The sequence below is a fragment of the Tachyglossus aculeatus genome, chromosome 22, assembly GCF_015852505.1.
Source record: "Tachyglossus aculeatus isolate mTacAcu1 chromosome 22, mTacAcu1.pri, whole genome shotgun sequence".
NCBI lineage: Eukaryota > Metazoa > Chordata > Mammalia > Monotremata > Tachyglossidae > Tachyglossus > Tachyglossus aculeatus.
The window spans coordinates 49,935,224-50,005,358 of NC_052087.1; the positions used below are offsets into that span (position 1 = coordinate 49,935,224).

Genomic DNA, 70,135 nt, shown 5'->3' on the forward strand with positions numbered 1-70,135 from the left:
AAATGCCATCATTATTATTATTATTATTATTATCTGGGCCAAACCTTGAAGGGAGGCAGCATCTGCGATGATGTGTTCCTCGTAGTGGCCCCTGCAGCCCTCTTCCCTCCTTTCCCAGGAGCGATAAGGAGGGTTTCCAGGCTGCCCCAGGCTCTAAGGACTAGCAAATCAAGCTGGACACAGTTACTGTCCCACATAGGGCTCACATTCTCAATCCCTATTTTGCAGATGAGGTAACTGAGGCACAGAGAAGTGAAGTGACTTGCTTAGGGTCACACAATTTGTAGGGGGTTCAGTGGGGGCAATGCTAGCTCTAGTGCTGCAATAGAGAAGCAGCGTGGCTCAGTGGAAAGAGCCCGGGCTTTGGAGTCAGAGGTCATGGGTTCAAATCCCGGCTCCGCCACTTGTCAGCTGTGTGACTTTGGGCAAGTCACTTAGCTTCTCTGGGCCTCAGTTACCTCATCTGCAAAAATGGGGATTAAGACTGTGAGCCCCATGTGGGACAACCTGATCACCTTGTAACCTCCCCAGCGCTTAGAACAGTGCTTTGCACATAGTAAGCGCTTAATAAATGCCATTATTATTAATAGTGGTGGGGAGAAGGGGAACCAGACCACCTTTAAGGATCCCTGAATCCCACAGTGGCTCAGTGGAAAGAGCCTGGGCTTTGGAGTCAGAGGGCATGGGTTCAAATCCTGACTCCGCCACTTGCCAGCTGTGTGACTTTGGGCAAGTCACCCAACTTTTCTGTGCCTCAGTTCCCTCATCTGTAAAATGGTGATTAAGACTGTGAGCCCCCTGTGGGACAACCTGATTGCCTCATACCTCCCCCAGTGCTTTGCACATAGTAAGCGCTTAATAAATGCCTCATCATTATTATTATTATTACATAATTATGGTATCAGTTGAGTTCATTCATTCAGTTGTATTTATCGAGCGCTTACCGTGTGCAGAGCATGGTACTAAGCGCTTGGGAGAATACAAGACAACAGTAAACAGACACATTCCCTGCCCACAATGAGCTTACAGTCTAGAGGCGGGGAGACAGACATTAATAGAAATAAGTAAATGACAGATATGGGCAGAAATGCTGTGGGGCCGGAACGGGGGAAGAATAAAAGAGGCAAATCAGGGGGACGCAGAAGGGAGTGAGAGAAGAGGAAGGCAGGGAGGCTTAGGCAGGGAAGGCCTCCTGGAGGAGATGTCTTTTCAATAAGGCTTTGTGCTCACTAAGTACTAAATGCTGGGGTAGAAACATAATAATAATTGTGGTGTTTGCTAAGCGCTTTCTATAATAATAATAATGGTATTTGTTAAGCACTTACGATGTGCAAAGCACTGTTCTAAGTGCTTGGGGGATACAAAGTAATCAGGTTGTCCCACGTGGGGCTCACAGTCTTAATCCCCATTTTCCAGATGAGGGAATTGAGGCCCAGAGAAGTTAAGTGGCTTGTCCAAGGTCACACAGCTGACAAGTGGTGGAGCCGGGATTCGAACCCATGACCTCTGACTCCCAAGCCCGTCCTCTTTCCACTGAGCCATGCTACGTGCCAAGCGCTGGAGTGGATACAAGCAAATCGGGTTGTACACAGTCCCTGTCCCGCATAATAATAATCCCCATTTTACAGCTGAGGAAAGCGAGGCCCAGAGAAGTTAAGTGACTTGCTCAAGGTCTCACAGCTGACAAGTGGCATAGTCAGGATTAGAACGTATGACAGTCTAACTCCCAGGCTTTTGTTTTATTCACTAGGGCATCCAGCTTCACAATCACCCTACCGGGCAATAACCCTGTTACTTACTATGTGCCAGGCACTGTACTAAGTGCTGGGGAGACTCACGCTTATCAGGTTATCAGATTAATAATATTGTGATTAATATCAGGTCACAATATTAATCCCCATTTTACAGATGAGGTAACTGAGGCCCAGAGAGGTTAAGTGACTTGCCCAAGATCACACAGTAGACAAGACCTTGAAACAAAAGAATCTCCCATCTCTTACGCTCAGGACTTTTGTAGGGGGAGGAAATAATAGCAATATTATTATCTTTTTATGACACAGGTGAGCCAGCCCACTGCAGTCTTTAATTCTGGGTTCAAGGGAAAAGGAAAAGATGATAACTCTACCCCCAGCTCCACTCTCAGAATTAGAGCGCCCAGTCTACTCTGTGACCCTGGGCAAGTCACTTCACTTCTCTGGGCCTCAGTTACCTCATCTGTAAAATGGGGATTAAGACTGTGAGCCTCATGTGGGACAGGGACTGAATCTGGCCTGATTAAATTGTGTCTAACCTAGCGCTTAGAACAGTACTCGGCACATCATAAACGCTTAACAGGTATTATTATTATGAAGAATTACACAAAATGGACGGGAGGGCCATAGGGTGGGAGATGGCCACTTTGATTTTCTGTGCCTCAAGTTTCCTCAGCTGCAAAATTGGGATTCAGCGCTTAGAACAGTGCTATGCACATAGTAAGCGCTTAACAAATGCCAACATTATTATTATTATTATTCAGTACCAGTGTTCCCTTCTTCTTAGATTATGAGGTATACGGCCTGATTAACTCGTGTCTACCCTAGCACTTAAAACAATGCTTCACACATAGAAAGCGCCTAACAAGTACCATAAAAAGCAAATAAATAAAAACAACCCAGTATAAGGTGACTGCATCTGGCTAGCTCACCTTCAGGAGTTTTTTTGGAGTATGGTATTTAAGTACCTACTGTGAACCAGGTACTGTAATACAATGTATACAACAATGTGTATTTTTGTATTATATTACCAAAATAATATAATCACAATAATAGGCATCCATATCATTGTGGGCAGGGAATGTGTCTGTTTACTGTTGTATTGCCCGCTCCCAAATGCTTAGTACAGTGCTCTGCACACAGTAAGCACTCAATAAATACGATTGAATGAATAATATATTTTAATGTCTGTCTCCCCCTCCATTCATTCATTCATTCAATCGTATTTATTGAGCGCTTACTGTGTGCAGAGCACTGTACTAAGCGCTTGGAAAGTACAAGTTGGCAACATCTAGAGACGGTCCCTACCCAACAACGGGCTCACAGTCTAGAAGGGGGAGACAGACGCAAAACAAAACATGTGAACAGGTGTCAAGTCATCAGAATAAATAGAAGTAAAGCTAGAAGCACCTCATTAACAAAATAAATAGAATAGTAAATATGTACAAGTCAAATAAATAGAGTAATAAATCTGGACAAACATATATACAGGTGCTGTGGGGAGGGGAAGGAGGTAGGGTGGAGAGGAATGGGGAGGGGGAGAGGAAAAAGGGGGCTCAGTCTGGGAAGGCCTCCTGGAGGAGGTGAGCTCTCAGTAGGGCTTTGAAGGGCTGTGAACTCTTTGTGGTTAGGAAAGGTGCCTACCGACTGCATTGCATTGTGCTCTCAGTGCTTAATAGTAATAATAATAATAATATTTATTATAATAATAATATTTGTTAAGCGTTTCCTATGTGCCAAGCACTGTTCTAAGCACTGAGGAATAATAATAATAATAATAATAATGGTATTTATTAAGCACTTACTATGTGCAAAGCACTGTTCTAAGCGCTGGGGGATACAAGGTGATCAGGATGTCCCACGTGGGGCTCACAGTCTTAATCCCCATTTTACAGATGAGGTAACTGAGGCCCAGAGAAGCAGTGTGGCTCAGAGGAAAGAGCACGGGCTTGGGAGTCAGAGGTCATGGGTTCTAATCCCGGCTCCGCCACTTGTCAGCTGGGTGACTTTGGGCAAGTCACTTCATTTCTCTGTGCCTCAGTTCCCTCATCTGGAAAATGGGAGTGAAGACTGTGAGCTGGGACAACCTGATTACCTTGTATCCCCACAGTGCTTGGCACATAGTAAGCGCTTAACAAATGCTATTATTATTACTGTTAATAATAATAATAACAAATGCTATTATTATTGTTAATAATAATAATAATAAATGCTATTCTTATTACTGTTAATAATAATAATGATATTTGTTAAGCGCTTACTATGTGCCAAGCACTGTGGGGATACAAGGTAATCAGGTTGTCCCACATGGGGCTCACAGTCTTCACCCCCATTTTCCAGATGAGGGAACTGAGGCACAGAGAAATGAAGTGACTTGCCCAATATCATTATTATTAGTAACAAGAATAATAATAGCATTTGTTAAGCGCTTACTATGTGCCAAGCACTGTTCTAAGTAAAAGGTACTAGTAAAAAGTAATCCAATATCATTATTATTAGTAACAATAATAATAATAGCATTTGTTAAGCGCTTACTATGTGCCAAGCACTGTTCTAAGTAAAAGGGACTAGTAAAAAGTAATCAGGGTGTCCCACGTGGGCCTTAATCCTCTTTTTACAGAGGAGGTATCTGAGTCACAGAGCAGTAAACCGACCTGCCCAAGGTCACACAGCAGGCAAGGCACTCAGGGTTGCCCAAATCCCCAGTATTGTTTGCACGAGCAGCAGGGACGGAAGGAATCACTTTCCATTTCCTGCTGGCGGTCAGGAGAAAATGTGGAGCTTTTTTTATGATTATTTTAACCCCTGGCCCTGCTAAAAGAGATGCGACGAGGATGGGATTCGAACCCACGCGTGCAGAGCACAATGGATTAGCAGTCCATCGCCTTAACCACTCGGCCACCTCGTCCCTCCTCCTGGGGCTGCCTCCTCTCTCCACCCTCTGCTCTTCCTCTCTGCCCGAGGCCTACAAACCCTGCCTGCCTGCATCCAGTTAATAATAATAATAATAATAATAATAATAATAATAATAATAATAATAATAGCATTTATTAAGCGCTTACTATGTGCAAAGCACTGTTCTAAGCACTGGGGGGGATACAAGGTGATCAGGTTGTCCCCCGTGGGGCTCACAGTCTTCATCCCCATTTTACAGATGAGGTCACTGAGGCCCAGAGAAGTTGTGACTTGCCCAAACAATAATAATAATAATAATCATAACAATGATGGCATTTATTAAGTGCTTACTATGTGCAAAGCACTGTTCTAAGCGCTGGGGAGGTTACAAGGTGATCAGGTTGTCCCACGGGGGGCTCACAGTCTTCATCCCCATTTTCCAGATGAGGGAACTGAGGCCCAGAGAAGTTAAGTGACTTGCCCAAACAATAATAATAATAATCATCATAACAATGATGGCATTTATTAAGTGCTTACTATGTGCAAAGCACTGTTCTAAGCGCTGGGGAGGTTACAAGGTGATCGGGTTGTCCCATGTGGGGCTCACAGTCTTCATCCCCATTTTACAGATGAGGTCACTGAGGTCCAGGGAAGTTAAGTGACTTGCCCAAACAATAATAATAATAATAATAATAATAACAATGATGGCATTTATTAAGTGCTTACTATGTGCAAAGCACTGTTCTAAGCGCTGGGGAGGTTACAAGGTGATCAGGTTGTCCCACGGGGGGCTCACAGTCTTCATCCCCATTTTCCAGATGAGGGAACTGAGGCCCAGAGAAGTTAAGTGACTTGCCCAAACAATAATAATAATAATAATCATAACAATGATGGCATTTATTAAGTGCTTACTATGTGCAAAGCACTGTTCTAAGCGCTGGGGAGGTTACAAGGTGATCGGGTTGTCCCATGTGGGGCTCACAGTCTTCATCCCCATTTTACAGATGAGGTCACTGAGGTCCAGGGAAGTTAAGTGACTTGCCCAAACAATAATAATAATAATAATCATAACAATGATGGCATTTATTAAGTGCTTACTATGTGCAAAGCACTGTTCTAAGCGCTGGGGAGGTTACAAGGTGATCAGGTTGTCCCACGTGGGGCTCACAGTCTTCATCCCCATGTTACAGATGAGGTCACTGAGGCCCAGAGAAGTTAAGTGACTTGCCCAAACAATAATAATAATCATCATCATAACAATGATGGCATTTATTAAGTGCTAACTATGTGGAAAGCACTGTTCTAAGCGCTGGGGAGGTTACAAGGTGATCAGGTTGTCCCACGGGGGGCTCACAGTCTTCATCCCCATGTTACAGATGAGGCCCAGAGAAGTTAAGTGACTTGCCCAAACAATAATAATAATAATCATCATAACAATGACGGCATTTATTAAGTGCTTACTATGTGGAAAGCACTGTTCTAAGCGCTGGGGAGGTTACAAGGTGATCAGGTTGTCCCCCGTGGGGCTCACAGTCTTCATCCCCATGTTACAGATGAGGTCACTGAGGCCCAGAGAAGTTAAGTGACTTGCCCAAACAATAATAATAATAATCATCATAACAATGATGGCATTTATTAAGTGCTTACTATGTGCAAAGCACTGTTCTAAGCGCTGGGAAGGTTACAAGGTGATCAGGTTGTCCCACGTGGGGCTCACAGTCTTCATCCCCATTTTCCAGATGAGGGAACTGAGGCCCAGAGAAGTGAAGTGACTTGCCCAAAGTCACCCAGCTGACAACGGGCAGTCGGGATTTGAACCCATGGCTTCTGACTCCAAAGCCCGGGCTCTTTCCACTGAGCCACGCTGAGTTGTATTTATTGAGTGCTTACTGTGTGCAGGGCACCGGACTAAGCGCTTGGAAAGTTCAATACAGTAACAGAGAGAGACAATCCCTGCCCACAACGGGCTCACAGTCTAGAAGGGGGGAGACACACATCAAAGCAAGTAGACAGGCATCAATAGCAATATAAAAATCATTCAATTGTATTTATTGAGCACTTACTGTGTGCAGAGCACTGGACTAAGCGCTTGGAAAGTTCAATACAGCAAGAGAGAGAGACAATCCCTGCCCACAACGGGCTCACAGTCTAGAAGGGGGGAGACAGACATCAAGACAAGTAGACAGGCATCAATAGCATCAATATAAATAAATAGAAATCCTTCATTAGGTCGTATTTATTGAGCGCTTACTGTGTGCAGAGCACTGGACTAAGCGCTTGGGAAGTGCAATTCAGCAACAAAGAGAAACAATCCCTGCCCACAACGGGCTCACAGTCTAGAAGGGGGGAGACAGACATCAAAACCAAATAAAACAAGTAAACAGGCATCAATAGCATCAATATAAATAAATATAAATCCTTCATTCAATCGTATTTATTGAGCGCTGACTGTGTGCAGAGCGCTGTACTAAGCGCTTGGAAAGTACAATTCAGCAACAAAGAGAAACAATCCCTACCCAACAATAGACTCACAGTCCAGAAGGGGGGAGACAGACTTTAAAACAAAGCAAGTAAACAGGCATCAATGGCATCGATATAAATAAATGGAAATCCTTCATTCATTCAATCTTATTTATTGAGCGCTTACTGTGTGCACGGTACTGTACTAAGCACTTGGAAAGTACAATTCAGCAACAGAGAGACAATCCCTGCCCACAACGGGCTCACAGTCTAGTAGAGGGGAGACAGGCATCAAAACAAGTTAACAGGCCTCAGTAGCATCATTATAAACAAATAGAATTATAGATATATACACATAATTTAATATAATAATTAATATAAATAGAATAATAGAGAAGCAGCGTGGCTCAATGAAAACAGCCCGGGCTTTGGAGTCAGAGGTCATGGGTTCAAATCCCAGCTCCGCCACTTGTCAGCTGGGTGACTTTGGGCAAGTCACTTCACTTCTCTGGGCCTCAGTTCCCTCATCTGTAAAATGGGGGTGAAGACCGGGAGCCCCCCGTGGGACAACCTGATCACCTTGTAACCTCCCCAGCGCTTAGAACAGTGCTTTGCACATAGTAAGCGCTTAATAAATGCCATTATTATTATTATTATGACCAGAGCTTAGAACAGTGCTTTGCTCATAGTAAGCGCTTAACAAATGCCATCATTATTATTATTATTATATTTAGACGGTGGGGGAAGGGAGGATTTGGGGGTACCCTAAACGTGCAATGTGTCCTTCTCCCTTGCAGAGGGGGCGCTAACCACTAGGCTCCCCTCCCTCCTGCTCATTCATTCATTCATTCATTTAATCATATTTATTGAGCGTTTATTGCATGCAGAGTACTGGACTAATTGCTTCCCCCGCCCCTTTTGGCAATCCCTCCTTCGTAGTGGATACCATGGGTTCTAATCCCACCTCTTGCCTGCTGTGTGACCTTGGGCAAGTCACTTCACTCCTCTGTAAAATGGGGATGAAGACTGTGATCCCCACGTGGGGCAACCTGGTGACCTTGTATCTTCCCCAGCGCTTAGAACGGTGCTTGGCACATAGTAAGCGCTTAACAAATCCCATCATCATCATCCTCATCACATCATTTTATTAATGTGTATATAGCTATAATTCTATTTATTCTGATGGTATTGACTTTTGTCTACATGTTGTGTTTTTGTGAGCCCGTTGTGGCAGGGATTGTCTCTAAATAATAATAATAATGATGATGGTATTTGTTAAGCGCTTACTATGTGCAAAGCACGGTTCTAAGCGCTGGGGAGGTTACAAGGTTAACAGGTTGTCCCACAGGAGGCTCACAGTTTTAATCCCCATTATACAGATGAGGGAACTGAGGCCCAGAGAAGTGAAGTGACTTGCCTGAAGTCACACAGCTGACAATTGGCAGGCAGGATTTGAACCCATAACCTCTGACACCAAAGCCCAGGCTCTTTCCACTGAGCCACGCTGTAAGTGCTTAACAAACCCCATCATCATCATCCTCATCACATCATTTTATTAATGTGTATATAGCTATAATTCTATTTATTCTGATGGTATTGACTTTTGTCTACATGTTGTGTTTTTGTGAGCCCGTTGTGGGCAGGGATTGTCTCTAAATAATAATAATGATGATGATGGTATTTGTTAAGCGCTTACTATGTGCAAAGCTCTGTTCTAAGCACTGGGGAGGTTACAAGGTTAACAGGTTGTCCCACAGGGGGCTCAGAGTTTTAATCCCCATTATACAGACGAGGGAACTGAGGCCCAGAGAAGTGAAGTGACTTGCCCAAAGTCACACAGCTGACAATTGGCAGGCAGGATTTGAACCCATAACCTCTGACACCAAAGCCCGTGCTCTTTCCATTGAGCCACGCTGTAAGCGCTTAACAAACCCCATCATCATCATCCTCATCACATCATAAGAGAAGCAGCGTGGCTCAGTGGAAAGAGCCTGGGCTTTGGAGTCAGAGGTCATGGGTTCAAATCCCAACTCCACCAACTGTCAGCTGTGTGACTTTGGGACAGTCACTTAACTTCTCTGGGCCTCAGTTCCCTCATCTGGAAAATGGGGATGAAGACTGTGAGCCCCCCGTGGGACAACCTGATCACCTTGTAACCTCCCCAGCGCTTTGCACATAGTAAGTGCTCAATAAAAGCCATTATTATTATTACCATTTTATTAATGTGTATATAGCTATAATTCTATTTATTCTGATGGTATTGACATCTGTCTACATGTTGTGTTTTTTTGTCTGTCTCGCCCTTCTAGACTGTGAGCCCATTGTGGGCAGGGATTTTCTCTATATGCTGCCGACTTCCCAAGCGCTTATTACAGTGCTCTGCACACAGTAAGTGCTCAATCAATACGATTGAATGAATGAATCCTCTAGGCCTCAGTTCCCCCATCTGTAAAATGGGGATTGAGACTGTGAGCCCCATGTAGGGCAGACGCTGTGTTCAACCCGATTAGCTCCTGTGCACCCCAGCGCTTAGTACAGTGCCTGGCACAATGTTGGGTAGGGACCGTCTCTATATGTTGCCAACTTGTACTTCCCAAGTGCTTAGTACAGTGCTCTGCACACAGTAAGTGCTCAATAAATACGATTGAATGAATGACTCCTATAGGCCTCAGTTCCCCCATCTGTAAAATGGGGATTGAGACTGTGAGCCCCATGTAGGGCAGGGGCTGTGTCCAACCCGATTAGCTCCTGTGCACCCCAGCGCTTAGTACAGTGCCTGGCACAATGTTGGGTAGGGACCGTCTCTATATGTTGCCAACTTGTACTTCCCAAGCGCTTAGTACAGTACTCTGCACACAGTAAGCGCTCAATAAATAATAAATAATAATAATAAGCGCTCAATAAATAAATAAATTGAAAGAATGAATGAACTAGGAGAAGCACTGCGGCTCAGTGGAAAAGAGCCCGGCCTTTGGAGTCAGGGGTCGTGGGTTCAAATCATCACCATCATCATCATCAATCGTATTTATTGAGCGCTTACTATGTGCAGAGCACTGTACTAAGCGCTTGGGAAGTCCAAATTGGCAACATATAGAGACAGTCCCTGCCCAACAGTGGGCTCACAGTCTAAAAGGGGGGGAGACAGAGAACAAAACCAAACATACTAATAAAATAAAATAAATAGAATAGATATGTACAAGTAGAATAAATAAATAGAGTAATAAATATGTACAAATCCTGACTCAGCTGTGCGACTTTGGACAAGTCACTTCATTTCTCTGGGCCTCAGTTCCCCCATCTATAAAACGGGGGTGAAGACTGTGAGCCCCCCGTGGGCCAACCTGATCACCTTGTAACCTCCCCAGAGCTTAGAACAGTGTTTGGCACAGAGTAAGCGCTTAATAAATGCCATTATTATTATTAACTACTAAACAAACACCACAATTATTATTCTTATTGTTCGCTTGCCGCCTCTGCGGCCTCCTGCCCCCGTCCCGCGCGTTGCAATCCCGGGCTCGGCGTGCAGTGGGTCCTCCTCCGTTGCAGAGGGCGAGCTCGCCACCAGGCCCGTCCCCCTCGCCCTGCTCCCGGCCTGCTTTGCAATCCCCAGCTACCGTGCAATGTCTTCTCCTCCTCCTCCATTGCAGACAGGGAGCTAGCCACCTTGCTCGCCCACCGCCCTGCTTTGCAACCCCGAGCTCCCTTGCAGAAGAGGAGCTAGCCACCTTGCTCGCCCACCGCCCTGCTTTGCAACCCCGAGCTCCCTTGCAGGTGAGCTAGCCCCTTGCTGGACCATTCCCTGCTCCCGCCCTGCTTTGCAACCCGAGCTCCCTTGCAGAAGGGGAGCTAGCCCCCCAGCTCGCCCACCGCCCTGCTTTGCAATCCCCAGCTCCCTTGCAGAAGGGGAGCTAGCCCCCCAACTCGCCCACCTCCTGCTTTGCAACCCCGAGCCCCCTTGCAGATGAGCTAGCCCCTTGCTGGCCCATTCCCTGCTCCCGCCCTGCTTTGCAACCCGAGCTCCCTTGCAGAAGGGGAGCTAGCCCCCCAACTCGCCCACCTCCTGCTTTGCAACCCCGAGCCCCCTTGCAGATGAGCTAGCCCCTTGCTGGCCCACCCCCTGTTCCCGCCCTGCTTTGCACCCCGAGCTCCCTTGCAGAAGGGGAGCTAGCCCCCCAGCTCGCCCACCTCCTGCTTTGCAATCCCCAGCTCCCTTGCAGAAGAGGAGCTAGCCACCTTGCTCGCCCTCCGCCCTGCTTTGCAACCCCGAGCTCCCTTGCAGAAGGGGGGCTAGCCCCCCAGCTCGCCCACCTCCTGCTTTGCAATCCCGAGCTCCCTTGCAGAAGGGGAGCTAGCCCCCCAACTCGCCCACCTCCTGCTTTGCAACTCCGAGCTCCCTTGCAGGTGAGCTAGCCCCTCGCTGGCCCAGCCCCTGTTCCCGCCCTGCTTTGCAACCCGACCTCCCTTGCAGAAGGGGAGCTAGCCCCCCAGCTCGCCCACCGCCTGCTTTGCAACCCCGAGCTCCCTTGCAGAAGGGGAGCTAGCCCCCCAGCTCGCCCACCTCCTGCTTTGCAATCCCGAGCTTCCTTGAAGGTGACGTAGCCACCCTCTTGACCCACCCTCTGTTTCCGTCCTGCTTTGCAATCCCGAGCACCCTTGCAGAAGGGGAGCTAGCCCCCCAGCTCGCCCACCCCTAGCTCCCGGCCTGCTGTGCAGTTCCGAGCTCCCTTGCAGAAGATGAGCTAGTCACCTTGCTGGCCCACCCCCTGTTCCCGTCCTGCTGTGCAATCCCGGGCTCCCTTGCAGAAGATGAGCTAGCCACCTTGCTGGCCCACCCCCTGTTCCCGTCCTGCTGTGCAATCCCGGGCTAGCGTGCAGAGTGTCCCCCTCCCATGCAGAAGGAGAGCTAGCCACTTTACTCGCCCACCCCCGGATCCCGTCCTGTTTTGCCATCCCAGGCTCCCCAAGGCGGCAGAGGGCAATGTCCCCGGGCCTGTCTGGCAGCAGCAGCCGGGGGTTGCCCCCCTGGGTGGGCCAGCTCTGAACTCGCCCCCCACCAAGCCCAAGTTGCCAATGCCGGGCCCGGGCAAGTGCTCTTTCTATCGGCTGGCCCTGGGCTCCTTGCTCCTGGTGGCCCTCCTGCAGCTGCTCTACCTGTCCCTGCTGTCCGGGCTCCATGGGCGGGAGCAGAGCCACAAGTACTCCCAGCTCTTCGAGGCCCGCAAGGCCGGGGACCAGACCAAGGAGCAGCTGCGAGCCGCCCTGGCACGTGGCGGTGTGCTCGACGCCAGCGGCGACTACCGGGTCTACAGGAACCTGCTGAGGGCCGAGGGCGCAGCCCGCGACCTGGTGCTGGCCACGCACGCCAGCCTGGGCAACCTGCCCCACCTGGAGGGCCTGGTGGAGCGATGGGGCGGCCCCGTGGCCGTGGCCATCTTCGCGGCCGGCGGGAAGGAGGCCCAGCTGGCCACGGTGTCGGCCTACGCGCTGGGTACCCTCTGCGGGGCCGTGCGGGCCCGGGTGACGCTCCACCTGGTGTGCCCGGCCGGGCACGAGGCCTCCGTCCCCGAGCCCAGGGAGCCCGGGGAGTTCGCCCGGCTGCGGAGCTGCCCGGAGGTGTTCGCCAAGCTGGCGGCGTTGGCCGGCCCCGGGCCCAACTACGCCCTGGGCGCCAACGTCTCCTACCCCAACAACCTGCTGAGGAACCTGGCCCGCGAAGAGGCCGGCCACGCCCTGGTCGTGGACGTGGACATGATGCCCAGCGAGGGCCTGTGGGCCGGCTTGTTGGAGCTGCTGGCCCGGGGGGCCGGGAGGGCCGGCACGGCCCTGGTGATCCCCGCGTTTGAGATTCGGCGAGCCCGCCGGGTGCCCGGCACCAAGGCGGAACTGCTGCGGCTCTACCAGGTCGGGGAAGTGCGGGCTTTCTACGCCGAGCTGTGCCCTCGCTGCCAGGCCCCAACTAACTACTCCCGCTGGCTCAACCTCCCCTCGGGGGGCAACCTGAGGCCCGCCTACCGGGTGGGCTGGCGGGACCCCTGGGAGCCCTTCTACGTGGCCGGAGGGGCCGTCCCCACCTTCGACGAGCGGTTTCGGCAGTACGGCTTCAATCGCATCAGCCAGGTGCCCGCCGGCCGGGGAGACGGGGCCGGAAAACCTGCCCCTGGCAGCGGGGCGGGAGACTGGGAGATGGGGCTGGATAGGGCGAGTTTTGCCGGGCGGCACGGAGGATAAAGGAGAAGCAGCGTGGCTCAGTGGAAAGAGCCCGGGCTTTGGAGTCAGAGGTCATGGGTTCAAATCCCGGCTCCTCCAACTGTCAGCTGTGTGACTTTGGGCAAGCCGCTTCACTTCTCTGGGCCTCAGTGACCTCATCTGGAAAATGGGGATGAAGACTGTGAGGCCCCCCGTGGGACAACCTGATCACCTTGTAACCTCCCCAGCGCTTAGAATAGTGCTTAACACCATCATTATTATTATTATTATTATTAAAGGGAAGGGAGCCCGAATGGGAGGGTGGAGGGATTGGGGAGCGGGTGATAATAATAATGATGGTACTTGTCAAGCGCTTACTGTGTGCCAAGCGCTGTTCTAAGCGCTGGGGTAGATACAGTTTAATCAGGTTGGACACAGTCCCCGTCCCACATGGGATCACACTCTTAATCCCCATTCGACAGAGGAAGGACCTGAGGCCCAGAGAAGTGAAGCCGCTGTATATATGTATATATGTTTGTACGTATTTATTACTCTATTTATTTATTTACTTATTTTACTTGTACATATCTATTCTATTTATTTTATTTTGTTAATATGTTTGGTTTTGTTCTCTGTCTCCCCCTTCTAGACTGCGAGCCCACTGCTGGGTAGGGACTGTCTCTATATGTTGCCAACTTGTACTTCCCAAGTGCTTAGTACAGTGCTCTGCACACTGTAAGCGCTCAATAAATATGATTGATTAATAATAATAATAATAATAATGGCATTTATTAAGTGCTTACTATGTGTCAAGCACTGTTCTAAGCACTGGGGAGCTTACAAGGTGATCAGGTTGTCCCACAGGGGGCTCACAGTGTAAATCCCCATTTTACAGATGAGGGAACTGAGGCATAGAGAAGTTAAGTGACTTGCCCCAAGTCACACAGCTGACAGTTGGCAGAGCGGGGATTTGAACCCATGACCTCTGACTCCAAAGCCCATGCTCTTTCCACTGAGCCATGCTGCTTCTCTTCCACTGAGCCACACTGCTTCTGGATGACCTGGGGATGACTTGCCCCAGGGCATCCAGCAGACGGGTGGCGGTGCCGGGATTAGAACCCAGGTCCTTCTGACTCCCAAACCCTGGGCTGTGGGAGCAAGCGGGATCGATCTCTCAGATCCCTGAGGAGAGGGCTGGCTGTCCTCAGCTCCCCATCTGTGTATGCCTAGCTAACCGGGCATACGCAGATGGGGAAGCAGCATGGTTCAGTGGAAAGAGCCCGGGCTTTGGAGACAGAGGTCATGGGTTCAAATTCCGCTCCACCAATTCATTCATTCATTCATTCAATCATATTTATTGAGCGCTTACTGTGTGCAGAGCACTGTACTAAGCGCTTGGGAAGCACAAGTTGGCAACATATAGAGACGGTCCCTACCCAACAGCGGGCTCACAGTCTAGAAGGGGGAGACAGACAACAAAACAAAACAAATTAACAAAATAAAATAGAATATGTACGTGTAAAATAAATAAATAGAGTAGTAAATCTGTACAAACATATATACATATATACAGGTGCTGTAGGGAGGGGAAGGAGGTAAAGCCGGGGGGGACGCAGCCCAACTCCGAACAGGGAGTCAACTTGGCCGGCCAGCTCTGGGTGCCAGCAGCCCACAGTGGGACCCCAAGGCCACCCCAAAATTAGGGCAGACCCTCAGTGCTCAGGGCACCCTCAAGCTTCCCCGGGACCCAAACTCAGTGCCTTTTTCCCTTTGCCACATATTTGCCAGCAAGGGGGTTGGGCCAGATGGTATCACCCAATAATAATAATAATAACGATGGCATTTGTTAAGCGCTTACTATGTGCAAAGCACTGTTCTAAGTGCTGGGGAGGTTACAAGGTGATTGGGTTGTCCCATGGGGGGCTCACAGTTTTAATCCCCACTTTACAGATGAGGCAACTGAGGCACAGAGAAGTTAAGTGATTTGCCCAAAGTCACACAGCTGACGGCGAAGCCAGGATTTGAACCCATGACCTCAGACTCCAAAGCCCGGGCTCTTTCCACTGAGCCACGCTGCTTCTCAAGCAGTCTCCGCAGGCAGATCTCTGCCAGCTGTGTGACTTTGGGCAAGTCATTTCGCTTCCCTGTGCCTCGGTTACCTCATCTGTAAAATGGGGATTAAGATTGTGAGCCCCCCGTGGGACACCCTGACCACCTTGTAACCTCCCCAGCGCTTAGAACAGTGCTTTGCACGTAGTAAGCGCTTAATAAATGCTGTCGTTATTAAACGCTCCCCCAGTTTAGCCCCGCTTTGGTCTCGGTCTCCCTGGAGGTGACCGGGAGGGACCCCCCATCTCTCCCCTCCACCCTGTCTGACCCCCGTCTCCTCCCTGCAGGCCTGTGAGATGCACGTAGCGGGATTCGAGTTCGAGGTGCTGAATGAAGCCTTCCTGGTTCACAAAGGGTTCAAGGTAGCGGGCGATTTCCACCCCCGGAAAGAAGCCGAGAACCAACACAACAAGATCCTCTTCCGCCAGTTCAAACAGGAACTGAAAGCCAAGTACCCTGGCTCTCCAAGACGCTGCTGACCATCGTCGGACACCCCCGTTCAAGGGGACTGTAAATCTCCCCTCAAGCCTCGGTGGTTCAGGAAGTGTTATCCTAACGGAGCGTGATCCTTTTCCTCCAGCACTTCTTCCCCCTTCCCATCCCCAGCTACAAGAATTTGGATTCTAGGAGGGGAATGGGAACTGGTGGAGACCACCCTGTCGGGAAGTCGGTGCGGCCTACCGGAAAATGCACGGGCCTGTGTTCTAATCCTGGCTCTGCCGCTGGTCTGCCGTGTGACCTTGGACAAATTACTTGACTTCTCTGTGCTGCCAAATGGGGATGAAATCCTATTCCCACCTCCTTAACCTGGGAGCCCCACGTGGGGCAGGGACTGTGTCCAACCTGATTACCTTGTCTCCATCCCAGCGCTTAAGAGTGGTGCTTGGCACATAGTAAGTGCTTAACAGTCACCTAAAAAAAAAGAAAAGGAAGACTTATCTGAGAGTTGAGGCCTTTAGGAAAGGGCTGAGAGGCAGGAGTCTTGGATTCTAGTCTCTGCTCTGGGAGGAAGGCACGGACTTGTGATTTCTCCATCCCGCCCTTGAGCCTAGTGAGGCTCTAGAGGATTTGGAACTTTCATCCTTAATTTAGAGGACTCCAAGGATACGAATAAAGAGCCCCAGATTGGAGATGCTAACCTCGAAATAAACTCAGTGCCAGATGTTTACTCACTATACTATTGTTCCAATAAATTATTGTTGACATCAACAGCGCTTCCCGGAGCTGTTACTTCCCCAAACCTAGAATTCCAGGGAAGCCGCCTGGCCCCGTGGATACAGCGCAGGCGTGGGAGTAAGAAGGGCCTGGGTTCGAATCATGGTTTCACCACTCGTCATCATCATCAATCGTATTTATTGAGCGCTTACTATGTGCAGAGCACTGTACTAAGCGCTTGGGAAGTACAAATTGGCAACATATAGAGACAGTCCCTACCCAACATTGGGCTCACAGTCTAAAAGGGGGAGACAGAGAACAAAACCAAACATACCAACAAAATAAAATGAATAGAATAGATATGTACAAGTAAAATAAATCTGTGACCGCTTAATAAATACCATAAGAAAAAATACTTAGGTTCTGGGAGGGAGAACGGCCATCGGATAGGATTCCTGGTTTCTTCCCCTAGATTTAGCTGCCAATAAGAGTCGGCAGGGAATGTGTCTGTTCGTTGTTATCTTGTACTCTCCCAAGTGCTTAGTACAGTGCCCTGCACAGAGTAAGCACTCAATACGAATGAGTGAATGTTCTGCAGAATGCTTCTGCAGAGAAGCAGCGTGGCTTAGTGGAAAGAGCCCGGGCTTGGGAGTCAAGGGTCATGGGTTCTAATCCCAACCCCGCCACTTGTCTGCTGTGTGACCTTGGGCAAGTCTCTTAACTTCTCTGTGCCTCAGTTCCCTCATCTGTAAAATGGGGATTAAGACTGAGACCCACGCGGACAACCTTATTACCTTGTATCTATCCCAGTGCTTGGAACAGCGCTTGTCACATAGTAAGTGCTTAACAAATACCATCGTTATTAGTAAGTGCTCAATAAATATTATTAAATGAATAAAAGACCCTGTGGGAACAGGCGACTGTGAGACCCACGTGGACAACCTTATTACCATGTATCTAGCCCAGTGCTTAGAACAGTGCTTGGCACATAGTAAGTGCTTAACAAATACCATCATTATTAGTAAGTGCTCAATAAATGCTATTTAATGAATAAAAGACCCCGTGGGAACAGGGGCTAACTGTGGGACGGCCTGACTGGTCATGGCCAGCTCGCCCTGAGGATTCCCAAGCTCTGCCATCCTAGTGTGGCTCAGTGGAAAGAGCCAGGGCTTGGGAGTCAGAGGTCATGGGTTCAAGCCCCGGCTCTGCCGCTTGTCAGCTGTGTGACTTTGGGCAAGTCACTTCACTTCTCTGGGCCTCAGTTACCTCATCTGTAAAATGGGGATAATAATAATAATGATGGCATTTATTAAACGCTTACTATGTGCAAAGCACTGTTCTAAGCGCTGGGGAGGTTACAAGGAGATCAGGTTGTCCCACGGGGCTCACAGTCTTAATCCCCATTTTACAGATGAGGGAACTGAGGCCCAGAGAAGTGAAGTGTCTTGCCCAAAATCACACAGCTAACAATTATCTGTGTTATCTGTAAAATGGGGATGAAGACTGGGAGCATGAGTCAGAGGTCATGGGTTCAAATATCGGCTCCGCCAATTGTCAGCTGTGTGACTTTGGGCAAGTCACTTCACTTCTCTGTGCCTCAGTTCCCTCATCTGTAAAATATCTCCCCCTTCTAGACTGTGAGTCCGGTGTTGGGTAGGGACCGTCCCTATGTGTTCATTCATTCATTCATTCAATCGTATTTATTGAGCGCTTACTGTGTGCAGAGCACTGTACTAAGTGCTTGGGAAGTACAAGTTGCCGACTTGGACTTCCCAAGCGCTTACTACAGTGCTTTGCACATAGTAAGTGTTTAATAAATGCCATCATCATTATTATTATTATTAGCCCCATATACTCTGCACAATAAGCACTCAGTAAATATGACTGAATAAATGAAAGGGTGATCAGGTTGTCTCTCGTGGGGCTCACAGCCTTCATCCCGGCTCTGCCAATTGTCAGCTGACAATAATGATGGCATTTATTAAACGCTTACTATGTGCAAAGCACTGTACTAAGCACTTGGGAAGCCCAAGTCGGCAACATCTAGAGACGGTCCCTACCCAACAACGGCCCCATTCATTCATTCAATCGTATTTATTGAGTGCTTACTGTGTGCAGAGCACTGTACTAAGCGCTTGGGAAGTCCAAGTTGGCAACATCTAGAGGCGGTCCCTACCCAACAGTGGACTTCCCAAGCGCTTAGTACACTGCTCTGCACACAGTAAGCGCTCAATAAATACGATTGATTGATTGATAGAAGGGGCCTTCCCAGACTGAGCCCCTTCCTTCCTCTCCCCCTCGTCCCCCTCTCCACCCCCCATCTTACCTCCTTCCCTTCCCCACAGCACCTGTATAGATGTATCTATGTTTGTACGTTTTTATTACTCTATTTATTTGTTTATTTTACTTGTACCTATCTATTCTATTTATTTTATTTTGTTAATACGTTTGGTTTTGTTCTCCGTCTCCCCCTTTTAGACTGTGAGCCCACTGGTGGGTAGGGACCGTCTCTAGATGTTGCCAACTTGGACTTCCCAAGCGCTTAGTACAGTGCTCTGCACACAGTAAGCGCTCAATAAATATGATTGATTGAAGGGGGGAGACAGACAACAAAACAAAACATGGAGACAGGTGACACCTTGTATCCTCCCCAGCGCTTAGAACAGTGCTGTGCACATAGTAAGCGCTTAATAAATGCCATCATTATTATTATTATTAACAAATTCCATCATTATTTCCCCCCTTTATTTCCCCATTATAGCCCCCTTTTATCATCATCATCATCATCAATCGTATTTATTGAGCGCTCACTATGTGCAGAGCACTGTACTAAGCGCTTGGTAAATACAAATTGGCAACACCTAGAGACAGTCCCTACCCAACAGTGGGCCCACAGTCTAAAAGGGGGAGACAGAGAACAAAACCAAACATACTAACAAAATAAAATAGAAATAGACTTTTAGACTGCGAGCCCACTGTTGGGTAGGGACTGTCTCTATATGTTGCCAATTTGTACTTCCCAAGCGCTTAGTACAGTGCTCTGCACATAGTAAGCGCTCAATAAATACGATTGATGATGATGATGATTCTAGAGCCCAGTATGTTCCCGTTGCTATGGAAACCGGCCTCCGGAGTCCCAGAATGCAACAGCCTTGGAGGCCTTCTGTCCCGCGCTCGTTGATGACGTCGCTTGGGTGTCTCTCCTCCAGAGTCCCAGAATGCAACGGCCTTAGAGGCCTTCTGTCCCCGTGCTCATGGATGACGTCACTCGGTTGTTGCTCCCTCCTCCTTCGGGCGCCCCGATTAGTTTGCCCTATCCGGGGTGGGCGGGGCGAAGGCTACACTTCCGGGAGGAGGGCCGGTAACCCGTGGCGTCTACTAAGTAGCCTCTGACCCGAGAGCTCCAGGGTCGCTCCCGACATCACGGTAGGTGAAGCCGCGTCCGTCCCCGCCGGGTTCCTATTTCTGCCTTGGCCGGAAAAAAAAAAAAAGCTGAACGTACCACCCCTCTGCTTGTGCAGTGGTACGAGCCACCCCGGCCAATTCGATGGGGATTGGCTCAAACCATTGCGCTTTATGGGGGAGGCACGGGCTTTCCCATTAGCCTCCCGCAGCCCGAAATGGAGCTAAAATCCGGTGGGAAGGGATGAGGGGGACAGAACGGACGAATTCCTGGAGAGTTTGGAGCGGGAGGCTCCCGGGTCTGGGCGGGGATTCGGGATTTGCGGTGGGGGGAGGATCGGAGTGGATCCGCCCGCAGGCGCCGTGGAAGAAGCGGGAGAATCCCTCCGGACCCCCCCGCGCCTTCTGGGCACTTGGTATCGTCGGCCCTGGGCCCACGCTTTCTGCCTTTCGACGCTCATTCATTCATCCAGTCGTATTTATTGAGCGCTTACGGGGTGCGGAGCACTGGGCTAAACGCTTGGAAAGTGCAGTTGTGCAACAGAGACAATCCCTACCCAACGACGGGATCCCAGTCTAGAAAGGGGAGACAGAGAACAAAACAAGTAGACAGGCATCAATAGCATCAAAATAGATAAATAGAATTCATTCAATAATAATAATGGCATTTATTAAGCGCTTACTATGTGCAAAGCACTGTTCTAAGCGCTGGGGAGGTTACAAGGAGATCAGGTTGTCCCGGGGGGGCTCACAGTCTTCGTCCCCATTTTACAGATGAGGGAACTGAGGCCCAGAGAAGTTAGGTGACTTGCCCAAAGTCACACAGCTGACAATTGGCAGAGCCGGGATTTGAACCCCTGACCTCTGACTCCAAAGCCCAGGCTCTATCCACTGAGCCACAATCCTTCCCAGACTGAGCCCTTTCCTTCCTGTCCCCCCTCCATCCCCCTATCTTATCTCCTTCCCTTCCCCACAGCACCTGTATATATGTATATATGTTTGTACATATTTATTACTCTATTTATTTTACTTGTACATGTCTATTCTATTTTATTTTGTTAGTATGTTTGGTTTTGTTCTCTGTCTCCCCCTTTTAGACTGTGAACCCACTGTTGGGTAGGGACTGTCTCTATATGTTGCCAATTTGTACTTCCCAAGCGCTTAGCACAGTGCTCTGCACATAGTAAGCGTTCAATAAATACGATTGATGATGATGATTCAGTCGTACTTATTGAGCGCTTACTGTGTGCAGAGCACTATACTAAGCGCTTGGAAAGTCCAAGCTGGCAACATATAGAGGCGGTCCCTACCCAGCAGTGGGCTCACAGTCTAGAAGGGCTCCCCACAAAACATATTAATGAAATAAAATGAATAAATATGTACAAATAAAATAAATAAATGGAGTAGTAAATGTGCAGAACACTGGACTTAACGCTTGGAAAGTGCAGTTGTGCAACAGAGACAATCCCTACCCAACGACGGGATCGCGGTCTAGAAAGGGGAGACAGACAACAAAGCAAGTAGACAGGCATCAGTAGCATCAAAATAGATAAATAGAATTCATTCATTCAGTCGTATTTATTGAGCGCTTACGGTGCGCAGAGCACTGGACTAAACGCTTGGAAAGTACAGTTGTGCAGCAGAGACAATCCCTACCCAACGACGGAATCCCAGTCTAGAAAGGGGAGACAGACAACAGAACAAGTAGACAGGCATCAAAATAGATAAATAGAATTCATTCATTCAATCATATTTATTGAGTGCTTATTGTGTGAAGAACACTGGACTAAATGCTTGGAAAGTGCAGTTGTGCAACAGAGACAATCCCTACCCAACAATGGTATCCCAGTCTAGAAAGGGGAGACAGACAACAAAAAAGTAGACAGGCATCAATAGCATCAAAATAGATAAATAGAGTTCATTCATTCAATCGTATTGAGCGCTTACGGTGTGCAGAGCACTAGACTAAACGCTTGGAAAGTACAGTTGTGCAGCAGAGACAATCCCTACCCAACAACGGGATCCCAGTCTAGAAAGGGGAGACAGACAACAAAACAAGTAGACAGGCATCAATGGCATCAAAATAGATAAGTAGAATTCATTCATTCAATCGTATTTATTGAGCACTTACGGTGTGCAGAGCACTGGACTAAATGCTTGGAAAGTGCAGTTGTGCAACAGAGGCAATCCCTACCCAACGACGGGATCGCGGTCTAGAAAGGGGAGACAGACAACAAAACAAGTAGACAGGCATCAATGGCATCAAAATAGATAAGTAGAATTCATTCATTCAATCGTATTTATTGAGCACTTACGGTGTGCAGAGCACTGGACTAAATGCTTGGAAAGTGCAGTTGTGCAACAGAGGCAATCCCTACCCAACGACGGGATCGCGGTCTAGAAAGGGGAGACAGACAACAAAACAAGTAGACAGGCATCAATAGCATCAAAATAGATAAATAGAATTCATTCAATTGTATTTATTGAGCGCTTACTGTGTGCAGAACACTGGACTAAATACTTGGAAAGTACAGTTGTGCAACAGAGACAATCCCCACCCAATGACGGGATCGCAGTCTAGAAAGGGGAGACAGACAACAAAACAAGTAGACAGGCATCAATAGCATCAAAATAGATAAATATAATTCATTCATTCAATCGTATTTATTGAGCGCTTACGGTGTGCAGAGCACTGGACTAAATGCTTGGAAAGTACAGTTGTGCAACAGAGACAATCCCTACCCAACGACGGGATCGCGGTCTAGAAAGGGGAGACAGACAACAAAACAAGTATACAGGCATCAATAGCATCAAAATAGATAAATAGAATTCATTCAATCATATTAATTGAGCGCTTACTGTGTGCGGAACACTGGACTAAACGCTTGGAAAGTGCAGTTGTGCAACAGAGACAATCCCTACCCAACGACGGGATCCCAGTCTAGAAAGGGGAGACAGACAACAAAACAAGTAGACAGGCATCAATAGCATCAAAATAGATAAATAGAATTCATTCATTCAATCATATTTATTGAGCGCTTACTGTGTGCAGAGCACTGTACTAAGCACTTGGGAAGTACAAGTTGGCAACATACAGAGGCGGTCCCTACCCAACAGTGGGCTCACAGTCTAGAAGGGGGAGAATTATAGGTAATAATAATGATGATGGCATTTGTTAAGCGATTACTATGGGCAAAGCACTGTTCTAAGCGCTGGGGAGGTTACAGGGTGATCAGGTTGTCTAACGGGGGCTCACAGTCTTCATCCCCATTTTACAGCTGAGGTAACTGAGGCACAGAAAAGCAGCGTGACAGTGGAAAAAGCCCGGGCTTTGGAGTCAGAGGTCATGGGTTCAATTCCCTGCTCCGCCAACTGTCAGCTGTGTGACTTGGGGCAAGTCACTTCACTTCTCTGGGCCTCAGTTACCTCATCTGTAAAATGGGGATTAAAACTGTGAGTCCCCCCCCCCCACCCCAGACAAGCTGATCATCTTGTAACCTCCCCCACGCTTAGAACAGTGCTTTGCACATAGTAAGCGCTTCACAAATGCCATCATTATTATTATTATTGTGACTTACCCAAAGTCACACAGCTGACAAGTGGCGGAACTGGGATTAGAACCCGCGACCTCTGACTCCAAAGCCCGTGCTCTTTCTACTGAGCCACGCTGCTTCTCTATAGATAATAGGCACATTATTAATAAAATGAATAGAATAATAAATATATACAGACACCAGTGCTGTGGGGCGGGGAGGGGGGTAGAGCAGAGGGAGGGAGTCGGGGTGATGGGGAGGAGGAACAGCAGAGGAAAAGGGGGGCTCAGTCTGGGAAGGCCTCCTGGAGGAGGTGAGCTCTCAGTAGGGCTTTGAAGGGAGGAAGAGAGCTTGCCAGATGGGCAGAGGGAGGGCATTCCAGGCCAGGGGGATGACGTGGGCCGGGGGTCGATGGCGGGACGGGCGAGAACGAGGCCCGGTGAGGAAATTAGCGGCAGAGGAGCGGAGGGTGCGGGCTGGGCTGGAGAAGGAGAGAAAGGAGGGGAGGTAGGAGGGGGCGAGGGGATGGACAGCCTTGAAGCCCAGGGTGAGGAGTTTCTGCTTGATACGAAGGTTGATTGGTAGCCAGTGGAGATTTTTGAGGAAGGGAGTGACGTGCCCAGAGCGTTTCTGTACAAAGATAATTCGGGCAGCAGAGTGAAGGTATAGACTGAAGACAGGAGGATGAGAGATCAGAGAGGAGGCCGATGCAGTAATCCAGTCAGGATAGGACCAGAGATTGAACCAGCAAGGTAACGGTTTGGATGGAGAGGAAAGGGTGCATCTCGGCGATGTTGTGGAGGTGAGACCGGCAATTTTTGGTGACAGATTGGATGTGTGGGGTGATTGAGAGAGCAGAGTCGAGGATGACACCTTTGTTGCGGGCTTGTGAGACGGGAAGGATGGTAGTGCCGTCCACAGTGACGAGAAAGTCAGGGAGAGGACAGGGTTTCGGAGGGAAGATAAGAAGCTCAGTCTTGGACATGTTGAGTTGGAGGTGGTGGGCGGACATCCAGGTGGAGGTGTCCTGAAGACAGGAGGAGATACGAGCTTGGAGGGAGAGAGAACAGGGGAGGAGATGGAGATTTGGGTGTCATCTGCGAAGAGATGATAGTTGAAGCCATGGGAGCAGATGAGTTCACCAGGGGAGTGAGTGTAGATAGAGAACAGAAGGGGCCCAAGAACTGATCCTTGAGGAACCCTTACAGTAAGGGGATGGGAGGCGGAGCCCGCGAAAGAGACTGTGCTCTGCACACAGTAAGCGCTCAATGAATACGATTGATGATGATGATGATGAACGGCCAGAGACATAAGAGGAGAACCAGGAGAGGAAGATGTCCGGGAAGCCAAGGTTAGATACTGTGTTGAGGAGAAGAGGATGGTCAACAATGTCAAAGGCAGCTGAGAGGTCGAGGAGGATTAGGATAGAGTAGGAGCCAAATAATGGTAATTGTAGTATTAGTTAAACACTTACTACATGCCAGACACTGTACCAAGTGCTGGGGTGGATACAGGCAAATCGGGTGGACACAGTCCCCGTCCCACACGGGGCTCATAGTCTTAATCTCAGTTACCATTTTGAGGTAACTGAGACACACAGAATCAATCAATCAATCAATCGTATTTATTGAGCGCTTACTATGTGCAGAGCACTGTACTAAGCGCTTGGGAAGTACAAATTGGCAACACATAGAGACAGTCCCTACCCAACAGTAGGCTCACAGTCTAAAAGGGGGAGACAGAGAACAAAACCAAACATACCAACAAAATAAAATAAATAGGATAGAAATGTACAAGTAAAATAAATAAATAAATAAATAGAGTAATAAATATGTGCAACCATATATACATATATACAGGTGCTGTGGGGAAGGGAAGGAGGTAAGATGGGGGGGTGGAGAGGGGGATGAGGGGGAGAGGAAGGAAGGGGCTCAGTCTGGGAAGGCCTCCTGGAGGAGGTGAGCTCTCAGAAGGGCCTTGAAGGGAGGAAGAGAGTGAAGAAGCGAAGTGACTTGCCCAAAGTCACACAGCAGGCAAGTGGCGGAGCCGGGATTAGAACCCAGATCCTTCTGACTCTCAGGCCCTTACTCTCTCCACTAAGCCGGGATATGAAGAGAGAGGGCTGCCCAGGACAGAGGCAGGGAGTGGGCGAGAGGTCGGCAGCGAGATAGACGAGATGGAGGTACAGTGAGTAGGTTGGCATTGGATGTGTCAAGTGTGCGGGCCGGGTTTTTGGTGGAGAGCGGCGAGGTGAGGTAGGAGGGAGCAAAATGATTGAGGGCTTTAAGCTCGGTGGTAAGGAGTTTGTGTCTTGATACGGAAACAGGTTCCTCAAAGCCCAGAGTGCAAGCACCGACTTTAAAATGTTCCCCTCGATTCATAAAGCCGCGAGGGCGGATCAGCAGGGAGTTCCCCCAAAGCAGGCCCCGGGGGGTGGCAGTTGACTAGAAAAAGCTCAGGAGACTTTCCAATTTAGAGAAAAAACAAACCAGAAAGCCCTGGTTTCTGTTTGATACAGGTTTCTGTTTCTTTTAGACTGTGAGCCCACTGTTGGGTAGGGACTGTCTCTATATGTTGCCAATTTGTACTTCCCAAGCGCTTAGTACAGTGCTCTGCACGTAGTAAGCGCTCAATAAATACGATTGATGATGATGATGATACAGAGATGGAAGGGCAGCTCCTAAAGGATTTTGAGGAGGGGGAAGACGTGGACCAAACGCTTTTTTCCCTAGGCTGTAAGCTCGTTTTGTGAGGGGCACTGGGGTGAATTAACCAATCAGTGGTATTTATTGAGCACTTACCGTATGCGGAGCACTGTACTAAGCACTTAATATCAAGTTCATTCATTGATCCCTACCCAACAACGGGCTCACAGTCTACAAAGGGGAAGACAGACAACAAAACAAGTAGCCAGGCATCAGTAGCATCAATATAAATACATTGAATTAATATGGAAACAACCCATGTCCCGCATGAGGCTTGTAGTCTTAATCCCCATTTTACAGATGAGGGAACTGAGGCCCAGAGAAGTGAAGCGACTTGCCCAAACGTACACAGCAGATAAGTGGCAGAGCCGGGATTAAAACCCAGGTCCTCTGACGCCCGGGCTCTTTCCACTCAGCCATGCTGTTTCTCGTTCCTTCAAGAAATCTCCCGTCTGCTTTCAAAATCTAGGGCCTCCATCTGCAAGTGCGGCCTCCATCAATCAATCAGTGGTATTTACTGAGCGCTGACTGTATGCAGAGCACTGTACTAAGCACTTGGGAGAGTCCAGTACGTTAGAATTGGTAAATGCCATCCCTATCCAAGAGGAGCGTACAGTCTAGATGGGCAAACCAACATTAAAGTAAATTACAGTTAGGGAAAATGACAGAGTAAAAAGACATTCTAAAAAGACGTATGCTTGCCCTCCTTCCTCCCCTGTCCACCCCCTTCAACCCTTCAGTCTCGGATGACTCCTTCCCCTCTCTCTAGCTTTATACTCCACCTCCTGTCCTTAGAAAAAGCATATCTGAATCAATCAGTGCTATTTATTCATTTATTCAACCGTATTTATTGAGCGCTTACTGTGTGCAGAGCACTGTACTAAGTGCTTGGGTAGTACAGGTCGGCAACATATAGAGACGGTCCCTACCCAACACCGGGCTCACAGTCTAGAAGGGACAGACAACAAAACAAAACGTAGACAGGTGTCAAGATCGTCAGCATAAATAGAATTATAGCTATAATCACATCGTTAATAAAATAGAGGAGTAAATATGTACAAGTACAGAGTAATAAATCTGTACAAATATATACAAGTGCCGTGGGGAGGGGAAGGAGGTAGGGCTGGGGGGCGATGGGGAGGAGGAGAGGAAAGAGGGGGCTCAGTCTGGGAAGGCCTCCTGGAGAAGGTGAGCTCTCAGTAGGGCTTTGAAGGGAGGAAGAGAGCTAGTTTGGCAATTTATTGAGCGCATACTATGTGCAGAGCACTGTACTAAGCACTTGGAAGAGTACAACAGTTGGTAGACACGTTCCCTGCCCATAGAGAGCTGAGAGCCTAGAGGGGGAGAAAGATATTAAAATAAATTACGGTTATGGACATAATGTGGTGGAGCTGAGGGTGGGGTGATTTGAGCCGAGTGAATGCCTTAAATCAATCAATCAATCAATCAATCAATCGTATTTATTGAGCGCTTACTGTGTGCAGAGCACTGTACTAAGCGCTTGGGAAGTACAAGTTGGCAACATATAGAGACAGTCCCTACCCAAGAGTGGGCTCACAGTCTAGAATAATAGAAATGGAAAGCCCAATAATAATGAGAATAGTATTTAAGCGCTTAATATTTGCCAGGAACCGTAATAGGTATAAGATAATTAGGTCAGACACAATCCCTGTCCCACACAGGGCTCACGGCTAAGATGTATAAATCTATAAACCCCAAGACCTCACGGCTCTAAAGAAATATACACAGACCCTGAAACCCGGAGTTGGGAGGGTTAGAAGCTGAGGGATTAACTTTGGCCTTTGGGAGTCAATCAGGAAGGGCTTTGTGGAGGAGGTGAGTTTTGAGGTTCAAATCCCGGCTCTGCCAATCGTCAGCTGTGTGACTTTGGGCAAGTCACTTAACTTCTTGGTGCCTCATCTGTAAAATGGGGATGAAGACTGTGAGCCCCACGTGGGACAATCTGATCACCTTGTATCCTCCCCAGTGCTTAGAACAGTGCTTTGCACATAGTAAGCGCTGAACAAATCAATCAATCAATCGTATTTATTGAGCGCTTACTGCGTGCAGAGCACTGTACTAAGGGCTTGGGAAGTACAAGTTGGCAACATATAGAGACGGTCCCTACCCAACAGTGGGATCACAGTCTAAAAGACTGTGAACAAATGCCATTATTATTATTATTATTATTATTATTATTATTATTATTATCATCTCAGGGCTTCAGCCCCGCAGGCCCTGCCACTTGTCTGCTGTGTGGCCTTGGGCAAGTCACTTCAACTCTCCGTGCCTCGGTTATCTCACTTATAAAACGGGGATTGAGACTGTGAGCCCCTCATGGGACTTGGACCATATCCAATCGGATTAGCTCGTTTCTACCCCAGTGTTTAGTACAGTGACTGACACTTAATAAGCGCTTTACAAATACCATTAAAAAAGGGAGAAATGGTGGTATCAATCAATCAGTCATTGGTATTGGTATTTTAGACTGTGAGCCCACTGTTGGGTAGGGACTGTCTCTATCTGTTGCCAACTTGTACTTCCCAAACGCTTAGTACAGTGCTCTGCACACAGTAAGCGCTCAATAAATATGATTGATTAATTGATTGATTGATTGATTGAGTACTTATTGTGTGCAGTGCACTGGACTCTGTGGTTGGGAGAATACAATCTGGTGGATTTGTGTCCCCCCCCCCACCGTAATGTTGAGAATCAATGAGGAAAAGAAAAGCTCGGTGTAGAGTTCTCCAAGGTCCAAAAGGAGACTGTCAGGTGGGGCAAAATCCCCTCTTTCTCCCCCTCTCCCCACCCCTCAGCACCCTGTGGGTGGGTGGTTATAAGGTAGCTCGTCTTTCATGATTAATGATAGTATCTGTTAAGCACTTATTTTGTGCCAGGCATTGTACTAAACGCTGGGGAGGATACAAGCAAATCGGGTCGGACACAGTCCCTGTCCCGCGTGGGGCTCACAGTCTCAATCCCTATTTTTGAGGCCCAGAGAAGTGAAAGTGACTTGCCCAGGGTCACACAGAAGACAAATGACAGAGTGGGGATTAGAACCCATGAACTTCTGGCTCCAAGGCCCATGGTCTATCCGCTACACAATCAATCAATCAATCAATCGTATTTATTGAGCGCTTACTATGTGCAGAGCACTGTACTAAGCGCTTGGGAACTACAAATTGGCAACACATAGAGACAGTCCCTACCCAACAGTGGGCTCACAGTCTAAAAGGGGGAGACAGAGAACAGAACCAAACATACCAACAAAATTAAATAAATAGGATAGAAATGTACAAGTAAAATAAATAAATAAATAAATAGAGTAATAAATATGTACAACCATATATACATATATACAGGTGCTGTGGGGAAGGGAAGGAGGTAAGATGGGGGGATGGAGAGGGGGACGAGGGGGAGAGGAAGGAAGGGGCTCAGTCTGGGAAGGCCTCCTGGAGGAGGTGAGCTCTCAGCAGGGCCTACACCAAGATGGCAGAGGTCCGGCTATGGAAATTTTTAGACCCGGGGAACGAGACTAAAAAACAAAGCAATGAACAGAGCAAGCTTTACAAATATATTAAAAAAAAACCCGGAATCTGGAAATGATCATAATAAGCACATATTTTGGGGTGTAATCCACCACGGATTTCTTCAGTACGGCATTGTGAAATATTTTATGGAACAGAAGTGGTTATGGGGGTCAGCTGGAAACCAACAAGAAGAAAATTTGTGGCTCAAGTATTGGGAAGCGACTGAGGGCGGATTGTGGAAATCGAGTGTGTGAAACCGCCGAGGGCCTGTGTTTTTTTGTGTATTTGTTTTTAATACAGTATTTAAGTGCTTACTACGTGCCAGGCTCTGTACTAAGTGCTGGGATAGACACAAGCAAATCAGGTTGAACCCAATCCTTGTCCAACATGGGGCATACAGTCTTAATCCCCGTTTTACAGGTGAGTTAACTGAAGCCCAGAGAAGTGAAGTGACATACCCAAGGTCACCCAGCAGACATTACCCCTCCTCCCCCTCCCCCCCGCCTTACCTCCTTCCCCTCCCCACAGCACCTGTATATATCAATCAATCAATCGTATTTATTGAGCGCTTACTGTGTGCAGAGCACTGTATTAAGCGCTTGGGAAGTACAAGTCGGCAACACATAGAGACAGTCCCTACCCAACAGCGGGCTCAAAGTCTAGAAACCTACAATGTTTGTATGTATTTATTACTCTATTTTATTTGTACATGTTTATTCTATTTATTTTATTTTGCTAATATGTTTTGTTTTATTCTCTGTCTCCCCCTTCTAGACTGTGAGCCCACTGTTGGGTAGGGACCGTCTCTAGATGTTGCCAACTTGTACTCCCCAAGGGCTTAGTGCAGTGCTCTGCACACAGTAAGCGCTCAATAAATACGATTGAATGAATGTGGTAGAGTCAGGATTAGAACTCAGGTCCTTCCGACTCCCAGGCCCAAGTTCTAGCCGCTGTTCTCCCTCTTACTCACGTGGGCCTGGGTCTGTGTTCATTCATTCATTCAATCGTATGTATTGAGCACTTACTGTGTGCAAAGCACTGTACTAAGTGCTTGGGAGAGTACAGTACAGTATTTATTTTATTTTGTTAGTATGTTTGGTTTTGTCTCCCCCTTTTAGACTGTGAGCCCACTGTTGGGTAGGGACTGTCTCTAGACGTTGCCAATTTGTACTTCCCAAGCGCTTAGTACAGTGCTCTGCACACAGTAAGCGCTCAATAAATACGATTGATGATGATGATGATACAGTGTATTAACAGACACATTCCCTGCCCACAACGAGCTCACAACTTAGTGCTTGACACAAAGTAAGCACTTAACCAATTCCGCAACAACAACAATAATAATAATAATAACAATTATTATTGTTATAGAGTTAGCCATGCTCATTAGCCCCTGGGGACTTAAATCTAGCGTGACAAAAAGAGGGAGATCAGACTATACACCCAGTGTCTCCCTGTGTTACCAAGAGGACGTGGAATGACAAGGTCAGGAAAAATGTTGATCCCTAAAAGAGAAACATGAAGAGCAATTGATTGAGTTTGTTCTGGAGTGCTAGTAGGTCAACCCAAGTGCCATGCCTTTCAATAATAATATAATAATAGTCCCTGTCCCACATGGGACTAATTTATTACTCTATTTATTTTACTTGTACGTATTTATTCTATTTATTTTATTTTGTTCATATGTTCTGTTTTGCTGTCTGTCTCCCCACTTCTAGACTGTGAGCCCACTGCTGGGTAGGGGGCTTAGAGAAGCAGCGTGGCTCAGGAAGAAAGAGCCCGGGCTTTGGAGTCAGAGGTCATGGGTTCAAATCCCGGCTCCGCCAATTGTCAGCTGTGTGACTTTGGGCAAGTCACTTCACTTCTCTGAGCCTCAGTTACCTCATCTGTAAAATGGGGACTGAGACTGTGAGCCCCATGAGGGACAACCTGATAATCTTGTAGCCTCCCCAGCGCTTAGAACAGTGCTTTGCACACAGTAAGTGCTTAATAAATGCCATTATTATTTATTATTATTATTAGGGACCTTCTCTATATGTTGCCAACTTGTACTTCCCAAGCGCCTACTGAAGTGCTTTGCACACAGTAAGCGCTCAATAAATACTATTGAATGAAGGAATGAGAGGGAGAAAAGCAGTTGGATTCCCATTTTACAGATGAAAAAACTGAGGCCCGTAGAATAATAATGGCATTTGTTAAGCGCTTACTATGTGCAAAGCACTGTTCTAAGCACTGGGGAGGATACAAGGGGATCAGGTTGTCCCATGAGGGGGGCTCACACTCTTAATCCCCATTTCACGGATGAGGGAACTGAGGCACGAAGTGAAGTGACTTGCCCCAAGTCACACAGCTGACAAGTTGCAGAGCCGGGATTAGAACTCATGACCTCTGACTCCCAAGCCCGGGCTCTTTCCACTGAGCCACGCTGCTTCTCTTAAGCAGAAGCAGTGAAGTGAAGTGTCTTCCCCTAGGTCACACGACAGGCAAGTGGCGGATGCAGGATTAGAACCCAGGCCCAGACTCTTTCCGGTAGGCCAGGCTGCCCCGGTGCCTCTCTTTGCCCGGGCGCCCTGCCCCGGCTGTTGGCCCATTTACAGATTCGGCTTCTTCCCCATGCCCATTCAACCTGCCGCCCCAAATCCGCCTCACGCCCAGACCCCCCAATTCCGTCTGCCCTCCAATCAGTCAATGTCAATCAATCAATCAATCGTATTTATTGAGCACTTACTGTGTGCAGAGCACTGTACTAAGCGCTTGGGAAGTACAAGTTGGCAACATATAGAGACAGTCCCTACCCAACAGTGGGCTCACAGTCTAGAAGGGGGAGACAGAGAACAAAACCAAACATATTAACAAAATAAAATAAATACAATAGATAAGTACAAGTAAAATAAATAAATAAATAGAGTAATAAATATGTACAAACATATATACATATATACAGGTGCTGTGGGGAAGGGAAGGAGGTAAGACGGGGGGGATGGAGAGGGGGCTCAGTCAGGGAAGGCCTCCAGGAGCTTATGTCCTTTCAGCGTGCGCCCCAAGCACCCCAAACAGACACCTTTTTAAATAATAATATTGATATTTGTTAAGTGCTTACTCTGTGCCAAGCACTGTTCTAAGCGCTGGGATAGTTACAAGGTCATCAGGTTGTCCCGTGTGGGGCTCACAGCCTTCATCCCCATTTTACAGATGAGATAACTGAGGCCCAGAGAAGCGAAGTGACTTGCCCAAAGTCACACAGCAGACCAAGTGGCGGAGCCCGGATTAGAACCCACGACCTCAGACTCCCAAGCCTGTGCCGTTTCCACTAAGCCACGCTGCTTCTCTTAGTTATGACCATCAACCAGTGGTATTTATTGAGCACTTATGTGTGCAGAGCACTGTACTAAACACTTAGGAGAGAACAGTACAGTTGGTAGACACGGTTCCCAACCATAAGGAGTTCATAGTCTAGAGGGGGAGACAGACATTCGAATAAATTATAGTTATCAATCAATCGATCTATTTATTCAGCACTTTCTGTGTGCAGAACACTGTACTAAACATTTGGGAATGTTTAGTACTAAACATGCGATTGATTGATTGATTGATTTGCGAGAGTTCAATACAATAGTGTAGGTAGACACATTTCCTGCCCAACAATGAGTTCACGTCTAGGGGTACGGACATAACTGGTTTGAGAGTGAGGGTAGAGTATATATTAAATTCAGTCGTTTTTATCGAGCGCTTACTGTGTGCAGAGCACTGTACTAAGCGCTTGGGAAGTCCAAGTTGGCAACATCTAGAGACGGTCCCTACCCAACAACGGGCTCACAGTCTAGAAGGGGGAGACAGACAACACAACAAAACATGTTAACAAAATAAAATAAATAGAAGAAGTATGGACAAATAAAATAGAGTAATAAATACGTACAAACATATATACATATATACAGGTATGCTGTGGCTGAATTGTACTTTCCACGCACTTAGTCCAGTGCTCTGCACACAGTAGGCACTCAATAAATCCGACCGAATGACTGAACGGTATGTAAACGGTACAGATCCAAGTGTATAGGTGACGCAGAAGTAAGGCCGTAATCAGGGAGGGCTTCTTGGAGGAGTGGTGATTTTAGAGGGGCTTGGAAGGAGTGGAGAACGGTGGACTGGGTATTGGGGTATTGTCTCCCCCTTCTAGACTGTGAGCCCGCTGTTGGATAGGGACTGTCTCTATGTGTTGCCGACTTGTACTTCCCAAGCGCTTAGTACAGTGCTCTGCACACAGTAAGCGCTCAATAAATACGATTGATTGATTGATTGGACTGTCGGATGTGAAGGGGGAGGGCATTCCATTCATTCAATCGTATTTATTGAGTGCTTACTGTATGCAGAGCACTGGACTAAGCGCTTGGGAAGTACAAGTTGGCACCATATAGAGACGGTCCCAACCCAGCAGCGGGCTCACAGTCTAGAAGGGGGAGACAGACAACAAAACAAAACATATTAACAAAATAAAATAAATAGAATAAATATGTACAAGTAAGATAAATAAATAGCGTAATAAATATGCGCAAACATATATACATATATACAACATATATACATATATTCCAGGCCAGAGGCGGGACGTGGGCGAGGGGTCGACAGTGAGACAGAGGCGATGGAGACACCGTGAGAAGGTTCATTCATTCATTCATTCAGTCGTATTTATTGAGCGCTTACTGTGGGCAGAGCACTGGACTAAGCGCTTGGGAAGTCCAAGTTGGCACCATATAGAGACGGTCCCTACCCAGCAGCGGGCTCACAGTCTAGAAGGGGGAGACAGACAACAAAACATACTAACAAAATAAAATAAATAGAATAAATATGTACAAGTAAAATAAATAAATGGTGCAATAAATATGCACAAACATATATACGTATATACAACATATATACATATATTCCAGGCCAGAGGTGGGACGTGGGCGAGGGGTCGACAGTGAGACAGAGGAGATGGAGACACCGTGAGAAGGTTCATTCATTCATTCATTCAATCGTATTTATTGAGCGCTCACTATGGGCAGAGCACTGGACTAAGCGCTTGGGAAGTCCAAGTTTGCACCATATAGAGACGGTCCCTACCCAGCAGCGGGCTCACAGTCTAGAAGGGGGAGACAGACAACAAAACAAAACATATTAACAAAATAAAATAAATAGAATAAATATGTACAAGTAAAATAAATAAATAGCGTAATAAATATGCACAAACATATATACAACATATATACATATATTCCAGGCCAGAGGCGGGACGTGGGCGAGGGGTCGACAGTGAGACAGATGCGATGGAGACACCGTGAGAAGGTTCATTCATTCATTCATTCATTCAATCGTATTTATTGAGCGCTTACTGTGGGCAGAGCACTGGACTAAGCTTAGCGTTAGAGGAGCAAAGTGCACCGGCTGGGCTGTAGTAGGAGGGTAGCGAGGTGAGGTAAGTGGGGGCAAGGGGATTGAGTGCTTTAAAGCCAGTGGTGAGGAGTTTTTGTTTGATGTGGGGTGGTTGGGCAACGATTGGAAGTTCTTCTGAGAGCTCACCTCCTCCAGGAGGCCTTCCCAGACTGAGCCCCCTCCTTCCTCTCCCCCTCCTCCCCCTCTCCATCCCCCCCGCCTTACCTCCTTCCCTTCCCCACAGCACCTGTATAGACATATATATGCTTGTACATATTTATTACTCTATTTATTTTACTTGTACATATCTATTCTATTTATTTTATTTTTGTTAATATGTTTGGTTTTGTTCTCTGTCTCCCCCTTCTAGACTGTGAGCCCACTGTTGGGTAGGGACCGTCTCTAGATGTTGCCAACTTGGACTTCCCAAGCGCTTAGTCCAGTGCTCTGCACACAGTAAGCGCTCAATAAATACGATTGATTCAGGTGGGAAGAGATGTGAACTGTTAGTGCTCAATAATTACCATTGATCGAGGTACAGGATAATCAGATTAGACACACAACCTATCCCATCTGGGCTTAGAGTTTAAGAAGGAGCTCGCCGTGGGCAGGGAACCTGTTGACGAGCTCTGTTTATATTCTCCCAAGCGCTTAGTCCAGTGCTCTGCTCACAGTAAGCGCTCAGTAAATACGATTCCCCGATTGATTGGAGAACAGGTAGTATTTTATCCTCATTTTATAGATTGCTTAGGTTACTGGATTGAAGCTTTATCCTTCCTCCCCGAAGAGAAGTATGAGGTCTGATGGGAGTTGCAGTTGTGGGGGAATTGAGGGAGCTTAATGGTTTCCCTTACCAATCATTCATTCATTCATTCATTGTCGTATTTATTGAGCGCTTACTGTGTGCAGAGCACTGTACTAAGCACTTGGAAAGTACAAGTCAGCAACTTCTAGAGACAGTCCCTACCCGACAACGGGCTCGCAGTCTAGAAGGGGGAGACAGACAACAAAACGTGTAGACAGGTGTTTACCAATCATTCATTCATTAAGTCAGTCGCATTTATTGAGCGCTTACTGTGTGCAGAGCACTGTACTAAGCACTTGGAAAGTACAAGTCAGTAACATCTAGAGACGGTCCCTACCCATCAACGGGCTCGCAGTCTAGAAGGGGGAGACAGACAACAAAACATGTAGACAGGTGTCAAAATCGTTAGAATAAACAGAATTGTAGCTATATGCACATCATTAACAAAATAAATAGAATAGTAAATATGTGCAAGTAAAATAAATAGAGTAATAAATCCGTACAATCGCCTCACCTCACTGAGTTAATCAGTGAAACAGCGTGGTGTAGTGGAAAGAGCCCAGGCCTGGGAATCGGAAGATCATGGGTTCTAATCCCGGCTCTGCCACTTGTCTGCTGTGTGACCTTAGGTAAGTCACTTCCCTTCTCTGTGCCTCAGTTACCTCATCTGTAAAATCGGGATTGAGACTGTGAGCACAGTGTGGGACAGGGACTGTGTGAATTTGATTTGCTTGCATCTACCCCAGGTTTTAGTACAGTGCCTGCCGTATAGTAAGTGCTTAACAAATACCATAGTTATTCCAGCTCTGCCAGTTGCTCACTGTGTGACCTTGAGCAAGTCACTTTTTTTTTCCAATGAGAAGAAGTGTTGCCTAGTGGTTAGAACATGAGCCCGGGAGTCAGAAGGACCTGGGTTCCAATTCCGGCTCTGCCGGCCTTCCCAGACTGAGCCCCCTCCTTCCCCTCGCCACAGCACCTGTATATATGTTTGTACAGATTTATTACTCTATTTTACTTGTACATATTTACTATTCTATTTATTTTATTTTATCAATGTTTTGTTTTGTTGTCTGTTTCCCCCTTCTAGACTGTGAGCCCATTGTTGGGTAGGGACCATCTCTATATGTTGCCAACTTGTACTTCCCAAGCGCTTAGTACAGTGCTCTGCACACAGTAAGCGCTCAATAAATACGATTGAATGAATGAATGCCATTTGCTCTGTGACCTTGGGCAAGCCACTCCACTTCTCTATTCTCTCATCTGCAAAATGGGTATTAAGACTGTAAGTCCCTTGTGGGGCGTGGACTGTGGCCAACCTGGTTAGCCTGTGTCTACCCCAGCGCTTAGTATAATAATAATAATGATGATGGCATTTGTTAAGCCCTTACTATGTGCAAAGCACTGTTCTAAGTGCTGGGGTGTACACAAAGTGATCACGTTGTCCCCCGTGGGGCTCACAGTCTTAATCCCCATTTTACAGATGAGGGAACTGAGGCACAGAGAAGTTAAGTGACTTGCCCAAAGTCACCCAGCTGACAATTGGTGGAGCCGGGATTCGAACCCATGACCTCTGACTCCCATGCCCAGGCTCTTTCCACTGAGCCATGCTCTGCTTAACACAGTAAGAGCTTAACAAATGCCATTAAAAAAAAAATTGCTAAGTGCTTACTGTGTGTCAAGCGCTGTTCTAAGCACTGGGGGTACGTACAAGCTAATGAGGTCAGACGCAAACCCTCCCCATTTTACTGTTGAGGAAACTGAGGCCCAGAGAAGTCGAGCGACTTGCCCAGGGTCGCCCAGCAGGCAAGTGGACGAGGCAGGATTAGAACCCAGGTCCTCTGGCTCCAAGGCCCAGCCAGGCTCTTTCCATCAGGTCCCTCTGTTTCTCTGAGGTCCCTACCGTCCCTCCGTCTTAGACCGTGAGGCCCCACGTGAGACAGGGACTGTGTCCGTCTCGATTATTTTCTACAGAGCTTGGCATCGTTTTGATCGTCATCATTACTGTTATTATCATTAGAAGCAGCGTGGCTCAGTGGAAAGAGCCCGGGCTTGGGAGTCAGAGGTCATGGGTTCAAATCCCGGCTCCACCACTTGTCAGCCGTGTGACTTTGGGGAAGTCACTTCACTTCTCTGGGCCTCGTTTCCCTCATCTGTAAAATGGGGAATAAGACTGCGAACCGCCCCCCCCCCGCCGTGGGACAACCTGATCACCTTGTAACCTCCCCAGCGCTTAGAACAGTGCTTTGCGCATAGTAAGGGCGTAACAGATGCCATCGTTATTATTTTTATTATTATCCAGGCATTGCGGTGAGCCCCCAGCCTCTGGGTCGGCCCCTCCACCCCGTTCTCTTGGCGCAAGGCTCATGCCAGTCCAGCCGCTGAACAAAGAGGCGGAGGAGATGGAGGTGGAGGGGGATTCGGCGGCCGAGATGAACGGGGAGGAAGAGGAGAGCGAGGAGGAGCAGAGCGGCAGCCAGTCGGAGTCAGAGGAGGAGAGCTCAGGTAAAAATCCCGCTCCCTGCCCCCTGGGCCTGCCTCCCAATCCGCCCTCTGCCCTCCCCTGCCCCCCTCTACCCTCCTCTGCCCCCCTGTGCCCCCAGAGATGGACGATGAGGACTGTGAGCGTCGCCGCAGCGAGTGCCTGGACGAGATGTCGGATCTGGAGAAGCAGTTTTCGGAGCTGAAGGAGAAGTGAGTCTGGGGGGCTTGGGCTGCTTCAGGGCCCGGTGGCCCCCTCCCCCGTATACACACACGCATCCCTAAGCTCCCCGCATAGAGCTCTGAGGGTGTCCTGCCAAGGAGGCAGCGTGGAAGCCGGGCAGACTCACTCCCAGGGCCTTGCAGGGTGGGTGTCTTGGCGGGGAGGCAGCCTGAGCGGTCTGGGATGACGATAATAAGCATAATGAGAATAATAATGAGAAGCAGCATGGCTTATCATCATCATCATCAATCATATTTATTGAGTACTTTGTGCAGAGCACTGTACTAAGCACTTGGGAAGTACAGGTTGGCAACATATAGAGACAGTCCCTACCCAACAGTGGGCTCACAGTCTAAAAGACTCAATGGAAAAGAGCCCGGGCTTTGGAGTCAGAGGTCGTGGGTTCAAAGCCCGGCTCCGCCACTTGTCAGCTGTGTGACTTTGGGCAAGCCGCTTCACTTCTCTGGGCCTCAGTTCCCTCATCTGGAAAATGGGGATGAAGACTGGGAGCCCCCTGTGGCAACCTGATCCCCTTGTAACCTCCCCAGCGCTTAGAACAGTGCTGTGCACGTAGTAAGCGCTTAATAAATGCCATCATTATTATTATTAATTGTGGTATTTGTTAAGCACTTACTGTGTGCCAGGCACTGTTCTAAGCACTGGGATGGATATAAGCTAATCGGGTTGGATCAATCAGTCAATCAATCGTATTTATTGAGCGCTTACTGTGTGCAGAGCACTGGACTAAGCGCTTGGGAAGTACAAGTTGGCAACATATAGAGACAGTCCCTACCCAACAGTGGGCTCACAGTCTAAAAGGGGTTGGATGCAGTCCGTGTCCCACCTGAGGCTCACAATCTTCACCCCCGTTTTCCAGATGAGGGAACTGAGGCCCAGAGAAGGGAAGTGACTTGCCCAAAGTCTTACGGCAGACGAGTGGTGGAGCCGGGATTAGAACCCAGGTCCTTTTGACTCCCGGGCCTGGGCTGTATCCACTAGGCCACGATGGCAGCTAATCCTGGCTCTCGCTCCCAGGGCCCTGGGGGGGGTCCGTCCGGGGAGGCAGCCTGGGGGCTGGGCAGATTGGGTGCCAGACGGACTGGGTGCCAGGCTGAGCGCCCCTCCTGCACCCAGGGCCCTGGGGGGGTCCTGCCACGCTGAACCCCCCTCCCACTCGCAGGCTATTCAAGGAGCGCCTGAGCCAAGTGCGAGTGCGGCTGGAGGAGGTGGGCGCCGAGCGAGCCCCGGAGTACACGGAGCCTCTCGGGGGGCTGCAGCGCAGCCTCAAGATTCGCATTCAGGTGGCAGGTCAGCAGGGAGCCCCTTCCTCCCGGGAACCTCCCCTCTTGGGACGTCGTTGTCCTGGGCCCCCCTCCCCTCACGGAGTGCTGCCGTCCTGTCCCGAGCCCCCTGCCCAATTCCAGAGCCCAGAGGACGTTCCCTCCTGCCTCCCCTTTCCCTCTTCAGGCCGGCCTGAGGGCCCCTACCCTGCCCAATCGCCACCCCTGACCCCCCACCAGGCCCCTGCCAATCCCCCCGTCCCCTCCCACAGGCATCTACAAGGGATTCTGCCTGGATGTGATAAGGAACAAATATGAGTGTGAGCTACAAGGAGCCAAGCAGCACTTGGAGGTAACTGGCAGGGGCGGGCGGGGAATTCCCGGGGGGCAGAGGGGCACTAACCCAACCAAGCCCCTCACAGATCCCGGGGGGCCCACGCACCTTAGATGCCAACATCACAGCGAGCCACGGTCAGCGAACTGGCCAAGGCTGGGAGCTGGGGCGGGGGGCGTCAAGGAGTCATTTATTCATTCATTCAATCATATTTATTGAGATCATCATCATCATCATCAATCGTATTTATTGAGCGCTTACTGTGTGCAGAGCACTGTACTAAGCGCTTGGGAAGTACAAATTGGCAACACAGAGACAGTCCCTACCCAACAGTGGGCTCACAGTCTAAAAGGGGGAGACAGAGAACAGAACAGCACAGCCCCAAACCCCCGACTCTCCTCCAACGATCCTACTGTGTGCTGAGCACTGGACTTAGCTGTTGGAAGAGTACAGTATTACAATAATCAGACACATTCCCTGCCCACAGCGAGCTTACAGGCTAGTGGGGGAGACAGACACTAATATAAATAAATGACAGAAATGGACTTATTACTGTGGGGCTGGGACGGGGATGAATAAAGGGAGCAAGTCAGGGCGACGCAGAAAAGAGCGGGAGAAGAGGGAAGGAGGGCACAGTCAGGGAAGGCCTCTTGGAGGAGATGGGCCTTCAATAAGGCTCTGGAGCAGGGGAGAGTCATTGCCTGTTGGGTTTGAGGAGGGAGGGCGTTCCAGGCTAGAGGCAGGACTGGGCGAGGGGTCGGTGGCAAGATGGAGATAAAGTGAGAAGGTTAGCGTTAGGGAAGCGAAGGGTACACTCTGAGTTGCAGGATTAGAGGTAGGAGAGGGCATGGTGATGGAGGGCTTTGAAGCCAATGTTGAGGAATTTTGCTTGATGCGCAGGTGGATGAGCAACCATTGGAGGTTTGATAGAAAAATAATCCGGGCAGCAGAGGGAAGTCAGGACTGGAGTGGGGAGAAACAGGAGTCGACCGGGGACAGGGATAGGATCAAGTTGGGTGGGGCGGTCCCTCTCCTTCCATCTGGGCACCTCTGTCCTTACCTGTATATATGTTTGTACATATTTATTACTCTATTTATTTTACTTGTACATATCTATTCTATTTATTTTATTTTGTTAATATGTTTGGTTTTGTTCTCTGTCTCCCGCTTCTAGACTGTGAGCCCACTGTTGGGTAGGGACTGTCTCTATATGTTCATCATCAATCATATTTATTGAATCGTATTTATTCTCTATATGTTGCCAACTTGGACTTCCCAAGCGCTTAGTACAGTGCTCTGCACACAGTAAGCGCTCAATAAATATGATTGATTGATTGATTACCCCACCCCAGTATCCTGCCCCCCGGCATCCTCCCCTCCAGTCTAACGGCGGGGGGCTTCCCTTCCAGAGCGAGAAGCTACTGCTGTACGACAACCTGCAGGGAGAATTACAGGAGCGGATCCAGAGGCTGGAGGAGGACAGGCAGAGCTTCGACATCAACTCCGGTCAGCCCCGCACCCCTCCCCGCCCCCACCCCAAGACAGATTCCGGGGTGGACGGGGGGCACGGTAGAAATTGGCCCCTAATAGGATGGAGAGCAGCATGATCTGTTGGAGAAAGCCCAGGACTGGGAGCCAGAGGCCCTGGGTTCTAATCCCAGCTCTGCCACTTTCCTGCTGTATGACCTTGGCGAGTCACTTAACTTGGCTGTGCCTCAGTTATCTCATCTGTGAAATGGGGATTCCATACCTCCCTCCTATGTAGGGAGGGAGTCCATGTGGGACAAGGACTGCATCTGGCCTGATTACGGGGTTTGGGGGAAGGAGAGGGAAGGGGCTGGCTAGGGCATCGCTCCTGCCTAGATTTCTAGGCGGGGGCTCTGGAAACTCAGGCCCCCTGACCCTGCCGAGGCAGAGTTCCAGCACAGTTTTCCACCCCCCACCACCTGACCCTGGTTTTGGGGTGCAGAGTGGTGGGATGACAAACTGCACCCCAAAGGCAACCTGAAAGCGTGGGACTCCCTGCAGTCGAGTAAGAGGAAGAAGGCACCTCTCGTTTCCGGTATCCTTCGCACCGTCATCCTGGCCTTGGCTCGGGGGCTTAGGGGGCTTGGTGGGGTGGTGAGCCCTGATGGATGGGGGTGGGTTAGGGGTGGAGCCAAGCTGTGGCGATCAGTCAATCACTGGTATCTGCTGAGTTGCTTCCTGCGTGCAGGGCGCCGTAGTACGCGCTTGGGAATGTCCAGTACAGTACAACCCTAGAGAAGCAGCATGGCCCTACCACTTGTGTGCTGTATGACCTTGGGCCCGTCATTTTACTTCCTCTGTGGCTCAGTTCTGTTCTCCCTCCTACTTAGACTGTGAGCCCCACGCAGGCCAGGGATTGTGTCCAATCTAGTTAGCGTGTATCTTCCCCCAGCGTTTAGAACAGCATTGGACACATGGTTAGCACGCAATAAATGCCATAAAGAAAAAGGAGCTTACAGTCTAGCAGGGGAGGGAGACATAACAAACCACAATGAAGGGAAGCAATCGAGTAAAAGTGTCTGGTATGTGAGGGTGGCTAGGAGTGTCAGATTGCTCCGGTGCTGTGGGAAGTTGAGCAGGACCCGGGTCCCCGTTTTCCTTGACCGCCCACCCAGGACCCTACATCGTGTATATGCTGCAGGACATTGACATCCTAGAGGACTGGACGGCTATCAAGAAGGTGAGCGGGTTTGGTGGCCCCGAGCCTGGGGGTGGGAGCCTGAGCCCTTCCCTCCCAGGAGTTTCCTCTCCTGTCCTCTCCCTGCCAAAGGAGGGGACAGAGATGGAGGACAAGCCACCTGCCTCCCCCCAAAAAAATCCCATAGTAACAGCAGCATTGGTCTGAGGGGGTCCCTGAGCAGTGTGAAGGATTCAGAGGGAGGCTGGGGGGGACCCACCGGAGGGAGAGCTTCTCAGAGAAGACCCCTCCCCACCCCAAGCCACCTCCCCTTCTCCCCGTCCAGGCCAAGGCGGCCGTGTCCCCCCAGAAGAGGAAATCAGACGGTAAGAGATGACTCTTCCCTGTCCCCGTCCTCACCCTTCCTGGTGTCTCCCTGATTGGGAGTTCAGGGGAGGGGTTGAGACGGGATTGTGGTGGGAAGGCAGCTGTGGGTGTGGAGTGAGGGGGGCAAGAGTGGGAGAGAGGCTGCGGGAGGGAGGGGGGAGAGATTGGGGGAGTCGGGAGAGGCCAGGGGAGGGCGGAAGGACCGACCCGGGAGCTGCAAGGGATAAGTGGTCTCTCTCTCCCCTGATCCAGGCTATGGCTCGGGGCCTGCCCAGGGAGGGCAAGGAAAGAGGCCTGTGTTCCTGTGGGCCCCAAGGTGGGGACGGGGAGCAGTGGATTAAGGGGGGTTGTTTCAAGGAGCTCCGGGTGGAGGAAGGCGACTCCAACCTGTGTTTGGCTCTAGGGGACCACCCGGCCTTGCGTCCCTCTCCGCCTTTCTACCCCCTGAACCCACCCTGTCTTCCCTCCCGGGCCCCACACCCATCCTCCGAGCACCCTCCAGCGCTGGGCCTCGTGTCACTGGGGCATCTCTGTCCCCTCCTCCATCCCCCTCAGGGCCGTGACCCCCTCCCTCGCACCCCCGACGCCGCCGTCAGCAGCAGCAGCAGGAGGAGGAGGAGGAGGAGGAGGAGGAGGCGGGCCACGCCGATGTACCGCCGGCCCCAAGTCCGAGCCGGGCCTCACGTCCTCAGGAGGGCACGGAGGGCCCGCGCGAGTGTGACCGGACCCCCGAGCGTGTCCCCCGGATCCTGTTCCCGGAACGCTGTCCGCCTGCCCCGGACTCCTCGTGGCCCAAGCTGGCAGACTGACCCCCGGCCCCTCGCCGTCGCCCACCCCCCCTCCAAGTTGGGTGCCTCCCCCACTATGCCAGGCACCCGGGAAAGGTCTGACCCCGCACCCTGGCCGGCCTGGGTGTTCCCCTGGCTCCCTACTTCCTCTCCCTGTCAGTTCCAGGCTGGCACACTGCCCCAGGTGGGTTAAGAAGACATGCCTCACTTTGAGACCCAGCCAAGTCCCTTCCCTGGCCAGCCTGGAGGGCCGGGCCCCGGGGCCGAAGCGCTGCTTTAGGTGCTGGATGGGAGAACTCCCAGAGATGTATATTTTTTTGATGCTTCTTCCCTTTCCCCACCTCCACCGTTGCCTCCTGCGCCGGGCTGGGAAGAACTGAAGATCCCGGGCTTTCCCAGGGACCACTCTTCACCCCCGACTCTTGGTGATGGAGTTGGCATTAAAGTTAATAATAATAATAATTGCAGTATTTGTCAAGCATTTACTATGTGCCAGCTACTGTCCTAAGAGTTGGGGTAGATACGAGGTAACTGGGTTGGACACAGTCTCTGTCCCACCCAGGGCTCAGTTTTAAACCCCATTTTACAGATGAGGTAGCTGAGGCGCAGGAAAGTGAAGTGACTTGCACAAAGGCACACAGCAGACAGATGGCAGAGCTAGGATTAGAACCCAGGTCCTTCCGACTCTAGGGCCCGGGCTGTATCCACTAAGAGAGAGAGAGAGAGTGTGTGTGTGTGTTTGTGTGCACGTGCATGTATGCACTTGCTCCCGCTTGTGTGTGGGGGTGGTGGCAGTGGGATATCGCTCAGCTAGAACACTGAAACTGAGACAGGGCCAGGGGAGGTGGAGTCTCGTCAAACCCTGATTGAGGGTGTGCCCACCAGAGAAAGAGGAATCTGGTGGACTCCACGGCGCTGAAACTCCTTCCTCTCCCTCCCTCGCCCCCAAGACTCTGTCCCCCACTATCCTCCACTCTGCCGGGGCTGTTCCTCACTCAGAGGAGGGGGCACAGGAGCGGAGGGAAGGGCTGAGGTCGGAGAGATGAGGTGGCCGCGGTGACCCTTCCTAATGCTCAATGGCAAGGGGCGACCGGACCAGTGCAGCCGACCCTTGGCCTTGGCAGAGTCCTCAGCTCCGAACCTGGGTGGGGGAGAAGGGAAGTCCCTCCGCATCAAACTGTCCTCTCCCCAGGTATTGGGGGGAATCTGTCTGGCTCCCTCCCATTCCCCTTGCCGGCGGCAGCCCACCCCCGGCCTGCTGGCCCGTGCCCTCCGTCCCAACTGGCCAGGCCAGGCGGGACCCCTCTCGGGTGGCCTTTGAGATCCGGACTTCCCGGTGGAGGAGGAGGAAGCCCAAGCCCGGCAGCTGGGAGTGGAGGGGGTGGCCGAACGGTCTCCCCACTCCCACTCAGCTGAGTTCTGGGGGGAATGGGGGAAGAGCCCCAAGAGGGGAGTGGGGCAGCTGAGTCAGGTGCTGTTGATCTGCTCTCCCCTCACCCTCCGTTCTCCGATTCAGTACCACCCCCAGAACTTTGGATAAAGAAGGGGGTGGTTACCATGGAGATGCTGAGAGGATGGGGGTGCCTGCATCCTATCACCATGGCGACCTGGATCCTCCCAGCCCAGTTCTCCCCGGTGATAGGGGCGGGCAGTGGGTCAATGGGGGCACCGTCGTCCGCACTAGGGCTGACCATCGGGGCTGACCAGAGTGACTTCTCCTGACCACAGCCATGATGCTGTGCCTCACGGGTGAGTCATAAAGTGTGGGTGCAAGACAGATGCTCGACTTAACCCCCTGCTGCCTGTGGGGGGGGCGGGGGGTGGGTCCCAGGAAAGAGGGGGAAAGGAGAGACCCCCAAAGCATAGCCAAGACCGGACCCCTGAGGGGAAGGGCCTGGCATTACCCAGGCCAGAGAGGGAGCGTGAGTGAGTGTATGCGTTTGGGGGTGCGTGTGTTGGGGGTGGGAGTTGCTGAAGTGGGGGGAGGGGGAGCACTGGGGCGGGAAGTGAGGGCTGGCATTCCCAGGGGTGGAATGGGCACCGAAGAGTTAAGCCTAGCGGGGTGTTGCCAGCCTAACCCCTCTCCCTGGAGGAGGAAGCGTTACTCACCGGGAATGTGACTGCGCCTTCGCTTTGGGGGCTGGATTCTTTTCCTGAGTCCCGGAGAGCCGGACAGAAGGGACCCAGGAGAGCCTCGCTCCCAGCCATGGAGGTCCCCAGGGAGCTGGGGGTCGCCCCCCAACCGCCCCCGGCCCGGCCCGGCGCCTCTTCCAGGTACTGGGAGAGGGAGAAGTTCGTGAAGTTGGGAACTGGGGGGCTGTGGAAGAAATTGGGAAAGGCGAGGGTGAGGAGGTAGAAAGGAAAGGAGGGAGGAGAGGTGGGAAGGGATTTTCGGGAAGGGATGGGACAAGAGTGAGAAGTGAGGACTGGGGAAAAGGAGGTGGGGGGAAAAGAGGGGGGCCTGACCTTGGGGGTTTCTCCGGCTAATGGGGTTTCCCGCCCCCCGGCAGGGCGACCCGAGACCCCATCTACGACGTCCCGGAGGCCAGAGGAGGCGGAGGCCGTTTGCCCACGGGAGCGGGCCGGCCCGTGAGCCTGCGGGAGCGCCTGCTCCTCACCCAGCCCGTGTGGCATCAGCTCCGCGCCAACCCTGCCACCGCCCTGCACACGTTGCAGAGGGAGCCTCCCGGGGTCAGGAGGGTCCCCCGGGATTTCCACCGTGGGGAGATGGGGCCTCTCTCCCTTCCCGAGGGGCTCCAGGGATTGGGGGCACAGACGGAGCCTCGTGTGCGTGGCTGGGCCCCAGGGGCGGGAGGCCGGGGTCGCAGGGCTCCCTCGGGTGTGCATATGTGTGGAGGGGGGAGGCACTGGAAGGCAGGACTCTTGGCTCCCCCGAACCTCTGGGTCTCCCTCTGCTAGACGTTCCTGGTTCGGAAATCCACCACACGCCAGTGCAAAGTGCTGTGCCTGCGGCTGCCTGAGGCCTCGGGCCCTTCCTTCGTCGCCAACCATGACATCCGGGAAAGCCCTGGAGGTGAGAGCCTGAGCCAGCGGGCCGCGGAGGAGGGCAGGAGGCCTGGGGGGGGCCAACTGGGGGACGGGTTGGGGGCCGGGCGTCTGTGCCACCCATCTGCCCCAAGGACCGTAATCTCTCTTGGCCTCTTTCAGTGGTCTCCCTGAAGGGTTCCGAGCTCGTCTTCCCAGACCTAATCCAGCTGGTTTCCTCCTACTGCCACATCCGGTGAGTCTGACCCCAGCGGGTCTTCCCCGCTCCCCGAGATCTCCCCTTCCTCGCCATTCCCCGGGACCGGGGTTCAGGGGGCTCTGAGGAAACCCCAGCCTCCTGATCTGTTTGTCTGTCCGTCTCTGCCCCAGGGATATTCTGCTCCTTCCTCTGCAGCTCCCCCGAGCCATCCGCCACGCCACCACCCTCAAGGAGCTAGAAGCCATCTCTCACCTGGGGATGGGTACGTATTCAGCGCTTAGAACAGTGCTTTGCACGTAGTAAGCGCTTAACAAATGCCATCATCATCATCATCCCCTCGCCTCCCGGAAGCTGAGCCCTTTCCTGCCCTACTCACCCACAGATTATCAATAGCGATTATCAGTAATGAGTAGCACGCTGAAAACAATGTGGATTAATGGAAAGGCCGTGAGCCACGTATTCAGGGAACCTGGGTCCTAATCCTGGTTCCATCACCTGCCCGCTGTGCGATTTTGGACAAGTCCCTTAGCTTCTCTGGGCCTCAGTTTCCGCATCTATAAAATGGGGATGAACTACCTATTCTCTCACCCCATTAGACTGGGAAGCCCTGTGTGGGACGGATTGTTTCCAAACCTGATCATCTTGTACATATCTATTCTATTTATTTTATTTTGTTAGTATGTTTGGTTTTGTTCTCTGTCTCCCCCTTTTAGACTGTGAGCCCACTGTTGAGTAGGGACTGTCTCTATATGTTGCCAACTTGTACTTCCCAAGCGCTTAGTACAGTGCTCTGCACACAGTAAGCGCTCAATAAATACCACTGATTGATTGGTTGTATCTACCCCAGCGCTTAGTACAGTGCTTGGCACGTAATAATAATAGCTTTGCACATAGTAAGCGCTTAACAAATACCATCATTATTAATAATGTTGGTACTTGTTAAGCGCTTACTATGTGCCAAGCACTGTTCTAAGCGCTAAACAGACACCTCAGTTATCATTATTGGTCAGCAACCCCAGCACTTATGTACAAATCTAAAAGTTATTTATCATGAATTATTTATATTAACATCTGTTTCCCGCTCTAGACTGTCAGCTCATTGTGGGCAGGGAATGTGTCTACCAACTCTGTTGTACTGTACTCTCCCAAATGCTTAGTCCCCTGCTCCACAAGCAGTAAGCACTCGATAAATTCCATTGATTGAAAGAGTGATCAATCAATAGTACTGACCCGCTCTGCCGCTTGTCAGCTGTGTGACTTCGAGCCAGTCACTTCACTTCTCTGTGCCTCAGTGACCTCATCTGTAAAATGGGGATGAAGACTTGTGAGCCCCACGTGGGACAACCTAATCACCTTGTATCCTCCGCCGCGCTTAGAGCAGTGCTTTGCACATAGTAAGCGTGTAACAAATGCCATCATTATTATTATCATTATTATTACTGATCAAAAAACACCTGCTTCGCGCAGAGCCCTGAGCTAAGAACTTGGGAGAGTACAGTAAAGAGAGACCTGTAGCCCTTGCCCTCCAGGGGCTTGCATAGCAGCATGGTCTAGTGGATAGAGATCCCGGGCCTGGGAGTGAGAAGGACCTGGGTTCTAATCCTGGTTCTGCCACCTATCTGCTGCGTGACCTTGGGCAGGTCACATCACTTCTAGACTGTGAGCCCACTGTTGGGTAGGGACCGTCCCGATATGTTGCCAACTTGTACTTCCCAAGCGCTTAGTACGGTGCTCTGCATACAGTAAGCGCTCAATAAATACGATTGAATGAATGAATGAATGAATCACTTCTCCTGGCCTCCATTACCTTATCTTTAAAACGGGGATTAAGACTGTGAGCCCCAGGTGGGACAGGGACTGTGTCCAGCCTGATTTGCTTGTATCCACCCCAGCACTTAGTACAGTGCCCGGCACATAGTAAGCGCTTAACACATCCACAATTATTATTATTCTCCTGAACGGGGCTGAGTCTCAAAGCCTCATTTTCTCCTACTGGATTGAGAGACCATGCTTCCCTCTGATTTCTCCCGGCTGGGTGACCCCCGGTCTCACCGTCAGCTCCAACCCCAGTCATTCGTGATGGGTTCCAGCCCCACACCCCATCCTCCCCGTCCCCCCCATCCATCCCTCCACCCCTCACGATGGGTTCCAGCCCCAGCACGCTCTTTCTCTCTCCCTGCCAGAGTTCTGGAGCTCTTCCCTCAACACCAAGGACCGCTGGGGCCCAGCCGCCCCGGCCCACCGGGGTCCCCGGCTCCCCCAGCTGAAGCCGCGTTCCCCCGAGGAGCTGGACCAGGGCAACAGGGGAGCCTTGTGCTTCTTCAACCCTCTGTTCCCGGGGGACCTGGGCCCTGCCCGGCGGGAGAAATTCAAGAGGAGCTTCAAGGTGCGGGTGTCCACTGAGACATCCAGCCCACTGTCCCCCCCAGCCGTGCCCCCGCCCCCCATCCCGACCCACCCTGGGGAGGCCACAGCCCCGGCCAAGGGCCGGCCCCCTCCCCGGCCGCTGAGAAGGGAGAGCTCGGTGGGGTACAGAGTCCCGGCGGGGACTACCCAGCAGGGTGGCCCCCCGGTCCCCTCGCTCCCCTCGCTCCAGGAGGTGGACAGTGGCTCCCCCAGCAGCTCCGAGCAGGAGGAGGAGGAGATCAGGGGGGGCCGGGCCCCCTCCCCGCCCAGCGGTGGGGGGCCGGGGGGTCGTCGGCGGCGGCAGCTCCTGCGCTCCATGAGCGATGCCGTCTGCTCCCTGCTGGCCCCCGAGCGGCAGGTAGGCCGGGCCGCGGGCGACCTGGCCCGGGACCGGCGGACGGCGGTCGGCCAGCTGCTGCAAGACCTGCTGACCCGGGTCAGGGCCCGCCCGGAGCCCCAGGAGCTGGGCAAGATCCGCCAGGAGCTGGACCAGGCCAAGGCTCTGCTGAGCGCGGAGCTGGCCCCGGACAAGCTGCTGACGGACAGGAGACTCGGTGAGCCCCTTGACGCCTCGCTGCACCACGTGCCCTCAACACCGAAAGATCTCTGTGAGCAGGCCTGTTTATTGGATTGTAATAATAATAATAATGGCATTTATTAAGCGCTATGTGCAAAGCACTGTTCTAAGTGCTGGAGAGGTTACAAGGTGATCAGGTTGTCCCACAGTGGACTCACAGTCTTAATCCCCATTTTACAGATGAGGTGATTGAGGCACAGAAAAGTTAAGTGACTTGCCCAAAGTCACGCAGCTGACGGTTCGCAGAGCCGGGATTTGAACCCATGACCTCTGACTCCAAAGCCCGGGCTCTTTCCACTGAGCCATGCTGCTTCTCAAGCTTGTGCTCTCCCAAGCGCTTAGTAGAACGCCCTGCACACAGTGAGCGCTCCCTTTATTCACCACCACCACTCCCGAGCCCCTTAACACTTAAGTCCATATCTGTCATTAATTGATTTCTATTACTGTCTGTCTCCCCCTCTAGACTGTAAGCTCACTGTGAGCAGGGAATGTGTCTGTGCATTGTTCTATTGGACTCTCCCGAGCACTTAGTCCAGTGCTCTGCACACAGTTAGTGCCCAATAAATACAACCAGCTGACTTCCAACCCCCACCCCCTTGAAACACGCATTGGGTGGCCCTCCCAGCTCCATCCTCTCTCTCCCTTGGGTCCACCATTCCCTGCACCTCCCTAAATTATCCCTCTCCTTTTCCCCAGCAGTGTCTCCCCCTTCACCATCCCCCAGGCCCCCCTGAGGCGCTTAACAAATGTCATCATTATTATTATCATCATTATCCTATGTGCTAAATGCTGGAATAGTGTATATATAAGGTAATCACCTCGGGCATAGTTCCTGTCCCACACAGGGCTCACTATCTAAGAGGGAGGGAGAGTGGGGATAATAATAATAGTTATGGTATTTGCTAAGCACTTACAGTGTGGCTTATCAATCAATCAATCAATTGTATTTATTGAGCGCTTACTGTGTGCAGAGCACTGTACTAAGCGCTTGGGAAGTACAAGTCGGGAACACATAGAGACAGTCCCTACCCAACAGCGGGCTCACAGTCTAGAAGGGGGAGACGGAGAACAAAACCAAACATGCTAACAAAATAAAATAAATAGAATAGATATGTACAAGTAAGATAAATAAATAAATAGTGGAAAGAGCCCGGGTTTAGGAATCAGAGGTCGTGGGTTCAAATCCGGCATCCACCACTTATAATAATAATAATAATAATAAAAATAATGGCATTTATTAAGCACTTACGTGCAAAGCACTGCCCTAAGCACTGGGGTAGATACGAGATAATCAGGTTGTCCCACATGGGGCTCACAGTCTCAATCCCCATTTTCCAGATGAGGTAACTGAGGCATAGAGAAGATAAGTGACTTGCCCAAAGTCACACAGCCGACAAGTGGCGGAGCCGGGATTAGAACCCACGACCTCCGACTCCCAAGCCCAGGCTCTTTCCACTGAGGCACGCTGCTTCTCATTTAATGGGGATCTCATTCTCATTTTACTGATGAGTAAATCGAGGGCCGGAGAAGTTGGGCAACTCTCCCAAGGTCCCACAGATGAGGTCACTGAAGCACAAAGAAGTGAAGTGGCTTGCCCAAGGTCACACAGCAGACTAGTGGCGGAGCCAGGATTAGAACCCAGGACCTCTGACTCCCAGGCCTGGGCTCTTTCCACTAGGCCACACTGCTTCTCACAGCATATTGTACATATTCCCCCCATCTTACCTCCCTCCCTTCCCCACAGCACCTGTATATATGTATATATGTTTGTACATATTTTTTTACTCTGTTTATTTATTTATTTAATTTATTTGTACATATCTATTCTATTTTATTTTGTTAGTACGTTTGGTTTTGTTCTCTGTCTCCCCCTTTTAGACTGTGAGCCCACTGTTGGGTAGGGACTGTCTCTATATGTTGCCAATTTGTACTTCCCAAGCGCTTAGTACAGTGCTCTGCACATAGTAAGTGCTCAATAAATACGATTGATGATGATGATGATATTTATTACTCTATTCATTTATTTATTTTACTTGTACATATCTATTCTATTAATTTTATTTTGTGAGTATGTTTGGTTTTGTTCTCTGTCTCCCCCTTTTAGACTGTGAGCCCACTGTTGGGTAGGGACTGTCTCTAGATGTTGCCAACTTGTACTTCCCAAGCGCTTAGTACAGTGCTCTGCACACAGTAAGCGCTCAATAAATACGATTGATTGATTGATTGATTGATTGATTGATCTCTCGTCTTGCTCCACTAGGCCACTCTCCTTCCCAGTTTCCGTGTGTGAGTGTGCGCGCCTCTGTGTCTCTGTCTCTCTCTGTCTCTCCCTTGTCTCTCTGTCTTTCTGTCTCTCTCCCCACCGCCCTGACTGTGCCCATCTTGACTTGTATTCTCCTTCCCCTCTAGATCGAGTCTTAGAGAAGGCTCTGCACCGCTCCGTCCTCAAGCCCCTGCGGCCCATCCTGCTGGCCCGCCTGCGCCTGCGCTTCACGGCCGACGGCTCTCTCCGCCGTTTGACCGACGGCCTGCGGCTGGCCCGGCTCCGGGGCCCGGGAGCCTTTGGCCTCCATCCCGGCCTTCCGTCCCCGGCGGAGACGGAGCGGATCCGTCAGAAGCTGCAGAAACTCCTCCGGGCCTACTCCCCTTCTGCCAAGGTCACCCTCCTCCTCCAGGCCTGCAAGCTGCTCTACGCCGCTCTGAGGTCCCACGCAGGTAGCCCTCCGGCCAGGGCCGGAGTTCAGAGCCCGCATCCCGTGGGTGGGGTGGACAGAGGCGGCCTGAGAGCCTTTTAGACAGGGAGAAAGTAGTCTTTCATCTCCCCCGGGAGCTGAGGGAGAAGGGAAGCAGAGCAACAGATGGCACCTGGGTCCAAATTAGTTTTTTCAAACGGCGTCCCCCAAGCCTGGGCGTACCCTCAGCGGTCACACCGCCTTCCAAAGGTAAGGTTGGGCTGGGGGGAGGGCGGTCCCTCCACTTCTGGCAGCTTTCAGCTTCCCTCGCCTCCGGAAGGTCCCACCCCACCACTCCAGATCATGCCTGATCCGGCAGGAACCCCTTCAAGAGTGCTTGAAGAGCTATTTTTAGAATGGGTTTGCTGCTGTTGTCACTCCCCTTCTCAAAATGGCACCCAGGCTAACGTCAGCGGGGAACGGAGTGGGAACTCTGCCCTTTTGGAGATGGGAAAAGCTGGCGGAGGACCTCTCCCATCCTGGATGCGCACCTCACCCCTCTCGGAGGGAATATTTGAGAATCACTGGTCTCAGTGAGATAAGGATCCAGCCGAGAATGCCGGTGGGCCTAGTGGGATCATTTCCTTCCACCACCTTGGGGTGGGAGAAAAGTCCTTCTGTTGGGATCAGGGGTAGAGTAATGAGGCGATCCACAGTCAATTCAGTAATAGTAATAATAATGATGGCATTTATAAAGCACTTACTATGTGCAAAGCACCATTCTAAGCGCTGGGGAGGTTACAAGGTGATCAGGTTGTCCCACGGGGGCTCACAGTCTTAATCCCCATTTTACAGATGAGGTAACTGAGGCACAGAGAAATGAAGTGACTTGCCCAAAGTCACACAGCTGACAATTGGCAGAGACAGGATTTGAACCCCTGACCTCTGACGCCAAAGCCCGGGCTCTTTCCACTGAGCCATGCTGCTTCTCAGTGACCAGTCTTCACCTTCCTTTTCCTCACAGAGCAATAAGGTGGTAGGACAACAGAGTCATTCATTCATTGTCGTATTCATTGAGCGCCTACTGTGTGCAGAGCACTGTAGTAAGCGCATGGGAAGTACAAGTTGGCAACATATAGAGATGGTCCCTACCCAACAACGGGCTCACAGTCTAGAAGACTGAATCAGAAGAATCAGAGAGAGCTGAGTGACTTTGGGCAAGTGACTTCACTTCTCTGGGCCTCAGTTCCCTCATCTGGAAAATGGGGATTAAGACTGTGAGCCCCCCGTGGGACAACCTCATCAACTTGTATCCCCCCAGCGCTTAGAACAGTGCTTTGCACATAGTAAGCGCTTAATAAATACCATCATTATTATAATTATTATTATCTTTACCCTAAGGGGTGGAGGGATACAGGCTTCCAGATCCTGCCGCATCCTCAGAGTTTTGGAAGAGGGACATGAAAGGAACAGGTGATCAGATCAAAGGAAGGATTTGGATTTAAGAGCCTAGTAATTCACCCCAAAGGAAAGAGAAAATACTGGTCTTCTCTCCAAAGTACAGGAACGATCAGGTGCACTCAGCTGAACTTAATGTCCTTCCACCACCCTAGAAAGTAGTCCCCATTCAAGCTGCAGGGCCCCAGTGCGCATTAGGGGATGGTGACCAGGGGTCTGGGAAGTGATAACGTCCCCTCACAGGGGAAGGGGGATGGTAGGGAAGAGGAAGAGCTTTTCCCCGCAAACCCCAGTAAATGGCACCCCATGTTGGCAGGGGACAGCGCCGGAGCAGATGAGTTCCTGCCGCTGCTGAGTTACGTCCTGGCCCGCTGCGATCTCCCAGACCTGCTGCTGGAAGTGGAGTTCATGTTGGAGCTGCTGGAACCGGCTCTGCTCATGGGGGAAGGTAAAGGGCCCCAGAGCCCCCTCTTCTCGCTACATCTCCTCTGACCCCTTAACTACCTCCCCTCTCCCGCAACCCTCAGGAGTACAGAGTCCGCGTTGCAGCGGGACACTCGGATTGAAATCCAGGGTAGATGGTTCTAACCCCCCGGCCAGGGGGACAATATCCCAGGGAATCATAACAGGGGAGCTTGATCTGGACTCACAGTCAGTTTTGGGGTGCATCTCAGGCATAGGGCAGGCCTGGGGACCTGAAACTCCTCTCCATATAATAATAATAATGATGGCATTTATTAAGCACTTACTATGTGCAAAGCACTGTTCTAAGCGCTGGGGAGGTTACAAGGTGATCAGGTTGTCCCACGGGGGCTCACAGTCTTAAACCCCATTTTACAGATGAGGTCATTGAGGCCCAGAGAAGTGAAGTGACTCGCCCAAAGTCGCACAGCTGACAATTGGCGGAGCTGGGATTTGAACCCATGACCTCTGACTCCAAAGACCGGGCTCTTTCCACTGAGCCACGCTGCTTCTCTAGAGCCCCCATAGAACCCCCTAAGGAGCCTAGGCACACTGCCTGTCTCCTCCACTCCAGAGATTCCAGAAACTGGAGGTTTGGGAGGACAGATTCCATCAATCCATCAATGGTTTGAGTTCTGGAGGTTCTTAAGGACTGTTTCCTTGCTGCTTCTGCCTGGTGTTCCAGAAATTCTGGGGGTTCTAGAAGACTGGTTGCATCCATGGGTTCGAATCCCGGCTCCACCACATGTCTGCTGTGTGACCTTGGGCAAGTCATTTAACTTCTCTGAGCCTGTTACCTCATCTGTAAAATGAGAATGAAGACAGTGAGCCCCACGTGGGACAACCTGATCACCTTGTATCCCCCCCAGTGCTTAGAACAGTGCTTTGCACATAGCGCTTAACAAATGCCATTATTATTATTATTATTATTATTATTATTATTATTATTATTATTATCCTACTCCGCCCTAGAGATTCCAGAAGTTCTGAGGATTCTGGGGGGCTGTTTCCTTCCTGCCTCTCTAATTATAATAATAATAATAATGATAATGGCATTTATAATAATGGCATTTATTAAGCGCTTACTATGTGCAAAGCACTTTTCTAAGCGCTGGGGAGGTTACAAGGTGATCAGGTTGTCCCACGTGGGGCTCACAGTCTTAATCCCCTTTTTACAGATGAGGTAACTGAGGCCCAGAGAAGTGAAGTGACTCGCCCAAAGTCACCCAGCTGACAAGTGGGGGAGCCGGGATTTGAACCCATGACCTCTGACTCCAAAGCCCGGGTTCTTTCCACCGTGCCACGCTGCTTCTCATACCATAATGATGGTATTTGTTAAGCGCTTACTGTGTGCCAAGCACTGTTCTAAGCGCTGGGGGGGGATACAAGGTGATCAGGTTGTCCCACGTGGGGCTCGCAGTCCTAATCCCCATTTTACAGATGTGGTAACCGAGGCACAGGGAAGTTAAGTCTCTAGCCCGCTGGTTAAAACTGACCAGGCCCCAGAGGGGCAGCCCGTATGATGGACGTCTCCCCCAGCTCCCCCACCTCAAACCCACAAATTTGGGATCATCCAGCAGTCGGACCCCCCTTCCCACCAGCCCTAGCCTGCTCCCATTGGGTGCCGGGTCTTCCCAGCCTTCCGACACCCCCCGACTCCCCTCGGCCCGAGCCTCCCCTGCCCCTCGGATCTAATCTCTCCCTCCAGGTGGTTATTACCTCACCAGCCTCTCTGCCAGCCTGACCCTGCTGGGAAACTTGACTTCCGCCTCCTCCGATCCCACCAGTCCTTCCCCAGAGCTCCTCCACTCCCTCAGCCTCTGGGAACACCATCAGTTTCCTCCAACCAGGGATCTCCAGGTAATCCCCCCTATCTGGGGTAGTGGTGGTAGTAGTTAGTCAATTGAATATATTGAGAGCTCACTGTGTGCAGAGAACTGTAATAAGCGCTTGGGAGAGTACAATATAACAGTAAACTGTGTGCAGGACACTGTACTAAGTGCTTGGGAGAGTACAATATAACGATAAACAGGCATATTACCTGCCCACGTCTAGAGGGAGAGTAATAATAATGATTGTTATTATTATTACTATGGTATTTATTAACCACTTACTATGTGCCAACCACTGTCCTAAGTAATAATAATGATAACATTTATTAAGCGCTTACTATGTGCAAAGCACTGTTCTAAGCACGGGGGAGGTTACAAGGTGATCAGGTTGTCGCACAGGGGGCTCACAGTCTTCATACCCGTTTTACAGATGAGGGAACTGAGGCCCAGAGAAGCGAAGTGACTTGCCCAAAGTCACACAGCTGACAAGTGACGGAGCCGGGATTTGAACCCGTGACCTCTGACTCCAAAGCCCGGGCTCTTTCCACTGAGCCACGCTGCCTCTTTGTTTATACACTCAAAGTGGGGAAACAGACATGGTTATGTTAGGTGGACCTGTTTAGCTAGCTTGGGTCTTTATATATTTATTAATATAATATAATATGATTAAAATTGTATATATATATAGTTACCTTTTCCAGCGTAGATACAAGATATCAGGGTAGGTACAAGATCATCAGATCCCACATGAGACTCACATTGTAAATAGAAGGGAGAACAGGTATTGAATCCCTATTTTACAGATGAGGTGAAGTGACCTGCCCAAGGTCACACAGCTGATAAGGGGTGGAGCTGGGATTAGAAACCAGGTTCTCTTACTCCCAAGCCCATAGTAGTGGTGGTAGTAGTAGTAGTAGCAGCATTTTCTGAGTGTCCACTTGACGTGTGCTGTACTAGGCACTTGGGAAGTCCAATAAATTGAAGTGATGTGATCCCGGCCCACAAGGAGTTTAATAATAATAATGATGGCATTTATTAAGCACTTAGTATGTGCAAAGCACTGTTCTGAGTGCTGGGGAGGTTACAAGGTGATCAGGTTGTCCCACGGGGGAGCTCACAGTCTTAATCCCCATTTTACAGATGAGGTAACTGAGGCACGGAGAAGTTAAGTGGCTTGCCCAAAGTCACACAGCTGACAGTTGGCGGAGCTGGGACTTGAACCCATGACCTCTGACTCCAAAGCCCATGTTCTTTCCACTGAGCCATGCTGCTTCTTTGTTTATACACTCAAAGTGCGGAAACAGACGTGGTTATGTTAGGTGGACCTGTTTAGCTAGCTTGGGTCTTTATATATTTATTAATATAATATAATATGATTAAAATTTTATATATATATATATAGTTTGTTACCTTTTCCACTTCCAAAAAGCCTGACAAAAGACATGGAAAGCAGTGTGGTCCAGTGGAAAGAGAGTGAGCCTGGGACTCAGGAAAACTGGGTTGTAATCCCAGGTCCACCCCTTTGTTGCTGGGTGACCTTGGACAAGTCCCTTCGCTTCTCTGGGCCTCAGTTTCCTCATCTGTAAAATGAGAATGAAGCACCTGCTCTCCCTCCCCCGTTCTCTGAGTCCTGTGTGGGACAGGGACTGTGTCCAACCTGATTATCCCGTGTCTATCCTAGGGCTTAGTACAGCATTTGGCACAGAGTAAACGCTTAACAACCAGTCGTATTTCAATGTCGTATTTATTGAGTGCCTACTATGTGCAGAGTACTATACTAAGCGCTCATGAGAGCACAGTACAACAGTACAACAGAGTGGGTAGACACATTCCCTGCACACAACGAGCTTGCGGTCTAGAGAGGGAGACAGACGTTAATAGAAATATAAACGAATGCCACAATCATTATGATCACGACAAGAATGACGACATTATTATCCGTGTGTTGGTTTGGCTGCTGGAGGCACGTCTTTCCTCTTCTCCCACTCCCTTCTTTCCTCTTCTTTCCTTTTCTTTCCTCTTCTCCCACGCCCTTTCTCTTTCTTTCCTCTCCTCCCACTCCCTTCTCTCCTCTTCTTTCCTCTTCTCCCACGCCCTTTCTCTTTCTTTCCTCTTCTCCCACGCCCTTCTGCGTAGCCTTGACTCACTCCTTTTATTCATCCCCCTCTCCCAGCCCCACAACACTTAGGTCCGTATCCGTCATTTCTTTCTTTCTATGAACGTCCGTCTCCCCCTCTAGACCGTAGACTCGCTGTGGGCAGGGAATGTGTCTGTTGTTGTACTCTCCCAAAGGCTTAGTCCATCATCATCATCATCATCAATCGTATTTATTGAGCGCTTACTATGTGCAGAGCACTGTACTAAGCGCTTGGGAAGTACAAATTGGCAACATATAGAGACAGTCCCTACCCAACAGTGGGCTCACAGTCTAAAAGGGGGAGACAGAGACATAGTCCAGTGCTCTGCACACTGTATGCGCTCAATAAATACAATTCATTCATGCCTTCAGACGTATTTATTGAGCGCTTTCTGTGTGCAGAGCACTGGACTGAGCGCTTGGGAGGGTACAATATAACCAAGTCAGGCTAGCGAGGGGTCCCAGGGAGCCCTCCCTGACCCCCTCGCTCCTTCATCCTGTCCCACAGCATCTTCTCCGAGTGGCCTTCCAGGATCCCGGCAACGGCTGCCTCTCCAAGACCCTGGCACTGCCCCTGGGGGCTTCGGCCGCGGCCCTGAGCCAGCTCTGTGCCGCCAAATTCCGGGTATCCCGGCCCGAGGCCTTCGCCCTTTTCCTGTATAACGACAGAGGTTATCAGCTCCTCCCGCCCAGCGCTCTTCCCCACAGCCTGGAAGGCCCCGGCCAACTGGTCTACCGGCAAATGGAGGGAGACGGAGCCCGCGCGGACGTCAAGGGGACGGGAGAGCTGGAGGAGAAAGGACCCCCTCAGCGCCCGTCTGGAGCCGGAGAGAAGGTCCGAGGAACCTCGGGCCCTTTGGATGATGGAGGGAGAGAGGAGGGGAAGGAGCCAGGAGGGGAAGGCATGGCGGAGGGAAGCCGAACAGAGCCGGGGGAAGACGGAGAGGAGGAGAGAGAACCCGAGAGGGTCGAGGCCAAAACGGACAGCTGAAGGGGACATGCTGGAGAAACGAGAAGCAGGCAGAAGGACACGAGGAAGAGAGAGGCCAGAGAGTAGAGGAGCAGCGGAAACTGAAGGCGCCGTGGGAACCTTGGGGAATTTTGGAAGCTTCCCTAGATGGCTAGAGCCAGAGGGCCAATTTAGCCGGAATGACTTTTTGTCTCTTCCCCGGTCCTGCTTTCCTTGTCTTCGGATTACATCCTGGAACCCCCTCAACGCTTCCAGGGTCCTGCCCCGGGAGGTTCAGGCCTTGTTAAAGAGGGGACATACCATCCCCCTCTGGGCCCTGGGAGTCGCCCGGAAGCGAGAACGCGAATTTCTGTGGGCTGGATTCGGATTTCTGTGGGTGGGACTCCCCGGGGAATAAAGTTGGGAGGTGGGGGCCCTCGGCCAAGTCTCCGGTCTCTGTGACTTTGTCTTTCCACGTTCCCCAATCCTGGAGGGCACCCGAGGGCACCTCTGCCATGTCTCTGATGTGCGACCTTGGGCAAGTCGCTTCGCTTCTCTGGGCGTCATTTCCTCCTCTGAAAAAATGGGGATTAATTCCTACTCCCTTTTGCCTAGACACCAGGTTGGGCAGGGACTGTGTTCAACCCGAGTATCTTGTATCCACCCCGGTGCTTAGTGCAGTGCTTGGCATGTATTAGGCGCTTAACAAATATTATTATTATTCATTCAATCAATCGTATTCAATTGTATTGATTGAGTGCTTACTGCGTGCAAACCACTCTACTAAGTACTTGGGGGAGTATAATGTATTGTTGTAGAAGCAGCGGAGTCAGAGGTCGAGAGTTCTAATCCTGACTCCTCCACTTGTCTATGGCGTGCAACCTTGGGCAGGTCACTTCCCTTCTCTGTGCCTCAGTTACCTCATAATAATAATAATAATAATAATGTCATTTATTAAGCACTTACTATGTGCAAAGCACTGTTCTAAGCACTAGAGGGATACAAGGTGATCACGTTGTCCCATGTGGGGCTCACAGCCCCCACTTTACAGATGAGGTAACTGAGGCCCAGAGAAGTAAGTGACTTGCCCAAGGTCACACAGCTGACAAGTGGCCGAGCTGGGATTTGAACCCATGACCTCTGACTCCAAAGCCCGGGCTTTTTCCACTGAGCCACGCTGCCTCTCATCTTGTTGGGTAGGGACCGTCTCTATATGTTGGCGACTTGTACTTCCCGAGCGCTTAGTCCAGTGCTCTGCACACAGTAAGCGCTCAAACAATACAATTGAATGAATGAATACTCTGCACACAGTAAGCGCTCAATACGATTGAATGAATGTAAAATGGGGATGGAGACTGTAAAATGGAGGTACAACCCGATCTGCTTGTATCCACTCCAGTGCTTATTACAGTGCCTGGCACACAGCAAGCGCTTTACCAATATCACAGTTATTATTATTATTATCTTTGTTATGAGAAGCAGCGTGGCTCAGTGAAGAGAGCCCGGGCTTGGGAGTCAGAGGTCATGGGTTCAAATTCCAGCTCCGCCACTTGTCAGCTGTGTGACATTGGGCAAGTCACTTCACTTCTCTGGGCTTCAGTTATCTCATCTGGAAAATGGGGATGAAGACTGTGAGCCCCCCGTGGGACAACCTGGTAACCTTGTATCTCCCCCAGCGCTTCGAACAGTGCTTGGCACATAGTAAGCGCTTAACAAATCCCAAAATTATTATTATTATTATTATTATTATTATTATTATTATTATTGTTAATACTAAAGGCGGGCTGACGTTCTCCATGTTGACCACCAGGGGGCAGGCCGACCCTTCGTCCACTCAACACATTGAGTGGATTGGTTTGAAGCGCTTAGAACAGTGTTTGGCACATAGTAAACGCTTAACAAATACCATTATTATTATTATTATTATCATCATCATCATCATCATCATCAATCGTATTTATTGAGCGCTTACTGTGTGCAGAGCACTGTACTAAGCACTTGGGAAGTACAAATTGGCAACATATAGAGACAGTCCCTACCCAACAGTGGGCTCACAGTCTAAAAGGGGGAGACAAAACCAAACATACTAACAAAATAAAATAAATAGAATAGATATGCACAAGTAAAATAGAGTAATAAATATGTATGAACATATATACATATATACAATTATTATTATTATTATTGTTATTATTAAGAAGGTAGAAGGAGCCTTCATGGATCAGCGCAGGTCAGGCCAAGGAGAAGCAGCAGAGAAGCAGTGTGGCTCAGTGGAAAGAGGCCAGAGAATAGCATCCATTCCCAGAAAGGAAAGAAACATGGCTCGATGAAGCAATCAATTAATGGTATTTATTGAGCGCTTACTATGTGCAGAGCACTGTCTGAAGCGCTTGGGAGAGCACTGAATTGGCAGAGAAGTTTAGCCCGGGCTTGGGAGTCGGAGGTCATGGGTTTGAATCCCAGCTCCGCCACTTGTCTGTTTTGTGAACTTGGGCAAGCCACTTAACTTCTCCGTGCCTCAGTTACCTCATCTGTAAAATGGGGTTGACGGGGAGCAACTATATGTTGCTGACTTGTACTTCCCAAGCGCTTAGTACAGTGCTCTGCACACAGTAAGCACTCAATAAATACGATTGAATGAAGGAATGAATGAGCCCCACGTTGGACAACTTGATCACCTTGTATCCATCCCCCAGCGCTTTGAACAGTGCTTCGCACATAGTAAGCGCATAATAAATACAATCTTTAAGGAAAGCCTGCCGGATCCTTGCTCCTCCTCAACACTGCCTCCTCCTCTTCCTTTTAGGGCCAGGGAGAGAGCCGGCTAGATCCCCACACTGGTTTGGTTTTTCTTTTTTTTTATTGGTTTTTGTTAAGCGCTTACTATGTGCCAGGCACTGTACTAAGCTCTGGGGTAGACACAAGGTAATCAATGTAGACACAATCCCTGTCCCTCAAGGGGTTCACGGTCTTAATCTCCATTCTACGGATGAGGTAACTGAGGCACATAGCAGTGAAGTGACTTACCCAAGGTCACCCAGCAGCCAAGTGGTGGAGCCAGGATTAGAACTCAGGTCCTTCTGACTCCAATGCCCGGGCTCTATCCACTAGGACTTGCTGCTTCTCAGGGGCTGTTCAGTCAGTCATATTTATTGAGTGCTTACTGTGTGCAGAGCACTGTGCTAAGCGCTCAGGAGAGCACAACACAACCATAAATAGACACATTCCATGGTCTGTTGTCACAATGGCCACCAGATCCAGATACAGGGCCTTCGCTGAATCAGGTGGTATTTACTGAGCGCTTACAATGTGCAGAGCACTGTATTTGGGGAGTCCAATACAACAGAGTTGGCAGATATTCATTCATTCAATCGTATTTATTGAGCGCTTACTGTGTGCAGAGCACTGGACTATGATCCATTCCCTTCAGGAGCTTACAATCTAGTGGGGGAGACAGGTTTTAAAATCACTCCGCCCCAATTCCCACAACATTTGTGTCAGTATCCTTATATTCAGCTGCTTTCCGATCTGCAATTCATTTGAATGTCTGCCTCTTCCCCTGGTCTGTAAGCTCCATCAATCAATCAATCAATCAATCAATCGTATTTATTGAGCACTTACTGTGTGCAGAGCACTGTACTAAGCGCTTGGGAAGTACAAGTATGGTGGAAGGGAGAGGGTCTATTAAGTCGACTGTACTGACTGTCCCAAGCGCTTGGTACAGTGCTCTACATACAGTAAGCGCTCAATAAATATGATTGAATGAATGAAGTGTTCAATAAATACCCTTAATTGCAGATAAATTGCAGATAGGGGAAGCAGCAGAGTATTCATTCATTCAATCGTATTTATTGAGCGCTTACTGTGTGCAGAGCACTGTACTAAGCGCTTGGGAAGTACAAGTTGGCAACATATAGAGACGGTCCCTACCCAACAGCGGGTTTACAGTCTAGAAGGGGGAGATACTGATATTGAGATATTGGGATACGTATGAGCTTTACAAACCTGATAAGCAGCGTAGCCTAGTTGATAGAGCACGGGCCTCGGAGTCAGAGGATCTGGGTTCTAATACTGGCTCCGCCACTTGGCTGCTGTGTGACCTTGGGCAAGTCGCTTCACTTCTCTAATCCATTTCAATTCTATAATCTCTAATCTAATCCCAGCAGCTCCCTCACTTTTCTGCTGTATGACCTTGGGTGAGTCACTTCACTTCTCTGTGCCTCAGTTCCCTCATCTGTAAAATGGGGAATAAGACTGTGAGTCCCATGTGGGACAGGGCCTGACTGTGTCGAGCCTGATAATCTTACATTCATTCAATCGTATTTATTGAGCGCTTACTGTGTGCAGAGCACTGTACTAAGCACTTGGGAAGTACAAGTTGGCAACATATAGAGACGGTCCCTACCCAACAGTGGGCTCACAGTCTAGAAGACCTACATCTACCCCAGATGTTAGCGCAGTGTCTGACTCACAGTACGCGCTTAACAAATCAATCAATCATATTTATTGAGCGCTTACTGTGTGCAGAGCACTGTACTAAACGCTTGGGAAGTACAAGTTGGCAACATATAGAGACAAATAACACTGGAAAAAAAATCTGTAAGTGCTGTAAGGGTGGCATAAATATGGAAGTGCTTAGTGTGCCGGAAGTGAGGGCGAAAGCAAGATTTCAAGTCCGGCCCAGACCCAGGTGCAGTAATAATAATAATAATTATTATGGCATTGGTTAAACTCTTACTATGGGCCAAGCACTGTTGATGACGATGATGACGGCATTTATTAAGGGCTTGCTATGTGCAAAGCACTGTTCTAAGTGCTGGGGTGGTTACAAGGTGATCAGGTTGTCCCACGGGGGGCTCACAGTCTTAATCCCCATTTTACAGGCGAGGTAACCGAGTCACAGAGAAGTTGTTTGCCCAAGGTCATAGAGACAAGTGGAGAATCTGGGATCGTAACCCACGTCCTCTGACTCCCAAGCCCGGGCTCTTTCCGCTTAAACCACGCTGCGTCTCGGTATCCTGAGACTGAGCTTGTGCTTAGGAATTTCTGTGGCCTGGAGCCCCTCTGAGCCCCTGCCCTGTCCTCATCTATCAATCAGTGGTTTTTATTGGCAGCTTATTAGGCGCAGAGCACTGTACTAAGCATTTGGGCCTAAAGTCTGGGACCCGCCAAGCCCAGAAGTCTGCGGTTTCAACCTGCCTGGGCTCCAGTGTCCTCTCCCAACGGAATCTGGGTTCCCCTAGTTATCCTTCGGATTCAGGGCTGACACCCCCTTTACCCCCAGAAAAGTTGGCCAATGGACTGGAGTGATTTAGGAGTGAGTAGAGAGGATGGGGGGAGCCGGGAGGTTGAGTTGTTTTTTTTTAGTGGTGTGGGGGATTGCTGGAAGAGGGCAAATGAGGGCTTAGTCAGGGAAGGCCTCTTGGAGGAGATGAGATTTTTAGGTGTAGTGGAAAGTCAGAAGGTCATCATCATCAATCGTATTTATTGAGCGCTTACTATGTGCAGAGCACTGTACTAAGCGCTTGGGAAGTACAAATTGGCAACATATAGAGACAGTCCCTACCCAACAGTGGGCTCACAGTCTAAAAGGGGGGTTCCAATTCCGGACCCTGGGCAACTCTCTTCACTTCTCTTCACTCACTTCACTTCACTCACTTCACTTCTCAGCACTTAGAACCAATCGTATTTATTGAGCGCTTACTATGTGCAGAGCACTGTACTAAGCGCTTGGGAAGTACAAATTGGCAATATATAGAGACAGTCCCTACCCAACAGTGGGCTCATAGTCTAAAAGGGGGGTTCCAATCCCGGACCCTGGGCAACTCTCTTCACTTCTCTTCACTCACTTCACTCACTTCACTTCTCAGCACTTAGAACCAATCAATCGTATTTATTGAGCGCTTACTGCGTGCAGAGCACTGTACTAAGCGCTTGGGAAGTACAAATTGGCAATATATAGAGACAGTCCCTACCCAACAGTGGGCTCATAGTCTAAAAGGGGGGTTCCAATCCCGGACCCTGGGCAACTCTCTTCACTTCTCTTCACTCACTTCACTCACTTCACTTCTCAGCACTTAGAACCAATCAATCGTATTTATTGAGCGCTTACTGCGTGCAGAGCACTGTACTAAGCGCTTGGGAAGTACAAGTTGGCAACATATAGAGACAGTCCCTACCCAACAGTGGGCTCACAGTCTAGAAGGGACTGTGAAAAGTGCTCAGCGCCTAGAACAGTGCTTTGCACAAAGTAAGCGCTTAATAAATGCCATTATTATTATTCTCTGTGCTTCGGTTACCTCATCCATCAATCAATCAATCAATCGTATTTATTGAGCGCTTACTGTGTGCAGAGCACTGTGCTTGGGAAGTACAAGTTGGCAACATATAGAGACGGTCCCTACCCGACAGTGGGCTCACAGTCTAAATGGGAGGGGGGGAGTCTAATAGGGGGTCTGTAAAATGGGGATGAAGACAGTGAGCCCCACGTGGGACAGGGCTGATTCCAACCCGAATTGCTTGTATCTACCCCAGTGCTTAGTACAGTGCCTGGCACATAGTAAGTGCTTAACAAATACCACAATTATTTATTATTATTACTAGAAGGCTTCAAAGGCAGGGAGAGTGATGGTCTTTGGGATATGATAGAGAAGCAGCGTGGCTCAGTGGAAAGAGTATAGGCTTTGGAGTCAGAGGTCATGGGTTCAAATCTGAGCTCAGCCACCTGTCAGCTGTGTGACTTTGGGCAAATCACTTAACTTCTCTGGGCCTCAGTTCCCTCATCTGTAAAATGGGGATTAAGGCTGTGAGCCCCCAGTGGGACAACCTCACCGCCTTGTAACCTCCCCAGAGCTTCGAGCAGTGCTTTGCACATAGTAAGCGCTTAATAAATGCTATCATTATTATATGAAAGGGGAGGGAGTTTCAGGCCCAAAGGAAGACACAGGCGAAGGGTCAGCAGTGATATCGGTGGGCTTGAGGTGCGTGGTTTGGCACTAAAGGAGTGAAGTGTGTGGGCTGGATTCTATTGGAAAGAGCCTGGGCTTTGGAGTCAGAGGTCATGGGTTCAAATCCCAAATCCCGGCTCTGCCACTTGTCAGCTGGGTGCCTTTGGGCAAGTCACTTCACTCTCTGGGCCTCAGTGACCTCATCTGGAAAATGGGGATGAAGATTTTGAGCCCCCGTGGGACAACCTCATCACCTGGTAACCACCCCAGCGCTTAGAACATTGCTTTGCATATAGTAAGCACTTAATAAATGCCGTTATTATTATTATTATTCAATCAATCAATCATATTTATTGAGCGCTTACTGTTTGCAGAGCACTGTACTAAGCGCTTAGGAAGTACAAGTTGGCAACATATAGACGGTCCCTACCCAACAGTGGGCTCACAGTCTAGAAGGGGGAGACAGAGAACAAAACCAAACATATTAACAAAATAAAATTATTAAGCGGTGGAGCCCAGAACGAGCTTCGAGTCTGGGGGGGAGTCCAGACTGTGCCCTTGTCCGGCTTGGGCATCGGGTTCATTTCATTCAGTCATATTTATTGAGCGCTTACTGTGTGCAGAGCACTGTACTAAGCGCTTGGGAAGTACAATGCGGCAACAAATAGAGACAGTCCCTCACTGGGGGATGTTACGTTTTTTGCCTCTGCTCAACTACCCGGAGGGGCCTCCCGCCGCCCTCAGTTGCCCATCGGAAAACACAACTGGTCCGGGCCGCAGCATGGCAGGCCGGCCTTCCGGGAAGTGGGCATCCCGGGACCAGCTCTGGAATGGGCGCTGACCCCCTCCCGCCCCCTCCCACCCTCTCATCATCATCATCAATTGTATTTATTGAGCGCTTACTATGTGCAGAGCACTGTACTAAGCGCTTGGGAAGTACAAATTGGCAACATATAGAGACAGTCCCTACCCAACAGTGGGCTCACAGTCTAAAAGACTCATTTCCTGTGTCTCCGCACAGGGCCTGGGAACCTGCCCGGCCTCAGGAACCGGACGGAGGACTGAGCGCTCGCTCGCTCTCTCTGTCTCTGCTTCTGTCTCTATCTTCTAATAATAATAATAATAATGGCATTTATTAAGCGCTTACTATGTGCAAAGCACTGTTCTAAGCACTGGGGAGGTTACAAGGTGATCAGGTTGTCCCACGTGGGGCTCACAGTCTTCATCCCCATTTTACAGATGGGGTAACTGAGGCACAGAGAAGTGAAGTGACTTGCCCCAAGTCACACAGCTGACAATTGGCGGAGCCGGGATTTTTTTTTTTTTAAATGGCATTTATTGAGCACTTACTATGTGCAAAGCACTGTTCTAAGCGCTGGGGAGGTTACAAGGTGATCAGGTTGTCCCACGGGGGGCTCACAGTCTTCATCCCCATTTTACAGATGACGGAACTGAGGTACAGAGAAGTGAAGTGACTTGCCCCAAGTCACACAGCTGACAATTGGTGGAGCCGGGATTTGAACCCATGACCTCTGACTCCAAAGCCCGGGCTCTTTCCACTGAGCCACGCTGCTCCTTCTTCTAGACTGGGAGCCCACTGTTGGGTAGGGACCGTCTCTAGATGTTGCCAACTTGGACTTCCCAAGCGCTTAGTACAGTGCTCTGCACATAGTAAGCGCTCAATAAATACGACTGAATTGAATGAATATCCGTCTCTGTCTCTCCCCTCGACGGCCCCAGCTCTGGACAGGCGGAAGGGCCCGGGCTGTGGGCTCCGCGGAGGTATGTCAGTGCAGCACCAGTGACGCACGGGACGGGCGTCCATGATGTGGACTCACACAGGTGAAGAGGCCTGTATATATGTTTGTACATATTTATTACTCTATTTTATTTGTACATATTTATTCTATTTATTTTATTTTGTTAATATGTTTTGTTGTCTGTCTCCCCCTTCTAGACCATGAGCCCACTGTTGGGTAGGGACCGTCTCTAGATGTTTCCAACTTGGACTTCCCAAGCGCTTAGTACAGTGCTCTTCACACAGTAAGCGCTCAATAAGTGTGATTGAATTGAATGAATATCCGTCTGTGTCTCTCCCCCACAATGGCCCCGGCTCCGGACAGGCGAGGGTCCCGGGCTGTGGGCTCCGCGGGGGTATGTCAGTGCAGCATCAGTGACACACAGGTGAAGAGACCTGTATATATGTATATATGTTTGTTCGTATTTATTACTCTATTTATTTTATTTGTGCATATTTATTCTATTTATTTCATTTTGTTAATATGTTTTGTTGTCTGTCTCCCCCTTCTAGACCATGAGCCCACTGTTGGGTAGGGACCGTCTCTAGATGTTGCCAACTTGGACTTCCCAAGCGCTTAGTAGCAGAGAAGCAGCGTGGTTCAGTGGAAACAGCCCGGGCTTTGGAGTCCGAGGTCATGGGTTCGAATCCCAGCTCCGCCAATTGTCAGCTGGGTGATTTTGGGCAAGTCACTTCACTTCTCTGGGCCTCAGTTCCCTCAGCTGGAAAATGGGGATGAAGACTGGGAGCCCCACGTGGGACAACCTGATCACCTTGTAACCTCCCCAGCACTTAAAACAGTGCTTGGCACAGAGTAAGTGCTTAATAAATGCCATCATTATTATTAACAGTGCTTGACACATAGTAAATGCTTAACCAATACCATCATTATTATTAGCGCTTAGAACAGTGCTTTGCACATAGTAAGCGCTTAATAAATGCCATCATTATTATTAACAGTGCTTGACACATAGTAAATGCTTAACCAATACCATCATTATTATCAGCGCTTAGAAAAGTGCTTTGCACGTAGTAAGCGCTTAATAAATGCCATCATTATTATTAGTAGTAGTAGTAGTACAGTGCTCTGCACACATTAAGTGCTCAATAAATACCATTGAATGAATGAATGAATGAATGAATGAGACCCAGAGTGGCCCATGTGGCACAGACACACAGCTGTGCACACACACACACACATATGCACATGCACACACACATTGTGACATAGCTCATAGTGACCCATGTGGCGCAGACAGACAGCCATGCTCTCTCACATACGCACATGCAGAATCCTATAGTGCGTGGCTCAATGGAAAGAGCCCGGGCTTTGGAGTCAGAGGTCACCGGTTCCAACCCCGGCTCTGCCAATTGTCAGCTGGGTGACTTTGGGCAAGTCACTTCACTTCTCTGGGCCTCAGTTTCCTCCTCTGTAAAAGGGGGGCGAAGACTGTGAGCCCCCCGTGGGACAACCTGATCACCTTGGAACCTCCCCAGCTCTTAGAAGAGTGCTTTGCACATAGTAAGCGCTTAATAAATGCCACCATTGTTATTATTAGTATTATAGTGACCCATGTGATAAACACAGAGATGCTCTCTCTCTCTCTCTCTC

The 70,135-nt window shown here is 49.9% G+C and overlaps 3 protein-coding genes and 1 non-coding gene across 8 annotated transcripts; 3 read left to right on the forward strand and 1 right to left on the reverse strand.

The window, feature by feature from the left end:
• Positions 1-4,577: 4,577 nt before the first annotated feature.
• TRNAS-GCU lies at positions 4,578-4,659 on the reverse strand. Its single transcript has one exon. It is a non-coding gene; the product is annotated as a tRNA-Ser (tRNA).
• Positions 4,660-11,140: 6,481 nt separating this feature from the next.
• B4GAT1 (beta-1,4-glucuronyltransferase 1) lies at positions 11,141-16,610 on the forward strand. The gene is made up of 2 exons (XM_038764515.1): positions 11,141-13,223; positions 15,689-16,610. The coding sequence occupies exons 1-2, from the start codon at positions 12,177-12,179 to the stop codon at positions 15,878-15,880; spliced, it is 1,239 nt and encodes a 412-aa protein (XP_038620443.1). The 5' UTR covers positions 11,141-12,176; the 3' UTR covers positions 15,881-16,610.
• Positions 16,611-19,897: 3,287 nt separating this feature from the next.
• Positions 19,898-44,543, forward strand: BRMS1 (BRMS1 transcriptional repressor and anoikis regulator). 3 transcript variants are annotated; one of them, XM_038764585.1, is made up of 11 exons: positions 19,898-19,982; positions 38,246-38,448; positions 38,547-38,637; positions 39,828-39,955; positions 40,200-40,279; positions 41,671-41,767; positions 42,231-42,323; positions 42,904-42,968; positions 43,252-43,291; positions 43,545-43,608; positions 43,848-44,543. In XM_038764585.1, the coding sequence occupies exons 2-11, from the start codon at positions 38,310-38,312 to the stop codon at positions 44,011-44,013; spliced, it is 963 nt and encodes a 320-aa protein (XP_038620513.1). In that variant the 5' UTR covers positions 19,898-19,982; positions 38,246-38,309; the 3' UTR covers positions 44,014-44,543. The 3 variants fall into 3 exon arrangements, with proteins under 3 accessions (XP_038620513.1, XP_038620514.1, XP_038620515.1); XM_038764586.1 differs by having other exon boundaries at positions 42,261-42,323; XM_038764587.1 differs by lacking the exon at positions 43,545-43,608 and having other exon boundaries at positions 43,848-43,933.
• Positions 44,544-45,687: 1,144 nt separating this feature from the next.
• On the forward strand, positions 45,688-60,334 carry RIN1 (Ras and Rab interactor 1). Of its 3 annotated transcripts, none has more exons than XM_038764402.1 (11): positions 45,688-45,829; positions 46,173-46,354; positions 46,591-46,771; positions 47,000-47,114; positions 47,249-47,321; positions 47,456-47,547; positions 49,469-50,245; positions 52,678-52,983; positions 54,715-54,846; positions 56,569-56,720; positions 59,338-60,334. In XM_038764402.1, the coding sequence occupies exons 2-11, from the start codon at positions 46,287-46,289 to the stop codon at positions 59,818-59,820; spliced, it is 2,379 nt and encodes a 792-aa protein (XP_038620330.1). In that variant the 5' UTR covers positions 45,688-45,829; positions 46,173-46,286; the 3' UTR covers positions 59,821-60,334. The 3 variants fall into 3 exon arrangements, with proteins under 3 accessions (XP_038620330.1, XP_038620329.1, XP_038620331.1); XM_038764401.1 differs by having other exon boundaries at positions 46,180-46,354; XM_038764403.1 differs by having other exon boundaries at positions 46,239-46,354.
• The last annotated feature ends 9,801 nt before the right edge of the window (positions 60,335-70,135 follow it).

What these genes read in the sequence shown, in the direction of transcription:
- BRMS1 (XM_038764585.1), top strand. Translation starts at nt 38,310, where the DNA reads ATGCCAGTCCAGCCGCTGAACAAAGAGGCGGAGGAGATGGAGGTGGAG. An exon ending in GAGCCAAGCAGCACTTGGAG is followed by an intron (nt 40,280 to 41,670) that starts GTAACTGGCAGG and finishes CTTCCCTTCCAG; the next exon opens with AGCGAGAAGCTACTGCTGTA. An exon ending in GAAGGCACCTCTCGTTTCCG is followed by an intron (nt 42,324 to 42,903) that starts GTATCCTTCGCA and finishes CCGCCCACCCAG; the next exon opens with GACCCTACATCGTGTATATG.
- RIN1 (XM_038764401.1), top strand. An exon ending in TCCTCCTACTGCCACATCCG is followed by an intron (nt 47,322 to 47,455) that starts GTGAGTCTGACC and finishes TCTCTGCCCCAG; the next exon opens with GGATATTCTGCTCCTTCCTC. An exon ending in CGCTCTGAGGTCCCACGCAG is followed by an intron (nt 52,984 to 54,714) that starts GTAGCCCTCCGG and finishes CCATGTTGGCAG; the next exon opens with GGGACAGCGCCGGAGCAGAT.
- B4GAT1 (XM_038764515.1), top strand. Translation starts at nt 12,177, where the DNA reads ATGCCGGGCCCGGGCAAGTGCTCTTTCTATCGGCTGGCCCTGGGCTCC. An exon ending in GCTTCAATCGCATCAGCCAG is followed by an intron (nt 13,224 to 15,688) that starts GTGCCCGCCGGC and finishes TCCTCCCTGCAG; the next exon opens with GCCTGTGAGATGCACGTAGC.